The sequence below is a fragment of the Lithobates pipiens genome, unplaced genomic scaffold, assembly GCF_037356315.1.
Source record: "Lithobates pipiens isolate NorthernLeopardFrog02 unplaced genomic scaffold, aLitPip1_a1.2 Scaffold_28, whole genome shotgun sequence".
Taxonomy (NCBI): domain Eukaryota; kingdom Metazoa; phylum Chordata; class Amphibia; order Anura; family Ranidae; genus Lithobates; species Lithobates pipiens.
Window position 1 is genome coordinate 49537483 of NW_027507789.1, and position 72089 is coordinate 49609571.

At 43.5% G+C, this 72089-nt stretch overlaps 1 protein-coding gene across 1 annotated transcript; it reads left to right on the forward strand.

The window, feature by feature from the left end:
- Positions 1-1827: 1827 nt before the first annotated feature.
- On the forward strand, positions 1828-57870 carry LOC143935368 (protein-glutamine gamma-glutamyltransferase E-like). The gene is made up of 13 exons (XM_077459190.1): positions 1828-1895; positions 5330-5503; positions 23823-24065; positions 27972-28090; positions 30891-31019; positions 31105-31276; positions 33221-33359; positions 35012-35115; positions 37851-38093; positions 41671-41976; positions 51174-51331; positions 53813-53946; positions 55911-57870. Exons 1-13 carry the CDS (start codon positions 1889-1891, stop codon positions 56059-56061), a joined length of 2079 nt encoding a protein of 692 aa, XP_077315316.1. The 5' UTR covers positions 1828-1888; the 3' UTR covers positions 56062-57870.
- The last annotated feature ends 14219 nt before the right edge of the window (positions 57871-72089 follow it).

Sequence of the window (72089 nt, forward strand, 5' to 3'; positions counted from 1 at the left end):
TAAAACCGCAAGCAGCTTTAAATGACGTTATTTCCGTTAAATGTCATTTTGTGCAGGGACTGTTCTAAACACGGGAAACACGTGGCACTTCACAGGCATACTACAGACACCCACCAGGCACCATATTTAAAGGAATATTTAACTTTTTTTTTCATTTTAATCGTCATTAAAATCAGTGCTCCCGCCAAAACGGCCGTTTTTAAAAGTATTTTTTGCATTGACCCATGTCCCCTGGGGCAGGAGCCAGGTCCCCAAACCCTTTTTAGGACAGTATCTTGCATATTAGCCGTTAAAATTAACACTTTTAATTTCGAACGTTCGAGTCCCATAGACTTCAATGGGGTTCTAACGTTCGTACGAATTTGGGGTCCGTTCGAAAGTTCTGGTGCGAACCGAACCGGGGGGTGTTCGGCTCATCCCTACTCAAGATGATAAAAGATTGACTCACGCTCACATGGTGGGTGTATTTCACTTTCATTAATGTTCGCTAAAAGATCTTACTCAAGAACTAGTGACTATTTTAATAAAGTCACTACCCCTCTTTCTGATCACATATGATTTTCTATTGACGAGAGAATGATTTAGTTAAGAGAAAAGACAGGCCATTGCTACACGGCAAGGGAAAACAAATTTATTATAACGCCGACCATACATGGATCCAAACTCGGACAGTTTGGTAGGGACTGGTCGCATTTTTATCCATGAATGAGTAGGCTGATTGTATCCAAGTCGATCCATCGACTGCTTTTTGGATTTTGTACACTTGATTTCTGCTGAAGGCTATAGCCACTAGCAGTAATCATTGTGTTTTGCCGGCCGGCAAAACATAATAGCACTGCAGGAGGGATTCCCCATTGATAAGGGAATTGGGCTGTTTTCTTTCCTGCCACCCGTGGGGGAAGGAAAGATAATCAAATCATCTATGGGCTTCTTAACTCTTCCCATAGAGCCTGTGCCAATGGTCTTCTGTTCTCTTTATTGGATTCAAAACCTGCTTGAAACAGGTCAATTGCAGGTCAGGAAGAGGACAACTGCTGGTCAGAAGAAGGACAACTATAGGTCAAATATACCTGTCAGTATATTCTCAATAATATCAGCAGGATCCGGAACTGATGAAAAATTGATGCTGTCAACTAAATCCCAAAACCTATTGAGACAATCCCTTACATACAATTATTGTATTTCCAATCAAAGTTTATTTATAACTGATATGAAGGTATGGTTTGTATTGTCCGGCTTTGACCAATGTGTGTATGCATATTTCATACCTGTGGGATCACTGCAAAAGCTGGAAGTCACTGTAGACTTTGCTGGTACTATATTGACGATTGCCACAGTTTTCCAAGTCCTGTGCCAAGTGGCTGCCCTACCATAGTAACCATAGGGAGATGCTCTCTCAGCAAGGGCCTCATTCAGAGTATGCATCTCATTTTTCTCAATGAATGCAAAACGCTCCGTGATTGGAGGAGATAGAGAGGTAGAGAGTCATGTAATGACGGCCATGTTATTATTTCTCTTAGCACAAGTTTCTATTAGGAAATTGTATCCAGCCAAGTAATATCAAATCCTCAAATTTGTAATTACCGGTAAATATAAAATGTGATCAAGCTGTATGTATCCATATTTCCCTATAGAAGCTATAATTACATTTGTATATGTATGAGTAGCTCTGACTGGCATGTCTCCAGACAACCTGCTGTTGTGACTATGAGACTTCAGTAATTACATATCCAGCATTGAGCAACCCCAATATGAGTGTACAGCGGTAAAAAAAAAAAAACCTCGCCCAGATGTTTTGCATACAGAACACAATATAAGAACATTCAACAACAATGTTGGGTACAAGTATACCAAAGACTGACTGATACACGGAGATACAAAGATCAAAATGTCAAGTAAGTGTGTAAATATTGGATGTGTGTACCTAGTAGCCTACTTAATGTTGTAAGAATGAATAAGTGACTGACAGAGCAATATAAATAATTATACTATTTAGGCATTTTAAATACTTTTATAATAGAAGTTTTATAGCATAAAACAATCTAAAAATAAATAAAAATAAAAAAATCTAACAAATTATATAACTAAATATTATAAAGTTGTGTAAATACTGAACATTTTAACAATATTACAATCCTCTGTTAAATTTTGCAAAACATCATTGATTGAACTATCAAGAAGACATTTATGCTGAGTTTTAGCCCAGGGGTATGTCTTGATGGCAAGATGTAATTGTTACCATAAAAGTTTTCAGGATGAGAATAAGTGAATGGCACCCTGTCTATAGGATACATGGGAGTATCAACATATCAACGTTCATGTCCTAGATATCCTTAATGTATTTATGAATCTCCGATCACTTGATAAGCAGATTTGTTATATGGTCTAAGCTAAGGCATGGTATGTGGATCCTTGGGTACCCCAAACCCTGACAGACATCACTTATAAAAAAAAAAGACTATTAAATGATTTAGATTTTTTTCAGACAATAGCCTGTTGCAGTGTAAAAAAGTAATGTTGATGACGTCACATGTCCTATATACCTAGACTAGTGCAGAGTTAAGGTGGATCTTCTACCTCAATTTGATGTTGCCTCCTCTCCACCCCTCTTTCTCTCCATTGTGCAAATAGGGCTTCTTTACTTTCTTTTAATTAAAAAAAAACTCTGGCCTGCCCCTATGCATGTCACTTGCCTAAGCAAATGATGTGCACTTTGCCCGCAGTGCCTCCTGGGATAGGTACATTACATATTCCAGGAGGCATAGTCCTTGGCCGAGAAAGGAGGAGGGGGGCGTACCTAGGGGATTGTCTCTAGAAGAGCCGCCAGCTGAACCTGGAAGAGTCTGCAGCTTCCCAATTATGTTACTCAAGAAGAGGGCGGAGCGAGATCGAGTGGGGGGGGGGGGGTTGGGGCAGAAGAAAAGAGGATCTCAGCAGGACAACACTGGATCCGCTGGGTGGGTGAGTATCCCAACTGTGTAGGACCAGCAACCAGGTAACCAGGGGTTTAAAAAAATGTGGAGGAGGTAAAGTTCCGCTTTAAACTGATATTACATCTAAACCCAAAAATGAAATATGTTGCAGCTTACCAATCATAAGATGTGGTGGTTTGCTTTTTTTAGGATTTTTCTTTCTGTTTTCACCTGGTGAAACACACCTCCTGTAATTAGAGCACCCCCCCCCCCCCCCTGGATGAAGGAGCTCAGGGGGTACATTTGGACAGTAGCATTGTCAGTCTGGGAGGAGGGGGGGGGGGGGTGTTAGATGGACTAGAACAGGGGTCTCAAACAGGCGGCCCTCCAGCTGTTGCTAAACTACAAGTCCCATGAGGCATTGCAAGGCTGGCAGTTACAAACATGGCTCCCATAGGCAGAAGCATGATGGGAATTGTAGTTTCGCAACAGCTGGAGGGCTGCCAGTTTGAGACCCCTGGACTAGAAGATTTAAATGCAACAATGTGAAGCCAAACTCCAGCTAACAGTATATAAGCAGTTACAGCAAATAATTTTTTTTTTTTTTTTGGGATAAAGGTTTTACATAAATAAATAGAAGCTGACCATTGTAAGCACCCCTGCCACTGGAAAATGCTTTGTCTCATCCTTGTAACTGATACATCTGCAAGAGAGCTTGTTCTTTTGAAAAACAACAGACTTACTGGCTGGGTCACCAGATGAAAACAGAGGAAAGAAAGCCTAAAAAAGAAAACAAATACAGTCATCACATCTAAATCGCTTAAAGATTACAGGCTTATCTGTTTATGTGTTCTTATTTATGGATGAAAGAAAAATGATTTTGCGGTCATCACATAGATAAGGTCTTTTTAGCATTGGATAATCATACAGTACTGTATATTGTTAAAAATTGGTGACGAGTATCTTGGATCACCTACACATTCCACTCATCTTAGCACAGAGGGAACCTGTACAGATGGAAGATGTATAGTAGGTGCCACTGCTGACCTTTCTTTCTGAGTAGGGATTAGCTGGACACGCTCGGTTTGGTTCACACCAGAACATGCAAACAGACAAAAAAAATTGTGCGAACACCTTTTAAAATCAAGTGTTTATTTGAAAGGCTTATATGCAAGTTATTTCCATAAAAATTGTATGGGGACCTGGGTGCTGCCCCAGGGGACATGTATCAATGCAAAAAAAAGTAATTTACTGGCCCCTTCTCTTTCTGAGTGTGTGATCAATAGGGTATGTGTTTGAGCTTTGGGGTGCACAACCTAATACAATAGGCTGCACACACCTATGAATGCAGGTAAGCTGTGATTGTTATAACTATCCAGAACGTTTTCTATCTTTTTTTTTAAACCTATTCCAAATTAACATTTTTAGTTGTTTTTTTGTTTTTTTGTATGAATCCTCAGAGGAACATTTAACCTTCAATAAGTGGCCATTCAGACAATAGGCGAGATTAAATTTCCAAATAAAAAGACTTACAGCAAAAAAGCACTTTTTATTACAGGGGGTGATGGTTAGAGCATCTGTCATATGTTGCTGTGCTGTATACTTTCCAAAAAAGGATATTCTCCTCAACTCCTTTGTGGTCACAGTTATGCCGTGTACACACGACCGGACTTTCCAGCAGACTAGGTCCGACGGTCTTCCCGACGGACTTTCGGTGGAGTTCTGCCGGACTTTCCAAATGAACGGACTTGGCCACACACAAGCAAACCAAAGTCCAATGGATTCGAACGTGATGATGCACGACCGGACTAGAATAACGAAGTTCATAGCCAGTAGCCAATAGCTGCTCTAGTGTCGGTTTTTGTCCGTTGGACTAGCATACAGACGAACTGATTTTTCGACCAGACTCGAGTCCATCGGAAAGATTTGAAACATGTTTTAAATCTAAAGTTCATCTTATTTTTAGACAGCAAAGGTCCGATGAAGCCCACACACGATTGAATTGTCCGGCGGATTTGTTCCGTCGGACCTAGTCCGTCAAAAAGTCCAGTCGTGTGTACGCGGCATTACAGGACGTGATAACAAAGTTGGGGACAAAGGTTTTACCACTTATCTTAATTTTTATATACGAAAATTCTCATGAGTCTGCTGTAAATATAAAGTACTGCTCTGATTGCACTGTGAAAACTAGGCCATGGAATCTATGAAGGCCACCACACCTTGCTTGCTTGAAGGTGCGAAATACAGTAAAATTTTGCCCAACCTACTCCAATGAATCTGACTATGTAAATTAAGAGTTGTTCAGTTTTCTATATTAATAATGCAATGACAGCGAACACTATGCATTTCAATGCAGTGCATGCATTTCCAAAAATGTGTTTTTATTTGGTTGTAACATAAAATAATCTTTGTTTCAGATCTTTTATTGACCAATACTGACTTCAGCAAAGTCCGAAATGCCAAAGCTCACAGGACCCTGGACTACGACACCAGTGATATGGTGCTCAGAAGGGGACAACCATTTACAATGGCTTTTACATTCAACAGACCTATAACGTCAAGAGATGTGCTTAAAATAATTGTGGAAACAGGTAATATGATTTTCTAAAGTGACCATTCTGTTAACTCACAAGAAGCAGATGCAGAATACACATAGGCAATGATTTAACCACTTGCTTACTGGGCACTTAAACACCCTTCCTGCCCAGACCAATTTTCAGCTTTCGGTGCTCTCACACTTTGAATGACAATTACTCAGTCATGCAACACTGTACCCAAATGAATTTTTTGTCCTTTTTTTCCCCACAAATAGAGCTTTCTTTTGGTGGTATTTGATCACCTCTGGGGTTTTTATTTTTTGCGCTATAAATGAAAAAAGACCGAAAATTTCGAAAAAAAACGCATATTTCTTTGTTTCTGTAACAGAATTATGCAAATTATTCATTTTTCTTCATACATTTTGGCCACAATTTATACTGCTACATATCTTTGGTAAAAATAACCCAAATTAGTGGATATTATTTGGTCTTTGTGAAAGTTAGAGAGTCTACAAGCTGTGGTGCGAATCGCACAAAATTGATCACATCTGATGTACTGGTGGCCTATCTCGCTTCTTGTGACCCGAACAAGCCAGGAAAGTACAAATACCCCCCAAATCACCCCTTTTTGGAAAGTAGACATTCCAAGGTATTTATTTAGTAAGAGGCATGGTGAGCTTTTTGATGTTGTCATTTTTTTCCCACAATTCTTTGCAAAATGAAGATTTTTCATTTTTTTTATTTTTTTCCACAAAATTGTCATTGTAATAGGTTATTTCTCTCACATGGCATGTGTATACCACAAATGACACCCCCAAAAAAATTCTGCTACTCCTCCTGAGTATTACAATACCACATGTGTGGAACTTTTTCACAGCCTGGCCATATAGAGAGGCCCAACATGCAGGGAGCGCCATCACATGTTCTAGGAACATAAATTACACATCTAACTTGTTGACTACTTATTACACTTTTGAAAGCCCTGGAACACCAGGACAATGACACATGGCACTGATGACAGATGGCACTGATACGTGGCACTGATGACACTTATATGTGGCACTGATGACAGATGGCACTAATATGTGGCACTGATGACACGTGGCACTTATACGTGGCACTGATGACACGTGGCACTTATACGTGGCAGTGATGACACGTGGCACTAATATGTGGCACTGATGACAGATGGCCCTAATACGTGGCACTAATACGTGCCACCAATGACAGATGCCACTAATACGTGGCACCGATGACGCGTGACACTGATGACAGATGGCACTGATAAGTGGCATTGATGACACGTGACACTGACAACAGATGGCACGTGACACTGACAGGTGGCACTGATGACAAATGGCACTGATACGTGGCACTGATGACAGATGGCACTAATATGTGGCACTGATGACAGATGGCACTATGTGGCACTGATGACACGGGGTACTGATGACAGATGGCACTTATACGTGGCACTGATGACAGATGGCACTGGGGACAAATGGGCACTTAACTTTTTTTTTACACTTACGGCGCTGCAGCCATTCATCTCTCCCCTCTCACACGCTGTCTGTGTGAGGAGGGAGAGCGGCGCTGAGAGATGATCTCATATGTTTACATATGAGATCATCTCACATTAGACACGCCGATCGCGCTGTAAACGCCCGCTGTGATTGTGACCGGGAGACATGGCAAACACAGAACTTCCCCGATGCGTGCCCGCGGCGGCGCGCATTGCGGAAGTAAACAACAGGACGTCCAGGGATGGCCACCCGGACGAAAGCGCCTGCTCTACGGCCGTCATTCGGCTATAGGGCGGGCGCGAGGTGATTAAGCAGAATAAACTGGGGGTATAATATCATTATTATTAGTAGTAGTATTATACAGGATTTATATAGCGCCAACAGTTTACGCAGCACTTTACAATATAAAAGGGAGACAATACAGTTATAATACAATAAAATACAAGAGGATCAAGAGGGTCCTACTCAGAAGAGCTTACAATCTAATAATTACAAAAGAGGTTGTGGATGTAGGTGAGTGGTGCCGTGTATTAACAGAAAATCGTGGAGTTGCTAGGAGAAAAATAAACATTTAATTAATGTGTGATATAAAACACAGCCTATACATTTCAGGAGATTACGGCTGACCCTTTGGGGCCTTTGGTAGGGTGTATGTTGCCTGCAGAGACTACTGCTGATGCAACAGACAAACATTGTTTGACGATTCGAACCATCTATGGCTGGCTTCATAGTTTGATGTAGCTACTGCTACCACATCAAATGTCAAACACTTACTTGCAGACAGGTGCAGGTCAAAGCAAACAGGCTGCCAATAGCTGGCACAGTCATGCTTCCCTATCCAACCCCGTGTTTGGTCAAGAGATTTGTAATGTCACATGACGGAATGCAGGGGGGGGGGCATTATAACATGTGAATGGGACAGTCTTCAGCAGATCTCTATTTTGTAGTGGAGGTAATCAGCACTATTGATGGACAAACTTCCGATTTTTTTTTCGCGAATGGGACCCCATTGACTTTAATGGCAGGCGAACTTTAAAAACCTCCAGGTCATATTTTCAGCCACAAAATACTTACTAGCTGTGTACACATAGTCCCACAACATGGACACTGACATAACAAGTGTATTAAGTGAATCTGGGATCAACAACGACAAGCATTCTTTTTTTTTCTATGAAATTTTGACAATTCAGGAGCGCATGAAGGCCATGGAGGAGAGGCAAGGTCAGGGCAGGCTATGAAGGGGGTGCAGGAGATGATCAGTGCCACAGTCAGGGCAGCGCAGTCCTGTGCCAGTGTCCCACTGTGCCAACCTGTGCTTGAGCCCCTCCCTTTGCTCGGCCCTTACCCCCACCTTTGCAGGGCTCCACTGCGGTGGTCCGGAGGTGCCAGTCCAGTGCTGATCCTCAGCCATGGTGCTGGCACTGCCTGCTGATTGGCTTCTCCACTGCTATCTCCCTCACTGTCTGAAACCAGCACTGCGATAGAGACTGAGCACTGACACCAGCACCGAGATAGAGAGCACTGACACCAGCACCGAGATAGAGAGCACTGACACCAGCATCGTAATAGAGAGCACTGACACCAGCATCGTAATAGAGAGCACTGACACCAGCACCGAGATAGAGAGCACTGACACCAGCACCGAGATAGAGAGCACTCACACCAGCACTGTGATAGAGAGCACTGACACCAGCACCATGATAGAGAGCACTGACACCAGCACCGTGAGAGCACTGACACCAGCACCATGATAGAGAGCACTGACACCAGCACCGTGAGAGCACTGACACCAGCACCATGATAGAGAGCACTGAGACCACACCAGCACTGATATAGAGAGCACCGACACCAGCACCGTGATAGAGAGCACTGACACCAGCACCGAGATAGAGACTGAGCACTGACACCAGCACCATCATAGAGAGCACTGACACCTTGAGAGCACTGACACCAGCACCGTGATAGAGAGCACTGAGACCACACCAGCACCGAGATAGAAAGAACTAACACCAGCACCGTGATAGAGAGCACTGACACCAGCACCGGGATAGAGAGCACTGACACCAGCACCGGGATAGAGAGCACTGACACCAGCACCGAGATAGAGAGCACTGACACCAGCACCGTGATAGAGAGCACTGACACCAGCACCGTGATAGAAAGCACTAACACCAGCACCGAGATAGAGAGAGAGAACTGAGACCAGCACCGTGATAGAGAGCACTGACACTACACCAGCACCATGATAGAGAGAGCGCTGACATCACACCAGCACCGAGATAGAGAGCACTGACACCAGCAACTCACTGTGGGACCCAAAAATATGACACCGCTTAACCTCTTCAAACAGGAGGGTACGGGAATATAGTACGGTGTGCTTTTTTTGTACAAGGAAGTGAGCCAAAGGTAGAAAAAAGGTCCATGTGCTAGATTAAATAAATTGTTTATAGAGTTATGCATATACATGGTCTACTGGTCACATGTGTTGAATTCCTCCGAGATCCATGCCTCATTCATTTATATAAATGTGAGGTAGTCAACACTGTTGTGAGCTAGGTGAGTGCGCTTATCGGTCACGATCCCCCCTGCTGCGCTGAACATCCTTTCGGACAGGACACTGGACGAGGGGCAAGCCAACAGTTCCATTGCAAATTGGGCAAGCTCTGGCCAGAGGTCAAGCCTGCCCACCCAGTAGTCCAGGGGTTCATCACTTCTCAGAGCATCCACATCGGCAGTTAACCCAATGTAGTTGGACACCTGTTGGTCTAGGCGTTCCCTGATGCTGGATCCGGGTGAGACCTGTCGATGGCTCGGCTGAAAGAATGACCACATATCAGAAGCCACAACACATCTTCAAACCGCCCTCTTCTTGCAGGCGCTGTTGGATTGGTACCCGCAACTCTTTCTCTGGGAGTGGAAATTCTTCCTCTGCCAGCGCATGCAAAAGCAGAATGCAGCATTTCTCGAAGCAAGGCCTGGAAGTGCTCCATTCTAAAAGCCCTCTGTGATGGTGGTAACATTTCCGCCATTTTGTGTTTGTACCAGGGGTCTAAGTACGTTGCCACCCAGTACTGGTCCTTGACCCTTATGCTTTTTATATGGGGGTCCCTGTTAAAAGACTGGAGCATGAAGGCCCCCATTTGCACTAAACTGGAAGCAGTGTGGTGGCCTGGCTCCTGCTCATCATCCAGGATAATGTCGTCCTCCTCATTCTCCTCTCCCCAGCCATGCACAACAGGGATCCCAGAAAGGTTTAAAGCATGCTCTTCTTGCTCCTCCTCATCCGCCCTGGCACCATCCTCCTCTGACTCCTCTTCAGACTCCTGTTGTTGACTTGTCTCAGAGTAGCCCCCCCGGGAATTCATCCAGCATTGCGACTTCCTCATCTTCCCGCTCCTGCTCCTCCACGGCTTGATCAATGACACAACGCAATGCACGCTCCATAAAGAAGGCATAAGGTACCATGTCACTGATGGCGCCATGGCTGCGACTGACCAGTTTGGTGATCTCATCAAATGGCCGCAGAAGTTTGCATGCGTCGTGCATGAGCAGCCACTGGCGTGGTGAAAAAAAACCAAGCTCCCCAGAACCTGTTCTGCTATTCTGCTGCAGAGTTCGTACAGGTAGTCTTTTTTGCTGGAGCAGCCTATCAAGGTTGAGTAGAAGCCTATAGAAGGTTGAGTTCCGTCGCGTCAGACAATCGCAAATAAGACGTCTGACCAGCAGATTGTGTCGCCGCTGAATGTCAGCAAGGCAAGCCATGGCCGTGTAAGATCTTCTCCTTGCCTGCCACAAGATGTCCTGGACCCCAGGGTATTTCACAATGAAACGCTGCACGACCAAGTTTAAGACATGCATGGCACGAGTGTAATTTTGCCCTGTTTCAATGCGCTAAGCAGAATGGCACCATTGTCACACACCACTTTACCAACTGTCAAATTGAGCGGTGTTAGCCACTGATCTGTCTGTGAAGGCAAAGCTGAAAGGAGTGCAGTGCCAGTGTGGCACAACAGACGCAGCACAGCATGGCAACGTTTCACCTGGCATGTCGAATAGGTTCTGGGGATCTTGGGCGGCGCAGCGGAGGAGATGCTAGCAGTGGAAAAGGAAGGGTCAGCCAAGGAGGAGAGGGAGGAGGATGGAGTAGGAGGAGGAGAAGAAGAGCCAGGCCTACATGCAATCCGTGGCGGTAAAACCAAATCTACACGGGTGCCACGGGTTACATGCTTGACGGCCGTCAGAAGGTTCACTCAGTGGGCAGTAAATGTTATATACCTTCCCTGCCCGTGTTTTCTAGACCACATGTCTGTGGTCAGATGTATCTTGGCACCGACACTGTGTGCCAGAGATACATTCACTTGCCGCTGAACATGGCCATATAGCTCTGGGATGCCCTTCTGTGAGAAATACTTCCTTCCTGGGACCTTCCATTGTGGTGTTCCAATGGCCACAAATTTTCCAAAGGCCTCCGAGTCCACCAGTTTATATGGCAGTAGTTGGCGGGCTATCAGTTCTGACAAGCCAGCCGTCAACTGTTGGGCAAGAGGGTTATCCGGCGTCATCATTTTTTTACGCTCGAAAATTTGGCCCACGGAAGCCTGCCTTTTTGCAGAAAAATGTGAGGACGGCATGATGGAAGGTGGAGTGGAGGACAATTGTGAGGAGAGAGGAGAAGGAGAAGTAGAAGACGAGGCTGGATGGTGAGAGCCTGGAGTGTGGCTTTGTGGGTTCCGTTGCTCCCACTGGACTCGGTGATGGCAGCTCATGTGCCTTCTTAAGGAGGTCGTCCCTAGGTGAGTGTTGAGCTTACCGCGACTTATGCGTTGACTGCAAAGATTGCAGATGGCAACACTATTGTCATTAGCGGACACGTTAAAAAAAGCCCACACACTGCGTAGCCATGTGCCCGCATCCTGGGAGCGCCAGATGTGACCGTACATGGTTGATGCCTCACTCCTGATACATTAGCAATCTGCTTTGTCCCTCCTGTGCTATCTAAGTTCAGCCTGCTTCTCCTCCCTATCTGCTGGTCCATATCTCCCTCTGAACTCCCCTCCTCTTCCTCTCTTGTGGGCACCCATGTGACGTCACCTTCCCCACCGCTATATTTAGAGATCTCGGAGTAGGCAGCAATACTGGGGACCAACCTCCTCCTTGGGCAGATATGGGTACTGTCGTCAGACTGCTGAGTGGCGGTTGTTGCTACCTCCTCTTCCTGATCCAATGCCAAGAGTGGCTGCGCATCGGCAATGTCTTGTGATGGATTGGAAAATAATTCCTGTGACTCAAGCAGAGAGTATATGGTGGTGGTGGTGTTGGTGGTAGTGTCTTTGGATGTGCACACAGCAGAGAGTGAAGAAGAGGGTGCAGATCGAGAGGATGAGGAGGGTGCAGAAGATTAAGGCTGAGTGAGCCACTCAACCAAGTCTGGTGCGTCCTTTGACGTATTTGAATGCACCTTCTGCAATTTCCCACTTTGACTCAAGCCTGTTGCTCCTGCCCTACCCCTACCACCCCTGAGAAAGGGCCTGCCTCTTCCTCTGCCTGTCATTTTTTTAAATGACCCTGTGACAAAAGTCTCTAGAGAAGTGCAGTATGTATGTGGAAGAAGGTATATAATACCTAGCTTCAATCAGTAGTTTTGGGGGGCCACTAGTCTATCACACCAGTTATAATACTTTTTTTTAAATTGGGTTTGTCACGTTTTGTAGTATCGCTGCAGAACCGCTCAGCATTCACAATGCTGCACAGTGGAAATGCACTATACTATGCTTTCTATATTTGCAAGTATTTTATACGTGTATTACACCCCTATATACTGCACACCAAATAGTACACCTATACCAGTCCTTAAAAGGACCTTTGTGGACCTAATAGTAGCTAGCTAGTGGCTAGTGAATTGCAGACTGTCCCTGCTCCAAACACCAAACTGTCCCTCCCTACATTGAGAAACGACAGCTGCAGAATCGGTCAGCAGCACAGTAGGGCAGTGCACTATAATATGCTTTCTATATTTGAAAGAAAGTATATTATATGTGTACAACCCTAAATAATGTCCACCTATACCAGTCCTTAAAAGGACCTTTGTGGACCTAGTAGCTAGTGATTTGCAGACGGTCCCTGCTCCAAACACCAAACTGTCCCTCAGTCCCTACACTGATAAAAGACAGCTGCAGAATCGGTCAGCACTCAGCAGCACAGCAGTCAGCAGTGCATCATAATATACTTTGTATATTTGAAAGAAAGTATATTATACGTGTACAACCCTATATACTGTACAACTATACCAGTCCTTAAAAGGACCTTTGTGGACCTAATAGTAATAGCTAGAGATTAAACTGACTGTCCCTGCTCCACACAGCGTCCTTTCCCTACACTGACAAAAGACAGCTGTAGAATCGGTCAGCAGTGCACTCAGCAGCACAGCAGTCAGCAGCAGTGCACCAGAATATACTTTGTATATTTGAAAGAAAATATATTCTAAGTGTATTACAACCCTATATACTGTACACCTATACCAATCCTTAACCACTTGCCGACCAGCGCACGACGATGTACGGCGACAGAATGGCACGGGCAGGCAAATGGGCGTACATATACGTCCCTTTAAATTTGCCGCCCTGCCATCGGGAGCGCGCCGCCGTCGCCGCGCTCCCACGCTGGTCGGGACCTCCGTGAGTCCTGTCGCGGGACCCGCGGACTCGATCGCCGCGGGCATACCCGCGATCGTCTCACGGAGCGGCCGAATGAAAAAATGCCGTTGTAAACAGCATTTCTCCATTCTGCCTAGCAACTAGTGACGCTGATCTCTGCTCCATGTGATTGGAGCAGAGATCAGTGTTCACTAAATGAAAGCCCAACCCCCCCACAGTTAGTAACACACCCCTAGGAACACTTAACCCCTACACTGCCACCCCCTGGTTAGCCCCTTCACTGCCAGTGTCATTTACACAGGAATCACTGCATTTATATTGCAGTGATTACTGTATAAATGACAATGGTCCCAAAAATGTGTCAAAAATGTTCGATGGGTCCCCCACAATGTCGCAGTCACAATAAAAATCGCTGATCGCCGCCATTACTAGTAAAAAAAAAAAAATTATTAATAAAAATGCTATAAAACTATCCCTATTTTGTAAACGCTATAACTTTTGCGCAAACCAATCAATAATCGCTTATTGCGATTTTTTTTACCAAAAATATGTAGAAGAATACGTATCTGCCTAAACTGAGGGAAAAAATTTTTTTTATATATTTTTGGGGGATATTTATTATAACAAAAAGTAAAAAATAATGCGTTTTTTTCAAAATTGTCGCTCTATTTTTGTTTATAGCGCAAAAAATAAAAACCGCAGGGGTGATCAAATACCACCAAAAGAAAGCTCTATTTGTGGGAAAAAAAGGACGTCAATTTTGTTTGGGAGCCACGTCCCACGACCGCGCAATTGTCAGTTAAAGCGACGCAGTGCTGAATCACAAAAAGTGGTCTAGTCTTTGACCAGCAAAATGGTCCGGTCTGAAAGTGGTTAAAAGGACTTTTGTTGACCTAATAGTAATAGCTAGCGATTAAACTGACTGTCCCTGCTCCACACAGTGTCCTGTCCATACACTGACAAAAGACAGAATGTAAAATGGCCGCCAGATCAGGTCTATTTATAAGGTAGGGGGTATGTCCAATTGTCCATGTGCTGAAATATCTCAATTGGCTGTCCTGAACCCCATGATGGATGTGTCATCATGGGTCAAAGTTCTTCACTATGTAAACGCATATGTCCGTCGCGCGAACAGCACCAGAAGTCTGCCGGTTTGGTGAATCGCAAACGAGCAAAATTTGCCGCGAACCGACTGCCGGGCGAACCACAAGGCCATCCCTAATCAGCACCTACAATATACACTGGGTTATCTGTGAAAGTCCCTTTTTTACTCTATGCAAAAGTACAAGTACCATAATTGGCTTTAACCACTTTCAGACCGGACCATTTTGCTGGTAAATGACCAGAGGTCTTTTTACAATTTGGCACTGCGCTGCTTTAACTGGTAATTGCGCGGTCATGCAATGTTGTACCCAAACAAAATTTGCGTCCTTTTCTTCCCACAAATAGAGCTTTCTTTTGATGGTATTTGATTGCCTCTGCGATTTTTATTTTTTGCGATATAAAAGTAAAAAGACCGCAAATTTTGAAAAAAAATGATATTTTCTACTTTTTGTTATTAGAAAAATCCAATAAACTCAATTTTAGTCATACATTTAGGCCAAAATGTATTCAGCCACATGTCTTTGGTAAAAAAAAAGTCAATAATTGTATATTTATTGGTTTGCGCAAAAGTTGTCACATCTACAAACTAAGGTACGTTTTCTGGAATTTACGCAGCTTTTAGTTTACGACTGCCTATCTCATTTCTTGAGGTGCTAAAATGACAGGGCAGTACAAAACCCCCCCAAATGACCCCATTTTGGAAAGTAGACCCCCTAAGGAAATTGATAAGAGGCATGTTGAGCCCATTGAATATTTTATTTTTTTGCCTCAAGCGATTGAATAATGACAAAAAAAAAATTTTTTTTTTTTTTTTACACAAAGTTGTCACTAAATGATATATTGCTCACACATGCTATGGGCGTATGTGAAATGACACCCCAAAATAAATTCTGCTGCTTCTCCTGAGTACGGGGATACCACATATGTGGGACTTTTTGGGAGCCTAGCCGCGTACAGGGCCCCGAAAACCAAGCACCGCCTTCAGGCTTTCTAAGGGCGTAAATTTTTGATTTCACGCCTCACTACCTATTACAGTTTTGAAGGCCATAAAATGCCAAGATGGCACAAAACCCCCACAAATGACCCCATTTTAGAAAGTAGACACCCCAAGCTATTTGCTGAGAGGCATGTTGAGTCCATGGAATATTTTATATTTTGCCACAAGTTGCGGGAAAATTACAAACTTTTTTTTTTTTTTTTTTTTTTTCACAAAGTTGTCACTAAATGATATATTGCTCATGCATGCCATGGGCATATGTGAAATGACACCCCAAAATAAATTCTGCTGCTTCTCCTGAGTACGGGGATACCACATATGTGGGACTTTTTGGGAGCCTAGCCGCGTACGGGGCCCCGAAAACCAAGCACCGCCTTCAGGCTTTCTAAGGGCGTAATTTTTTGAGTTCACTTCTCACTACCTATTACAGTTTTGAAGGCCATAAAATGCCAAGATGGCACAAAACCCCCACAAATGACCCCATTTTAGAAAGTAGACACCCCAAGCTATTTGCTGAGAGGCATGTTGAGTCCATGGAATATTTTATATTTTGCCACAAGTTGCGGGAAAATTACAAACTTTTTTTTTTTTTCACAAAGTTGTCACTAAATGATATATTGCTCACGCATGCCATGGGCATATGTGAAATGACACCCCAAAATAAATTCTGCTGCTTCTCCTGAGTACGGGGATACCACATATGTGGGACTTTTTGGGAGCCTAGCCGCGTACGGGGCCCCAAAAACCAAGCACCGCCTTCAGGCTTTCTAAGGGCGTTACAGTTTTGAAGGCCATAAAATGCCAAGATGGCACAAACCCCCCCCCCCAAATGACCCCATTTTAGAAAGTAGACACCCCTAAATTTAGGGGTACACTAGTGAGACTAGGTAATAAATGGCGGGTGCCCTGAAACTATAAAAAAATAACTAACCAACCAGCGTCACCTGTAACAGTTATATGGTGATCACTGGTGAAAGGGTTAACTAGGGGGCAATCAGGGGGCTTTATGCGGTAGTATATGGGGGTCCCTGGCGCTATAAAAAGCTGCGGCGAACCTAAATACCTACCTGCCTAACTAGCGTCACCTGTGACACTAATACAGCGATCAGAAAAACGATCGCTTATTAGGCTGGGTTCACACTGGAGCGATGCGGGAACGCCACGAATGCGCGGCGGGTTCCCGCATCGCATGCCTCCCGGCGGCAGTTCACACTGCCCTATGCGAACTGCTGGGAGTGTCAGTGAAATGTTAATGACACCCCCAGATCAGTTCGCATATCGCAGTGCGATCTGCAAACTTGGATCGCATGGTGTGAACACCCATGCGATCCGATTCTGCTGCGGACCAAAAAAAGGGTCCCGTGCGAGTTTGCGGCGGGTGCGGCGGGTGCGACACGAATTCAGCCATACTATCTGTATAGCTGAACTCGAATCGCACAGAGATCGGATGTGATTTGCACTGCAGTGCGGTGCGAATCACATCCGTTCTCATAAACCGCTGCAATGTGAACCCAGCCTTAGTGACACTGGCGACGGGGGGTGATCACGGGGTTAAACCTTTATTGGGGGGGTTAGGGGGGTACCTTAGAACTAAAGGGGGCTAACCCTAACTGCCCTAACAGTTATTAGTCACAAATGACACCTGCCGGGTGATCAGGGGGTTAAACCTTTATTAGGTAATAAATGGCGGGTGCCCTGAAACTATAAAAAAATAACTAACCAACCAGCGTCACCTGTAACAGTTATATGGTGATCACTGGTGAAAGGGTTAACTAGGGGGCAATCAGGGGGCTTTATGCGGTAGTATATGGGGGTCCCTAGCGCTATAAAAAGCTGCGGCGAACCTAAATACCTACCTGCCTAACTAGCGTCACCTGTGACACTAATACGGCGATCAGAAAAATGATCGCTTATTAGGCTGGGTTCACACTGGAGCGATGCGGAAACGCCGCGAATCCGCGGCGGGTTCCCGCATCGCATGCCTCCCGGCGGCAGTTCACACTGCCCTATGCGAACTGCTGGGAGTGTCAGTGAAATGTTACTGACACCCCCAGATCAGTTCGCATATCGCAGTGCGATCTGCAAACTCGGATCGCATGGTGTGAACACCCATGCGATCCGATTCTGCTGCGGGCCAAAAAAAGGGTCCCGTGCGAATTTGCGGCGGGTGCGGCGGGTGTGGCGGGTGCGGCGGGTGCGGCGAATGGCTGAACTCGAATCGCACAGAGATCGGATGTGATTTGCACTGCAGTGCGGTGCGAATCACATTCGTTCTCATAAACCGCTGCAATGTGAACCCAGCCTTAGTGACACTGGCGACGGGGGGTGATCACGGGGTTAAACCTTTATTGGGGGGGTTAGGGGGGTACATTAGAACTAAAGGGGGCTAACCCTAACTGCCCTAACAGTTATTACAGTCACAAATGACACCAATGCAAAAAAAAAAAAAAAAAAAAAAAAATGACATTGGTGTCACTGTGACTGGGGGGCAGGGGTAATTGGGGGGGTGATCGGGGGGTAAAGGGGGGGTGTGAGTGTGCCTGGCATGTTCTACTGTGTGTGGGATGTGTTGGTGCAACTCACTGATCCGCTCTCCTCCGTGTCGGAACGAAAAATACCGACACGGAGGAGAGAATACATCACTTCCTCTCCTGTGTTTACATTACAGGAGAGGAAGTGATGTCACCGGGGATTTCCATTCGTCGGGAGCGATCGCGAGGGGGTGGCCATGAATGAATGGCCGTCCCCTCGTCCGGGATCGCTCCCGAACGAAAACCGACCGCCGCAGGCACCGGGCGGGGGCCCGATCGGGCCCCCGACCCGCGGGAGGCAAATCACGTACATGTATGTGATTATGCCTGCCTGTGCCATTCTGCCGACGTACATCGGCGTGAGGCGGTCGGCAAGTGGTTAAATGCACTTTAACTACTAGACCATGGGTCTTCAAACTATGGCCCTCCAGTTGTTCAGGAACTACAATTCCCATCATGCCTAGTCATGTTTGTGAATGTCAGAGTTTTACAATGCCTCATGGGATGTGTAGTTTTGCAACAGCTGGAGGGCCGTAGTTTGAGGATCCCTGTACTAGACTGTGCTATTTGACCCTGGTATTCATTTTCAGGAGGAGTTTACCAACAGACACATAGGAGGTTATTTACTAAAGGAAAATCCACTTTGCACTGCAAGTGCACTGGGAAGTAAAGTCACTGTAGATCCAAGGGGGACATGCAAGGAAAATAAAAAAACAGCATTTTAGCTTGCACATGATTGGATGATAAAATCAGCAGAGCTTCCACTCATTTCAGATCTACCCCTTAGATTTAGAGCGACTGCACTTCCAAGTGCACTTGCAGTGCAAAGTGGATTTGCCTTTCGTAAATAACCCCCATAGACTTCTGGGGCACTTGCCACTTCCGACTTTGAGGAGTCAGGTTTAAGCAAAGTCAGTAAACTTAACAAAGGAGAAATTGCTTCAAAAGTATGACTGCAGAGCATGACTATTCAGTTTTTTTAAGCCCTGTTTTTAACAATTCTCTGTAAAAGTATATCCATGGTTAGAAATTACAATAACTTACTACTAACACTATCTTTATGTGACTTAAAGGACTAGTGTCTGAAAATTTCATTTTCTCACGGATTCAAAACAATTTTTTTCAGAATTGTCTAATTTCCTTTCTTGTCTAGCCTAAGATTTGTCAAATTTCATAATCCATGAATATTAAAGATGACAATTAGGTCAGATGCGTCTTTTTGTAGCTATTTCCAAACAGCCATCAATCAAACTGAAATTTGAATGTGACTTGGGGGTAGGGAGTATCTCCAGTTTTTCAGAAGAAGATAACACATCAGGCATTCCTGATGAGTTTGTTTTGTAAGAAATGAACAGCTAGTAATGGTCATGTAGTTATATGCATGTCACTAGATGTGGACCTCCCACTGAAGCAATTTTGCTTGAAATATTTTGCACAAAAGAAAGTTATTTAACATTTGATAGTAGAGATAAAGATAGAGCAGACTAATCAGCTAAATATGCCAAATGCCAAAGAAGAAGTAATATTCAGTGGAAACTATGTGTTAAAGTTCTTAATACAAACAACACTGAGTTGATCAGATCATGCATTGATGCAATGGCAACAACTGGAGCAGTACACATCAATGCAGTGGCAGAGAGAATAAAACTGCAGATTACTCCAGTCGCAATTAGTAGGGTCCTGCACGTTCATGCATTGCCAGTAAATCCTAAAGTGCACATCAGTGCATTGGCCTGAATGGGGTCAAGTATGTTGATGATGTAGCATCAAGTGTAGACAGAGGCGTAACTAGCATCTTCAGGGCCCGGGTGCAAGAAACCATGAAGGGCCCCCACCAAGGTTGTTGCTAGGTCTACAAAAGATCTCGGGCTAGAGCCCATAGCAGCGAAGAAAAGAAAGTCATACACTTGGGCGGGCATACACATGTAAATTATATATGTAAATTATATATATATATATATATATATATATATATATATATATATATATATATATTAGGGCTGTTACTGATTAAAATTTTCCTGTTCGATTAATCAATTTTTTTTTAATCGATTAATCGACTAATTTCGATTAATTTTAATGTACATACGGTTTTTACATTTTTTTTTTATTAAACTTTAAGAAAAACGTAGAAAGTTAGTTTAACTTTAACTGTAATGTCCACATCTCCCCCCATGCTGTATTGTCCACATCTCCCCCCATGCTGTATTGTCCACATCTCCCCCCATGCTGTATTGTCCACATCTCCCCCCCCCCATAAAGTACTGCCCACTTCTCCCCCCATAAAGTACTGCCCACATCTCCTCACATCTCCCCCATACCTTAATATTCATGATTGTCTGCTCTGTCTGGAATAGACAGTAGGCAGACCCGTCCATCCTCAGAGTAGACACAAGCAGGCGGGCGATGATGACGTCAGCGCGCGCGTCTAGGCCGCCGCCGGGTGGACCAAGATGGCCGCGGCTCCGGAGCTAGGCCGAAGCCGCGGCCTTTCCTATGGGCGAGACCGCGGAACTGACTCCGCGGATCGTCCTCGATTAAAATTATTTTGATCGATCAAAGAAATTAACGATTAATCAAACAATTAATCGTTAATTTCCGCAGCCCTAATATATATATATCATTACATATCTGAGTACGGGCCCCCCACTTACATCAGGGTCCCCAGAGATCCTCCACTTACATCAGGTACCCCAGAGAACTTTCCTACTTACATCAGGGACCCCAGAGAGCCTCCCCTTACATTAGGGTCCCCAGAGAGCCTCCCCTTACATTAGGGTCCCCAGAGAGCCTCCCCTTACATCAGTGTCCCCAGAGAGCCCCGCCTTACATCAGGGTCCCCAGAGAGCCTCCCCTTACATCAGACTCCCCATAGACCCCCTCCTTACATCAGGATCCCCAGAGAGCCCCTCCTTACATCAGGGTCCCCAGAGAGCCTCCCCCTACATTAGGTTCCCCAGAGAGCCTCCCCTTACATCAGGGTCCCCAGAGAGCCTCCCCTTATACCAGGGTCCCCAGAGAATCTCCCCCTGCATCGAGGTCCCCAGAGAGCCTCCCCTTCCATAAGGGATCCCCAGAGAGCCTCCCCTTCCATAAGGGTCCTCAGAGAGCCCCCTTACATCAAGGTCCCCAGAGAGCCTCCCCCCCACAATAGGGTCCCCAGAGAGCCTCCCCTTACATCAGGGTCCCCAGAGAGCATCCCCTACATCAGGGTCCCCTGTGAGCCTCCCCTTACATCAGGGTCCCCAGAGAGCCCCCGTTACATCAGGGTCCTCAGAGAGCCTCCCCCTACATCAGGGTCCCCAGAGAGCCTCTCCCTACATCAGGGTCCCCAGAGAGCCCTCCCCTTACATCAGGGTCCCCAGAGAGCCTCCCCTTACATCAGGGTCCCCAGAGAGCCTCCCCCTACATCAGGGTCCCCAGAGAGCCTCCCCCTACATCAGGGTCCCCAGAGAGCCTCCCCTTCCATCAGAGTCTCCAGAGAGCCCCCTCCTTACATCAGGGTCCCCAGAGAGCCCCCTCCTTACATCAGGGTCCCCAGAGAGCCCCCTCCTTACATAAGGGTCCCCAGAGAGCCCCCTCCTTACATCAGGGTCCCCAGAGAGCTCCCTCTTTACATAAGGGTGCCCAGAGAGCCCCCTCCTTACATAAGGGTCCTCAGAGAGCAACCCCTCTTACATTAGTCTCCCCAGAGGGCCCCTTCCTTACATTAGTGTCCCCAGAGGGCCCCCCCTTTACATCAGGGTACCCAGACAGCTGACCCCCCCCCTTTCAGAGGTTTCCCTGTACCTGGCTGGTGGAGGTGGGAGGCGGCGATTGGCAACTCTATGGTGTCCACAGGCAGGGGGATCTCCCTGGGGCTTGTAGTTCTTCTCTACCGAGTGTATACAGTGGAGAAGAGAGGGGCCTCTGACCAGGGCATGTATCAGAAACAGTGTACAAGCAGAGCAACTCACTGAAAGTGAAACTGATACCTGCCCGGGTCAGATGCCCCTTCCCTTTCCTCTCCACTGTATACACTGACAATCGGGAAGAGAGAACTACAAGCCCCAGGCAGATCCCGCAGCTCACAGGCACAATAGAGCTGCCGATCGCCACTTTCCACCTCCCCCCAGTGCTTTCTAAAGTGCCAGCCAGAGGTGCAGGGGAGATGCCAGGTCTTGGGCCCCCCACAGCGGCAGAACGGCAGGGCCCAGTCGCAAGTGCGACTGCAGCGACCCCTAAAGTTCCGCCGCTGAGTGTAGAAATATACATCATTGCAGTGGCTGCCGGTACAGAAGCTCAATTTGGTGCAGTGGCAATGAATGTGAAAGTGGGCGTTGGTGCTCCAGCTGCTTCATGGTTCCCATATTGATGCCCACACACGCTGTTGCTCCATTAGCACCTACCTTCCTCTCACTTCCAGTCTGTGGCTGCCAAGCTGCTTTCTTGTTGGCATAGTGACGCTCACAGCGCAAAACAGCAGTATTTCCTACTGTGTGTGTAGATGACAATATGGCAAGCAGGAATCTGTTGGGTACTAGTCGAATGTATACAGTAGAGGTCATGAGAGCCACAGCAATAGGAGTGTAAGTACCAGGAGAGGATAGCGTGTATAGGCATCGTTATGTCAACCAGGAAGCAGCTGGTGACCTTTCGCACTTGTGGCTCTCAACTGCTCTTGAGCCATGTACATTAATGCCGGAGAACAGACACACAACCAGACTTTCCAGCAGAAAAGGTCAGACGGAATAATTTCATCAGATATTCCAATCGTGTGTAGGCTTCATCTGACTTTTTTCTTCAAAAATTCTGACGGACCTAGAAATAGAACATGATTTAAATCTTTCCAACAGAATTAATTCCTATCGGGAAAACCGTTCGTCTGTATGCTATTCCGACGGCATTTCAGTTTGAAGTTCAGCTTTAGATGTGTATGTATGTATTAGATCATGTATGCCATGCCAGTATTCATTTTATGCTCATAAAATTGCATGTTCCACAACAAAAATGGGAAGCTATTTTTATTAAAGCGGAACTAAACCCTCCTATCGTTTTTAGCCAAATAAGGTGCCATCTTGGCCTTTGTTTGATCTTCAACTGTTATGATGCTGCCCATGTGATCATTTATGATACCAGCCATTTAAATTGTTTTACAGTGTGATTGGGAGCACAACAGGTGCGACAGTTACTGTACATTCCCAGCAAGTGCGACAGTTACTGTACATTACCAGCAAGTGCGACAGTTACTGTACATTCCCAGCAAGTGCGACAGTTACTGTACATTCCCAGCAAGTGCTAGTAATGTAACTTTTTGGAAACTGTTAAATCGATGGGTTTAGTTCCACTTTAAACCTAAAGAAAGAAAAAAAAGGCAGTGCCATAATAACTAATCAGATGGTTACATCAGTTAGGTGTTGATTGGTTGCCAAAAGCATTACAAAGCCACCCTAGTCATACCAAAACAGTTTGACTTATTACATTGCAATGGCTAATGTGTAACTGGTTTCATTGCATATATCTAAGAAAATGGTATATAAAAAGTATGGAATTTCCATTTTAACAAATAATTACTTTTATTGTCAGGCCCCTCTCCTTCAACGCAGACAAATACAAGGGCAGAAATGCTAGTGTCCAGCTCTAGCAGTGGGACATCCTGGAGTGCGGTACGTGGATCAAGCAGTAACAACGTCATGAACACTACAATAAATATTCCAGTCAATGCCAGTATTGGCCGCTATAACATGAGTCTACAGACTACCAGTAGAGGAAGGCCCATTGTCTCCAGAGTGGGAAAATTCATTGTGCTGTTTAACCCATGGGCAACAGGTAGGTTATCTAAATTGCTTTGACAGCATGTTTACTTGTTTACTTGATGGTATGATTAGCATGTTCAGCACCAACTGAAGAAACATCACATCAACATCACATCAACATCACATACCCCCACACACAAATCATGAGTTAGAGGGTAAATCTCTGCAGCATCATCACAGATGGCAGTTAAACCCTATATTCAAATACAACCAGCACCTAACTCTTAAAGTCTCGGATAGGGAGTGCATGACTATCTGTGATATGGTGTGTCATCTTGATAAAGGGGTCCTGCGTGGCCCAAAATGTCAATGGAGGAACATGTTTTTGACACCGTCTTTGTCATCTGTTTTGATGAGCCCCCAAAAAACAACTGAGGTTCACTATAGGGTGTTGGCTTTTTCTATTTTAGTTAAAATCTTACAGGAGTCCTAATTAATCCACACTACCTAAAACTGAAGGATAAGCTTTTGTTTTAACCACTTAACGACCAGCGCACGCCGATGTACGTCCTATTTTTGAAGAGGGATATCTCGGTAACGGCAGCAGCTGCTGCCACAACCAAGATATCCATCTCTTCAGGCGCCGGTCGTCTGTACGATAACGGTGGTCTCTGCAGCGGATTCGCTGCAAGATCACCGCTATCGCGGCGGGAGAGGTGCCACCCTCCCTCCCGCCGCCCTCCCGCACCTTCCGCCGCTTACTGGAGCCGTCGGTAGCGGCGGAGGCGATCGGGTCCTTTTCCTAGCTGGGTATGGAGACAAGCGAGGCTAAGATGGCCCTCACTTGTCTCTATACCATAGGAGGGCGGAAGTGACGTTTTGACGTCTTAAAGGTATATTTTTTTTTAATGTCATTTTTTCAAATGACTTTTTTTTTTTTTTTTTTTTTTGCATTTTAGTCCAAATATGAGATCTGAGGACTTTTTGACCCCAGATCTCATATTTAAGAGGACCTGTCATGCTTTTTTCTATTACAAGGGATGTTTACATTCCTTGTAATAGGAATAAAAGTGATCCATTTAAAAAATTTTTTAAAACAGTGTAAAAATAAATAAAATCAATTAAAATAAATAAGAAAAAAAAAAGGTTTTTAAAAACACCCCGTCACGATAAACGAGCGCACAGAAGCGAGCTCATACGTGAGTAGCGCCTGCATATGAAAACGGTGGTCAAACCAGACATGTGAGGTATCGCATCGGTATCGGTAGAGCGAGAGCAATAATTCTAGCCCTAGACCTCCTCTGTAACGCAAAAAATGCAACCTGTAGAATTTTTTAAATGTCGCTTATGGAGATTTTTGAGGCTAAAAGTTTGACGCCATTCCACGAGCGGGCGCAATTTTGAAGCGTGACATGTTGGGTATCAATTTACTCGGCGTAACATTATCTTTCACAATATAAAAAAAAAATTGGGCTAATTTTACTGTTGTCTTATTTTTTTATTCAAAAAAGTGATTTTTTTCCAAAAAAAGTGCGCTTGTAAGACCGCTGCGCAAATACGGTGTGAAAAAAAGTATTACAATGACCGCCATTTTATTCTCTAGGGTGTTAGAAAAAAAACAATATAAAATGTTTGGGGGTTCTAAGTAATTTTCTAGCAAAAAAAACAGTTTTAAACATGTAAACACCAAATCTGAAAAAGAGGCCTGGTCCTTAAGTGGTTAAATCTACTTTAAATACGAACTCTGGCTGGGAAAAAAAAAATACAGTTAGTTACCGATCCACTCCTTTATTGGCATTTCATAGGTTTTATTTTAAAATAAAGGTTCTAAGACCTACATATACTTATTTTAATCTGTGGTCTATGACAGCAAGTCTTTTTTGTCCTCTGATATTTCAGCACTGCAGTGCATTCCTCTGGCAATGTCCATGTCCTTTTGCTAATGCCTGCAAGCAATCAGTGAAATAGACTTGCACTAAGGCCGCGTACACACGCGGGGACTGTTCGCCCAACTTTGTCCGCTGAACAGTGTTTCGGCGGACAGTCCGCTCGTGTGTGGGCTTTCAGCGGACAGTTTCAGCGAACAGTCCGCTGAACAAGGTTTTTCGGAAATTCCGAAAAACTGTCCGCTGAAACTTTGTTTCAGCAAACAGTCCCCTCGTGTGTAGGCTTGTTCGTCAAACTAAGTTCCGCGCATGCTCAGAAAGGATTTACACGCCGAAAGTTATAATGCAGTGTATAGGACGTTGTATTTTCCGTCCCGTCGTACGTGCCGTTCACGTCATCGCGCACGGTTTCAGCAAACTGTTCGTTCGTCGTGTGTGGGCAAGTCCGTCCATGCTAATTTTAAGCGGACTGTTTGCTGAAACTGTTTGACGGACAAAGTTGGGCGAACAGTCCCCGCGTGTGTACGCGGCCTAAGGGCTTGTTTACATATGTGTCAATACCATGTGTAGGATAAGTTTACTTCTTAGAAAAAAATAATAAATGCACATTTTTTTGCTGTTAAAAATATGTGCATTTATTATTCATTTTTTGAAACCTATAAAGCATTGCACAAACGATCAGCAGATCGCTGATGCCATGTAGGTCTCTCGCAGAACTATAAGTGTATAGGTGCGCCCGTACATCCCATATGAGCAATCAGATACAGGAAGAATCATGGAACTAGCTCATTGAGAACTACAAGTCAACAGCGGTAAAAGATGTCGGGGGTTATAGTTCATTCACACACTCAGCTCAGCAATAGAGTTTCCTGTGTCCCAGAATGCACTGGGAAATAATAGAAAGCTAGGACAGAGCAGCTCCAGCCACTTCCTGTTTGTACAGAGCAGCCATGTGGTAACAAAATTTACTTCTGTGTGCAGGCAGAAGCATCAAGCCAGCCAGCAATACTGACAGTGCCAGCCAGGCAGGAGCAGAGGAATGGAGCAGTATTGCCGTGGCAAAGCTTTTTGTGTCCCCAAAGTTCAGTTTGACCAAGCAAAGTGTCAAAGAGATTAAAGTATACAAATACATTTTTCAGAGAATTCACAAAAATGTCAGCCATCACACCACAGCTTAAACACACCTCAAATTAGATCTTTTCCTCTACATCACTTCCTCTTTAAGCACTTCCCACTAGAAAAGTGGTCTTCAAACTGTGGCCCGAGGGCCAAATGTGGCCCTTTGCTAAACTTCATCTGGTCCTTGGGGGACTATTCCTCCCATGAACACCAACATTGGGGCATAATATCTTTCACTGACACTTAAGATGGGGCACTATTCCTCCCACTAGTATCAATGATGGGGCACTATTTCTCCCACGACACCAACAATGGGTAACTATTTCTTTGATACCAGTGATGCGGCACTATTCCTCCTCCTTCTGACCACCATCTCTGAGGCCATGTTTATTCTCACTGATGCTGGGCCCAAGACATTTTTTATCCTCATTGGCCCCCCTAAAGTCTGAAGGACAGCAAACTGGCCCTTTGTTTGAAAAGTCTGGGGACCCTGCACTAGAAAAACAACACTTTCATGGGCATTTATCAAGCATTCTTGAAGCTTTTTCAATGCTTCAAAAACACTACAAAATAACAACAAAAACACATCATAAATGTGTTCTGCATAATCAACACACATCCAAAAAAGGCCGTAACAAAGCTGCTATGATGTAATCTACATGACCAGTTGCCATAACGAGAACTATTATTGCTAAAGATCATAGGACCACTGATTAAGGTTAGTATAAAGTATACGGGTCTTAGAAACAATTTATTTTTATTCTTATAAAAGTTATAGAATGCCTGGTAGCAAGCGGAGAGTAACAAACAGAGTTTCAGACCTGGCCAGAGTTCAGCTTTGGACAATTTAACATTTTCAGAAGTTTAAAAGGGTGGATGGGACAATTGTTTTTTTACATGCTATACGCACCATGTTCTACTCTACCTTTTCCTGCCTAATGAATTCATAATTGAAGGTTCCTTTCTCTCCTCAGCTGATGAGGTGTACATGAGTAATGAAGCTGAGAAAACAGAGTATGTTCTGAATGAGATTGGACTCTACTGGTTTGGAAATGTGAACAGTTATGGATCTAGAAGATGGGATTATGCACAGGTGATTGCCATTCCTAACTATTGTGCTTATAATTAGTATGAGTAAGCTGTTTCCTTGTACCACACTAATAATGGCCAACAAGCCTGAAGCCCTTTTATTTATGTTTGGGTAGCTGTTGGAGAGATATAGGCCCCTTTTACATGGGCTTTCCGATCAGGTCCACCTGTCAGTTTTTCAGGCGGGCCAGATCAGACACTCCATTCATCCCTATGGGGTACGGACGTCAGCGGTGACATGCCCATTGACACCCACTGCTATCCGATCCAATCCTGTCTGTGAACTCCAGAAGGATGGAAACCCTATTTTCCATTCTTCTGGTGGATCGGATGGGATCGGATGAAAACAGACAGGCAATCTCCCCATAGAGGAGATCAGAGATCATTTGATTATCTGATCTCCCCATAGAGGAAAGCGAGGCTCTGAAAGGTCCGTCTCTCCACAGTGATCAGAGACGGACCTGTCACCTGCCTGCTCAGCGGGGATCAGCGAATTGATCCCCCACTGAGCAAAGCTGACTTCCTACCTAGTAAAAAGTTGTCTGCAGGATAAGAGAAGACAAATCTCTCCAATAGAGCCCAGGTTGTAGGAAAATTTTGACATCTAACCCTTTTTCACTAAAAAATTTCGGTTGCACCTACACTTTAATATTTAAATAAAGCATTTAACAGGTAAGGTGACTAGGATCTCCTATCTCATAGTATTCCCTACAGTGTAAATGTAGGTGCAGTGTGGAAACAATTTGGTGTTCTGTGTCTGATAATGTCATCTATTCACCATTATAAAGAAAACCCTAAAACATAACTTTTTAAAGATTTTATATTTCATAGGCTTCAGAAAGATGGCCGTTGTATATTTGCTTTTTCCAGGGCTTTTTTTTCCCTCAGAGATTAGGTGCAGGAGCCCATCCCCATTATCCCATGGAGGAAAGTAGCGATGTGGTGCTTTATGCATGCTGCATCATAGGGTGGATGTTGACAACAGAATGTAGGGTTCAGGAATGAGTTATGCACAAAATGCAGGGTTCAAGAGTGCACTACATACAGAGTCTAGGATTCTGTATTGTGTTACACACACAATGCAGGGTTCAGGAGTGTGCTACAAAAGCCCCATACACACTGTCAGTTTTTCCTTCAGATTTACCAAAACCATATAATATGAGGTCAAACCTTAGGAATTTCAGTTTGTATGCAATCAGGCAGGCCCTTGTACTACATGGTTTTGGTAAATATGAAGGAAAAAGTCAGCAGAAAATCTGATAGTGTGTATGGGGCTTAAGGAGTTACACACACAATGCAAGGTTCGGGAGTGTGGTGTACACAGACTGCAGGGTTTAGGAGTGCATTATGCACAGAATGCAGGGTTTAGGAGTACACCACACACAGAGTGCAGGATTCAAGAGTGCATTACACACAGAATGCAGGATTCAGGAGTGCATTACAAACAGAGTGCAGGGTTTGAAAGTGTGCTGTGCACAGAATGCAGGGTTTAGGAGTGTATTATGCAAAAAATGCAGAATTCAGGAGTGCATTATGCACAGAATGCAGGGTTCAGAAGTGCACTGCAGCGAGTGCACCTCTACATCTACATCCAAAGCTCACCTCTGCAACCTTCTTTCACAGCTTATCTCCGCAACCCCCCAACCCTTCCTCCTCAGCAGCTAAGCTCTGCAGGTATTGTCTTCAGGTCTGACCTCTGCACCTCCACAGTTCTCAACTTTGCACACACGAAACTCACCTTCTCACCTCTCAATAGTCTTCTTTTCCCACACAGTGCACACTCATTTGTGGCTCTGCCTCTCCCCTGTTGGCCAGCGGTAGCAGTGAGATCATCCAATAGGGGGCACTGCTATCCAAGTTTCAGACTGCAGCTGAGTATGGGTTGCCCCCCCTGCAATCCATAAACATACTGCACCCTGGTAGCTGTCCCTTCCTTGTACCATCCCTGAGTGCAGGCCAGGGATGGTTCTGTGGGAGCTGCCATGAGAGGTGTGCTGTCACAGAAGCCAGGTTTCTGTGTTTACAAGTGACAGCAAATAGCGGTGTGCACAGAGCCACTGCTGGAGGTGGCAAAACTCCATTCGCCCAGGTTTTGCTTGAAAAAAACTTGGGTTTTACCACAATTTTTAAGAAAGTAAATTAGAATGACCTCAGTACAATCAGTGTCCATCCTTTATGGGTCATTCATTTTAAAATATCCATGATTAGGTCTCTGTTGGAGGACCTCTCTCAGACATCAGTCTCACTGGTCACACTGTTTAATTAACTCCAAACATTTGAAATTTAAAGTGGCTGTAAACCCAGTCTCTAAAATCTCATACTGTATAAGCTTTAACAAGATAATATAATTTCAAAAGTTGTTTAGCCTCTGTAAATCTAAAGCTCTCATTAAAGTATTACCTGGTGATCCTGCCATGCTTCTCTGGCGGTGACTACAAGCAGCTGTGCAGACACACTGAAAATGTAAAGAAAATATTTTGTAAAATAAAAAATGGCAATCGTTTCTGATACACATACTGTAATTTAGAAAACTATTTCTGTCCAGTTAAGAGTTGAGATCTAATTTAAAATGTACATATTAAAAATGTAGTGAAGCATGGTGGACTCCTCCTTCTCACTAAAGCTTTGTCCAAAGACTAGCCCTAAATAGCTTTTGTGCCTAGATATCTGTGAGTATATACTTATACTATATGCCTTTATTTATTTATGACATCACTGTTTCTGTTCTGACTTGGATTGAGATATATATATTTATATTTTTTTCCTTTTTTGCTTTGTTTTTTGTTTTAATCTCCATCACACAGTTTGAAAGAGACATATTGAACATCACCCTCACCATACTTGACAAGAGTCTAGACTACAAGAGGAACCCAGCTACAGATGTGTCTCGCAGAAATGATCCCATTTACGTGGGAAGAGTACTAAGTGCTATGGTGGGTGAAATAAATTTAACTTGTCGTAATTCAAAAAGATTTAACTCCCAAAAACTCAACAAAGTAATCTGAATATGTTCTATAGGTGAACAGCAATAATGACAATGGAATCGTTCTTGGGAACTGGAGCGGAAAATATACTGGTGGAGTGAGCCCAACAACATGGAACGGAAGTGCTGCCATTCTCCGCCAATGGATGCAGAGTGGACCGGTCAGATTTGGGCAGTGCTGGGTGTATGCAGGAGTACTTTGTACAGGTGCAGCTTTTCAAAATGACTATGGCTAACAGTATAATCCTTTTCAGTAGAAGATTGGTGGGGAAGGTTGAGATATGAGGCACCAACTTTCTGAGATGAGAAAGTATTTAGCACAAAGGGCACACTCCACCATGCCCCTATGTAAACCTAATATGCAAATGATTAGTGAAACCCTCCAGTGCTTTTTCACCACTTTTTTCTATAGTGGCTTAATAACAATGCAATTATTTGAAGGTCAGATAAAAAGTTAAGTACAGCACAACACTTTTTATAGTTAAACCTAAAATGTATAGAAGTACATCAGACTAAAAGTGGAAATCTCCCTCCCCAGTTAAGGGACATAGAAAGCAATAAAGCTGCCAACATTTTAAAATCTGTCTCCAACTTCTAAAATATGTGTTTCCTCTTCTTTATCACAACCATCAAATACACATGAATTGAAAAAGATTTATCATTATCATTTTTGGTTTTGCAAAGTACTTTATTACCATATTGCAAGTTCCAACCTGCCCCCCTCCTCTTCTGCCATGGCTGATCTGACAACAGCTTTGAAGGAGAGGGCTGATTCATGGCTGTAGCTTGTCTTGGCTGTGAGCACTTTTCAAAGACAAGGAACAGCAAGAGGAATGCCGAGGAAGGGGGATGTGTCAGTCTCTTGCCACTGTCATTGCCACTTGTCATTCCTCTTGCCACTGATTTTCTATGGAAAATGCTTACAGCTGAGATAAGCTGCACTTATGAAATAGCCATCTCCTCCAAAGCTGTTGTTGGACCAGCCACAGTAGAGAGGACAGGGTAGACCCTAAAACTTTAGTCAGAGAGCACTTAACAACATGGGATAAAGTACTACATATACTTTAACCAATAGGATACATGACTAACAAAAATATTATGATAGATCTTTAAGATTTTCCTTTATTCCTAAGTCATCTGACATCCATCAAATAAAGAGCAAGGGGAAATCCCACAAATGAGGGTCAACAGAGGTTTTGACCCTTCTACAAAATGAAAAACTCAACTCCATTAAAAAAAAAAAAAAAAAAAAAGGTCCAGCAAATCGAGAAAAGAGAAATAGTGTTATTATAAGCAGAAAGACTGAGTAAGATTTGGCCTTGTCTCCAAAAGTCTGATTTCTTGGATGAGTGATCCCTACATCACCTAGGGCTTGTTTACACTTATGGTTAAGGGGCCATAAACCACACTTTTTTTTCCCTTTCCTCAAACGCTTCCTTTTTAGATGCAAAATTTTGCAGCTGCCACAGGAATTATAACCCCTATCACGCTTAGGCGGGCCGTACTGCCCACTAAACATGACCCATTCAAGAAAATGATGCTGCAATGCAATTTTTTCTACGCATCTGTGTGCATTTATGGGGTTAAAACCACCTGTCAAATGCCTCTGAAAAGCAACCCACACTTAGAGCACTTTTCAGAGGCATTAGGCAGGTGGATTTAACACACAGACGCGTAGAAAAATCGTCAGACCTTACCACTAGTGTAAACATGCCCTTAAGGACTCTGCAGTGACCTAATGTTTAGAGAAGGCATTCACAGCACCTAGCAGGGGACACAGGCATCCGTCAACTCCCAAATTATTTGAATGACAAAGAGAGTGTCTCAGGCTGCAGAGTTTGATTTGGAAAAGGTAGGAGATATAGGCCACTGGAGACATGAGTATATTGCCTCTTTTCCTAAAGGACCTGACAGGATGGCTTTTAACCCAAAACTGTGCAAAAAATATTTAATTTACAATTTATTTTGGCTGACCAGCCATAATCAACATAAGCATAAAACATATATTTATAACATATAATATCAGTGTTATAAAAAAATACTTCCATACAGAAAGTTTGTAGTTTATGAAAAATTATATAATGGACATCTACATGACATGAATATAAAATAGTTGTACAATAATATATATTTTTTTCTTTTGTTGCCCAGTGCTTAGATGTTTGGGGATACCAGCTCGTGTAATTATAAATTTCCAGTCTGCTCATGACACTGATGGAAATCTCCTTGTTGATGAAGTCTATGATGAAAATGGTGTAAGGGATGAATATAAGAGTCAGGACAGCGTATGGTATGAATGAAAGAAAAAAATAAACTGTTGTTGGACTATTTGAGCCCTTTCACACAGGCTTTCCGATCAGGTCCACCTGTCCATTTTTCAGGCGGACCTGATTGAACACTCCATTCACCCCTATGGGCCAGCGGATGTCAGCAGTGACTAGGGATGAGCCAAACACCCCCTCTTTGGTTCACACCAGAACATGTGAACAGGCAAAAAATTAGTTCAAACACGCGAACACCGTTAAAGTCTATGGACACAAACTTGAATAATCAAAAGTGCTCATTTTAAAGTCTTATATGCATGGTATTATCATAAAAAGTGTTTGGGGACCTGGGTGGGTGCAAATGCAAAATGCAAAAAAAAGTTTTAAAAACTACCGTTTTTTTGGCAGCATTGATTTTAATAATGCTTAAAGTGAAACAATAAAAGTGTAATATTCCTTTAAATTTCGTACTTGGGGGGTGTCTATAGTATGCCTGTAAAGGGACGCATGTTTCCCCGTGTTTAGAACAGTCTGACAGCAAAATGAAATTTTTAAAGGAAAAAAAGTCATTTAAAACTACTCGCGGCTACAATGAATTGTCGGGCCGCAATACACATAAAAGTCCATTGATAAAAACGGCATGAGGATTTCCCCACAGGAGAACCCCCCGGACCAAAATAAAAAAAAAATCTCAACATATCTCCTGGATAAAATACATCACTGTAGAGGTAGTAAATGATGGTCATCCCCAACACAACCTTTTTAGGGGATGGGAAGCCATACTGCAGAGTACAACTCTTGTATAGGCACATCGCATTACAAAAGATGGTTACGGTGTGAGTATATATATATATATATATATATATATATATATATATATATATATATAATTTTTTCATAAATGTTGAGGTGGTATACTTCCCTTTTTCTTTCTCCCCCTGCCGTCCACCAAAGACCCCTCTGGGCTCTAGTGGTGATCTTCTTTAGTTTACCATTGGCACTTAATAGGATCCCTTGGGTGTAATACAAAAGCGCAACACAAATATTTTTGATGAGAAATGATTGTAAGACATATACAGTATATCTGTATACAGTATTTAGTATTTAGTTTAGTATTTCAGTATTTTTGTTGTCTGCATAATAGATCTTCCTGACACAACTTATCACAAAATGCACTGAGGAACTACAGACTATCTGTACTGAATATTCATAGTTTCAATAAGGGGTATTTGTAACCCTCTATTGTAATGCGATGTGTTTATACAATAGTTGTTTGTTGTAGCATGGCATCCCTTAAAATAGATGTGCCCACGATGACCATCATTTACTCTCTTTCTACAGTGGTAGTTACCTTAATAGTCCCATCCTGGTATGGTATATTTTATTATATGTCAACAAGGAGAATGTGACCCACTCCTAATTAGTGCAGTAGGTGTTCAGAAACTCGGTTGCAGATGTGGATGTGACACAAATGGAGTCCCTGAGAGACATATAAGAGAAATATAAGAGATATAGGAAATCGTCAATTTTTTTTTTACTCTCCAGCATTTTGGATGGACCCTTTAAATAACCCTTTAATAAGATGATTACTTGAAGGCCGATTCAAAATATTGTGTTGCAGTAATTCAGCAGGGTTCATTTTTCTTAAGTAATGTTGTATATGTTTTTTTATTACTAGGAACTTCCATGCATGGAATGAAGGCTTTTTTGCAAGAAAGGATCTTGGACTCGCTTATGGTGGATGGCAAGTACTTGATGCAACTCCACAGGAAGCCAGCCAGGGTGTGTGACTGACTGAAGTTAAAACAGATGTGCCCTGTATAAATACACATAAAGTATATTTCTATTCATTACATATACTAGATGGACAGATACCATAGATAGATAGATAGATACTGTAGATCAGCCTTTCTCAACCTTTTCAACACAGAGGAACCCTTGAAATAGTTCTCTGGTCTCGAGGAACCCCTGCTAAAAATTTGAGATCTACAACTCATAATACATTAGTGTGATGGTCAGTGAGAGGAATGGTCCTTACACTTGTGGTCATTTGGGAAGAATTACCTCCTTACAGACAGCTAAATAGATCAATGGTATCAGTGGGAACTTATCTGAGAGGCAGAAATTGCCCAATGCTGAAAGAACCCCTAGTAACCTTAGGGTTCCACGGAACCCTGGCTGAGAATCACTGCTGTAGATACATTTGGTGGACAATAGCATCTTCTTATGTATTCTTTTTGATCCTTTTGAAGCTAGGCAAGAACAGATCAGCAGATCTGAATCCTGGCATGTTAGATTTACAACTTCAAAAGCTGCATACGTTGTATTGTTTTGCAAAATACCCTTATTACATCAGGGCTTCCCTGTCTATTTATTATCCTGGTTTCTATCGCCAAAAATCCTGCAGAAAAAAGTTAGAAAATACTCTTACCTTTCATTGTGAATTCCAAACTGACAAAAGTGACGTCCTTTTGAACGAGATCTGGGAAAACTGAGTATCCAAAATCTTTTGAAAAGATACTCCTATTCTGTGTGAGGTGATTTGGGAACCTTAGCTGTCCCAGGAACTCACCCGAAGGAATGTTATGTCATACAGAAGCCAAATATAAAGCAGTCCATACATTATTTTTTTTTGTTTTTCGTTAAACCAGTGAGTTTAACAAAAAACAAAACAAAAAAATAAGACCCAGTTCCTCGTTCACACATTCTGTGTGGATTGGAGAATCTTTCCTGCTGAACTATTGTATTCTAACAGCAGGGAACCTTCTCCGCCATCAGAATATACTGATCAGTGCTGCCTATGTGGCACTTCTCGGCAGCACTGATCGTTCAGAAAAACCTGACAGGTTGGGGAAAACCCAACAGTCTGGTTGTACAGACATCGATTAGTTGATCAACTTCTGTACAGCCAGCCTATCCATACATGGATTGAAATTCAACCAGTCCCTGCTGAACCAGACTAATTTCAATCCATGTATAATCACCTTAAGACAAGTAATTTTTTTAAATTTTCTCCACAGTTGGTTTTACATGTTTAAAGCTGCAACTGTAAATGGAGTAAGCTTGATATAATAGGTAGACCATATAATGTAAGGCCTGTAGATCTTGTCCTATAATATAGGAGAAACCTGACTGGAGAGTTTCTTCCTTATACATTTTTTTAAATAAAAAAATACAGTACTTAAGAGGCGTTGTATTCATACTCAGCCTGCCAAGATTTAAACATAATAGTCCTTAGCGTATGTTCCAAAAAGAAAGCACATTCTGTATATTTGGCATAGAATATCCACTAGCCCATCAACTCAATAGTGTAGGGGCTACAGGTATGAGCCAGCTTTGCTGGAGCACAGAGGGATCTGTCAGGATAGATCCAGGATCCTGAGACATACCCTGGGGCAAGACACCTAAGGTCTAGCAAATGCACATACCTAAAATAGCAGATTTCAGGGCTGGACCTACTAGGGAGTACAAGGCTTATAGCTTTTTTTTCACTGGATTCTTAAACAATGGTAAGTCCGCAATGGAGTCTCCAAAAGGAAATGGCTGGGTCCATAACAGGGACAGAACTTTTCTTTAGGAACCCCTCCTCCATAGGGTATTGTTGTGCAAAATGAATAGGTGAAGCAAAGATCTATTATGGCCTACTACCATCTGTGATTCATCACGGGAGGTAGCAGCGTAGCCCAAATACCCTTGCAAACCATCAGAGGTCCAAGTCTACTGAGGCAGTGGTGGGAGAGGCTGTGCCAGCATGGCAATGTCAAGAATCAGCTGATCTGATAAGCTGAAAAATGAGCCCCTTCTGATTCTGCAGCAACTATAGAAACTTGCTAGTGGAAAAAAATAAATCTTGAGTAAAGTAAAGCTTTTTCGTATAGCAGAGGAGAGATGTTCACTCTCCTAGGACAATAGCATAAAACCAAGGCATGCTAGAACTGGGAAAGGTTATCTTGGACTGTCCTTACAACTTTGTTTTGTCTGATCTCCTGAAGCTATTTTACCTTAATTCTGTGTCCTGTGTATGTAATGTAAGATTAAGGCCTCTTTCACACAGGACGGATCCGTGATGATCCGCCCCATGGACATCCGCCGATCCCCGCTGAGCAGGAAGATGACAGGTCTGTCTCTGCACACTGTGCATGGATGGACCTGTTAGAGCGTCGCTCTCCCCTATGGGGGATCGGATGAGGACGGACCGCAGAGTCCATCATCACCCGATCAGCAGACGGATGGAAAAGTAGGTTTTTCCTCTGTCACACGTTTTTGGATCGGAGTGGGTAGGATGTCAGCGGACATGTCACCACTGACATCCAACGCTCCATAGAGGTCTATGGAGCATCCATTCAGGTTCACCTAAAAACCTGACAGGCGGACCTGAACTGATCGCTCGTGTGAAAGAGGCCTAAGGAGAATAACTTTCTTATGAAGTATTACATTCCATAATTTTTAACATGTATCTAATCATAGATCTAATCATGTTATACTAACAAACAATACATGACTGTGCTTTCATACAGGTATATACCGATTAGGACCAACCTCATTGTATGCTGTGAAGAACGGAGAGGTAGACAAACCTCACGATGGACGATTTGTGTTTGCTGAAGTGAATGCAGACACAGTAACCTGGGTAAAAAGTAGAGATGGATCCAGGAGAAAGGTTTACACTGATACTGCATCCGTGGGGAAGCTCACCAGCACCAAAGCCGTTGGTACCTTTGAACGCAGGGATGTAACCAATGACTACAAATACCCTGAAGGTATCTTTTACTTTGATATGCCTCATTTAATGACAGGAGAATGTGTTCAAATCTTGCTTGAAGCTTAAGAGTTATATACTATTCATATGATTAAGAAATAAGCAGCACAAGGGATAAATATAATGGGTCAGGGGATTAAAACACCAATAACAAGCCAAGCTTTGAGCTGACTGTATTTATACTGTATATATGCATGTAAAGATGTACAGTAAAGAACTTGCTCTGAGAGAGAGACACAGAGGCACAGAGGCTGCCTTGGACCCACTTCTCAATGTGCTAGCTATCTGGCGCTCATGCTGACCCTCTGACTTCAGTTCTTTCAAAAGCACTGACTCAGAACAAGTGTGAAAATCAGTAGTTCTCATTTTTTTCTGATATCGCTGACCTGTACTCTTGTTACTGCTCAGAGACATAGCAAATAGTGAGTCCCTAGGTAGCCATGACAGCCTGGCATTTCAGTAGTAAGCAAAATTTTGCCTTGCATTTTTATTATTGGGTTTACTGTAACATTTGCTTGTGCTTGTTAGTGGTGCAAGGCCTAGCTGTTTCACAAAAGATGCCATTGGATTTTTGAAATAATAATTATGATGTACAGTTGCACAGAACACAAGTACACCAAACGAAGGATGATGTAAAAAAATTACCCAACATTAGTACCAAAATACAAACACAGGGGCAATTGAAAACACATCTCTAAAGTATTGTCAATTATGCATATTAGCTGGAAACAGTAAAGATATAAATCCTATGGGGATTCCTCCATTGAAAAGCTGTAAAGTGCCCTTGTACGGCATGGAATGGGTGAATGAATTCACTCATGGGTCAGGCACGAACATTAGAAAAGAGGAAGAATAAATAGAAACAGTAGAAAATGAGAAGGGAAGAGGAAAAGAACACACAGAAGAAAAAACTGGACATGGGAAAGGAAGAAGAGAGAAAGGGGGGACAAAGGTACATAGATTTTCTCGAGGCTCAACCAGGCGGCAGCATCCATAATTAATGTGTCCTGCTATCACACTGTGAAAGTAAGGAGCGGTCCATGTTGAAGTGATCATTATAGGTCATCCTCAGATCCCAAACCTTGAGAAATGTAGTGTGTCATTAGGTTTGGAAGTGAGCTTCTCATGTGTCATAGTCCCCATAAGCCTCTGTTTAAAGAAGTTCTAATGGCTCAAGGTTTTTTACTTTCATGCATTCTATCAATGAAAGTAAAAAGCCTTCTGAGCCCCATCTTGATCCAGAGATTTGCAGGAGAGCCTTGGCTCTCCGGGCACTCTCCCTCCTCATTGGCTAATCATTGGCTAATCAATCACAGCCAATGAACCAAAGAGGAGAGAGTGAGGCTGAGCCACGGCTCTGTGTGTGAATGGACATGCAGAGCAGTGACTTGGGAGCGAACTCACTTGGGTGCCTCCAAAGCAAGCTCTTTTCTCTGGGGGCACTTGGCAGAAGAGGGGCCAGGAGGGCTGGTGGGGGACCCAAGAATAGGAGAATCAGGGGCTGCTCTGTGCAAAACCACTCATATGACATGTTTGTTTGTTTTTTTTAGGAAAAAAAATTGCATTTTATATCACTTGAACTTCAGCTAACATCTCCAAGCTTTAGCTAACCTCTGCCAGGCTGCCATGAACACAAAGCCCACCAGCAGTTTCTAATTTCTATTAGGAATTGGGATGGGTCTGTGTAATAGGGCTTTCCACAGGTTAAGAGTAAGATTAATAGTTTTTCTGTTAAGTAACAAGAAGGACCTCCTCTGTAGCTTCTAGGCTTTCTTTGAACACCGGGTTAAACCAGGTAGTGTCACCGCCTGCCAAGTGCCTCTATAACAATCCATCACAGACTGCACTTCTGCATGTGTAAACCTATCCTTAAAGTGGTGTTTCACCCAAAAAATAAAATAAAAATCATGAATGACAAAAAAAGTACTCACCTCTAAATGGCTGTTGCTAGGGGGTCCCTCGTAGTCTGCCTCCTTCAGTGCCTGGGCTCTTGACGTCACTTCTCCTTGGCGCAGGAGAAGCTCAGCTCTTCCTCTTCCTTCTTGTCAATCATCTGGGACACGTGACAGGTCCCAGATGATTACGCGGCCAATCATGGTGCGCAGTGCGGCTCGTGCATGCGCAGTGGGTGCCCAGCTGTGAAGTCACACCTGGGCGCCCACAGTTATAATGCCAGCACCGCCGAACGGAGGGGGAGACGAGCGCATCGCTGGACCCTGGGACAGGTAAGTGTTTTCCGATTATTAAAAGTCAGCAGCTGCAGTATATGTAGCTGCTGACTTTAAATTTTTTTGTTTTATAATGGAAACACCACTTTAAACTTTTTTTTTTTTTTTCAAAAGAAATCAAAGAAATATTAAAGCTCTGCACAATACTTATTCCAAAAAATCCTGGCTTAATGCACATGGGGTGTCTGTTTAAGCCCCTCTGAATGCCAGAACTCCTGGAAATTACTACTTAACCACTTAAGGACCAGAAGGGTTTGCCCCCTTAATGACCAGGCCATTTTTTGCGATACGACACTGCATGGCTTTAACTGACAACTGTGCAGTCGTGCGACGCTGTACCCAAACAAAATTAATGACCTTTTTTTCCCATAAATAGAGCTTTCTTTTGGTGGTATTTGATCACCTCTGCTTTTTTTTTTTTTTTTGCGCTATAAACAAAATACAGCGACAATTTTTTTAAAAAAAACAATATTTTTTACTTTTTGCTAAAATAAATATCCCAATTAAAAAAAAAAAACACACATTTCTTCATCAGTTTAGGCCAATATATATTCCTCTACAAATTTTTGGTTAAAAAAAAAAAATCGCAAAATAAGCGTATATATAAATTGGTCTGTGCAAAAGGTATAGTGTCTACATAATAGGGGATAGATTTATGGCATTTTTATTATTTTTTTTTTTTTTTAACTAGTAATGGGACCATTGACATTTATACAGCCAAATAGCCACTGATTACTGTATAACTGTCATGGGGGGGGGGGGATCTCGGGGTTAAATGTGTTTCCTCGTGTGTTCTAACTGTGGGGGGATGGGACTGCTTGGAGGAGGAAACTGATCGCTGTTCCTAATCTTTAGTATATTAGCAGATCTGTCTCTCCTCCCCTGACAGAATAGAGATCTGTCTGTTTACATTGACAGATCTCTGTTCTGTCTCTGTCAAGAGCGACCAAGGATGGCCAGCGGGCATCATGACCGCCGGCAACGCACATCTGTGTCGCGCCGCAGGCACGCGCATGCACCCCTACAGCTCTTAAAGCAGCCGATGTACCATGACAGCAATTCGTCCAGGGGAGCCAGCCTGCCGCAGTATAACCGTGGTGGCTGGTCCTTAAGTGATTAAAAACCACACCAAAAGACGCGTTTAATCGCGTCTAGCGTTTGAGCATTATTGCATTCTGTTGGCAAGAATATTCATTTTCCTAGCCATTGGAATACATTAACAATCAAACGCTAGATATGTCTAATGTTTGTGCGTGTTTAGACGTGTTCAGGCACAAAAAAAAAAAAAAAAAAGATTTTAAAAATGTTAAGGTCCACATTTACTCACGCTTATGTCAAATTTGTTTTCAGGTTCTTCTGAGGAAAGAGAGATTTTTGAAAAAGCAAGAAATATAATGGCGCCACGTCTATTTTCCGCAATGTCTTTGCGCGAATCTGTTGCTGCTCCTGAAGAACCTTTATTTACTGGCAGTTTTAAAAAGGCCGCTGAAACACAAGTTGGTGAAGACCTGAAACTCACCTTGATACTCAAAAACACTGTAACTGACCCCCAGAAGATAGAGATCAAAATGACAGCCACCGCCATAATATACAACAGTAAACCAGTTAAAGATTTTCTTACTGAATCCCATTCAGTTTCACTAGGACCTAATGAAGGTAGGTACAATGTACAGTATGTATGCCTATGTATATATAAATGCATAAACTGCAAATATTGCACACAGGGAATACATAAAACCACTCTTCTACAAATGGTAAATAAAAAAAAACAAGATTCCCATTGAAGATGAACATTGGTTAGTATGTTACAAACATGGCATCCCTTTACCGCCTGGGGAGGGCAGAAAGACCCAACTGATTATGTGACCATTGTGATTGGCTGACACCAATATTGGTAATTCCCTAATTCGATTAGTTATTTACATACATTTGTTTAGTTAAATTTGTTTAATCCATTTAAATCGTTTTCGGAATTTGTTGTGTTTATTCGTATATGAATCGATTTGAATTTTCTTATTCAAATTCGGATCGCTTCGAGAAGTTTTTGAATCAGTTTCAAACAGTTTTAGAATTCAAATCCTTTCCGAAGTTGAAAAGTTTTCAAATTCAAATAGTTTTCAGATTTCCAAAGAGAATAAAATAAAGGAATAGAATAGGAAAAAATTGAATATAAAAGAATATAACAGAAAATAAAATAATAGAATATAATAGAGTAAAACAGAACAAAACAGGATGGAAAAAAAAAGAACAGAATAGAATGGAATCAAATAAAATAGAAAGGAATAGAATAGAATAAAAAATATATATAATTAAATAGAAAGATTATAACCATCTTCTGAAATTTGAATAGAAGAGAAAATAATACAATAAAAAAATTAGAATAGAATAGACCAAATTAAAATAATATAACCATTTTCCAAAAATCAAATAGAATCAATTTGAATAGAATAGAAAAAATAGAATAGAATAGAATAGAAAAAAAAATAGTATAGAAAAAAAAACAGAATAGAATAGAATGAATATATCTATTCTCCTATTCTAATCTATTCATTTCTATTCAAATTAATTCTATTTGAATTTTGGAAAATAGTTATATTCTTTCTATTCAATTCTATTATTTTTTTATTGTATTTTTTCTGTTTGTTTATTCTATTTATTATTATTTATTTATTGTTTATTCTATTCTTTTGTTTCTATTCTATTCTCTTTTATTTTTTATTCTATTTTATTCAAATGTATTCTATTTGAATTTGGGAAGATGGTTATATTCTTTCTATTCTATTCTATTGTTTTTTCTATATTATTCTGTTATTCTCTATTCTAATGTATTCTTTTAAAATTCGAATTGATTCTATTTGTATTTTGGGAAATGGTTATATTCTTTCTATTCTATATTTTTTTATACTTTTCTATTCTATTCTTTTTATTATTCTATTCTTTTATGTATTTGAAGTCAAATGTATTCTATTTGAAATTTGAATTTCAGAAGATGGTTATATTCTATGGTATTCTATTCTATTTGTTTCTATTATATTCTAGTCTATTCTATTCTTTTATTTTCTGTTATATTCTTTTCTATTATATTATTATTATTTTTTAAACTATATTATTCTCTTTGGAAATTTGAAAACGGGTCAAATTTGAAAAGATTCGAATTCGAAAACTAGTCGTATTCAAAAACAATTTTAGTTTGAAAACTTTTTGAAAATCGAATTTGAAAACAATATGAATTCAAAAAGTATTAAAAAAGTATTCGAAAGCGATTTGAATTCAAATTTTGTCCGAATTTTTTTTTTTTCGTTATTTCAAGTTCGTTTAAATTCGGTACTGTTGTAATACAAAAATTCATTCCAATTCCAATTCATAACGAAACAAACCGTATATGTCTACAGTAGATCACAGGTGTGATATGGGACATGTCCTCCTGCTTTCAGCCCTTACCTCCATACGGGCTTTCTGTTTGAGGATGTGTCAGTGGACTATGAGAACACTCATTAGCATCCCTGCAGCCTACTGAAATCACAAATCCGTCTGCCACAGTGGAAGACTGTATTGGTAGTTTACTTATTCTTAGTAATCTGTGAAAAAATGAAACCATGTTCTAAAGGTGAACTTAGTTTTTAACACTTGCAGTGTTGGTGGAAGATGTTCTTAAAGTGCATTTTTTGTGCTTTTAAATGTAAGTCCCCATTAATGATTATAAGTACTAATTGCAGGGGTGTCAAACTTAATTTCATTGCAAGCCGCATCAGAATTATGGTTGCCCTTAAAAGGTCCGGTTGTATCTGTAGGACCTTTTAAATTTATTCAGGTTTTTTTTCCCACAGAGAATGGGTGCAGGAACTCAACCATGCACGTGGCCAACAATGGAAAGATCTTAAAGGGACAATAAATACCAGGAGTGTGTTATATGCGGAGTTCAGGGATGAGCTATGTTTAGAGTGCAGTTTCAGGGGTAACTCACCTATCCAGACTGGAAATGGAGTCAGCTCCACCTCTCTCTCTCTCTCACTTGCAGGGAGATCTTTGGTTGGGCACAGATGGTGATCACATTGCAGCTTACCATGTGATACCCCATCCCACACTCCATCTACATCTGCATCTCCCTTGTCCCCACTGCGAGTGCAGGGCAGGCAGGGATCTGTGAGAGCCCCTGAAAATAAATCTGTCCTTGTTAACACAGAAGGCTTCTTTGTTTACAAGTGACAGAAGTGATTAGGGAGTGCAGGGTGAGAGCCGGAAGTGGAGGAACACTGTTCTGCCACCTTCCAGTCTAAATAAAGCCCTGGGTTTGAGGGCCACATGAAATGGTCTGGTGGGCTGGATTTGGCCAATGGGCCTTGTGTTTGAAACATGTGCTGTAGTATGTTGATTCGGTGATCATCACTGCGGTCATAGTTTGAGCATGTTTACTGCAGAAACATGTAAGAAGTTTTTTCCTTGTTGGAGCAAACTAGACCATGCTTTAGATGGGTCTTTAGCCTTACTCTGTGGGCTTCTTCTATTTGTTGAACTTGATGAACCTGTACTTTCCTGGCGGCTCCATGTCAGCACAGATGGGTATAGGCTCTGCCCCCCCCCCCCCCCCTTGCCTCCAGGACTTAACTCCTATAAATTTGAGCCCACCTATAGCCTCGGCGTTCTTTTTTCCTCCTATGCGTAGGACCTAGGTGTGCTCCTCTACCTGGCTGGTCTAAAGGGCTGGCCATCCGTCCATGCATGTGGATTAGGCTGGACACAGTCCCTGGTGTCTTGGCTAAATGACTCATAATCCAGGGAGCCCTGCTGCTGGTCCTTGGGGTGGCTTTTATCAGGGCTAACAGCCTTGTTTGGGGTCTGCTGGGTCCATGTAAAGTGGGCAGCAGTGTTGGCAGAGTCTCCACTATGCAGGTGCACCTACGCTGTGCTGGTGTTTATGGTCGGATGGCGGAGGATGGGTGAGCTAAATTTTAAAAATGATTTCTACCCAAATGAATGCTGCATTGCTGGGCATTGTTGTGCCTTGGTCCCTGCAGCCTCTATGCATAGCCCGAGCTCCTCCACAGGGAATACTCTGCATAACAGGTACACAAAGTAACACTTTGTCTGTTCACACATGGCAATAACTTGTTGGTGACTTCTCATATTTGCTTTACTGTTGTGCCATTATGCCAACCCTCTCAAAAGACCAGCATTTCCAGAGAAGGCAGAGAAGTCATCTGTGGATGACTACTGGGCTAGCTATGGCCTGTTGAGGTATGGGATATCCTTTTATATTTCTATGTGCTCTCCAGTTTTTCATCTAAAAAAAAAAAAAAAAAGGGGAGAAGCATGTTTATGAGGTCTACAATTCCCTTGGTTTGTGTACGTTACAGAATATCAGTGTAATTCTGTTGCAAATTCCTACCTTTCTGCTGTTGTACTGAACAATTTTTTTCATTATGTCCTGATTCTTGGCAGGGTAAGGTTTAGCTCATTAACTGGTTGCTGACCGCCGGCTGTCAAATGACGGCCAGGCGGCGCACCTATTGCGGTGGGAGGCCGTCATATGACGGCCTCCCGTTTAAACAGGGAATGCGCGTGATCGTGCGCGCGCATCCCTGTTTCTTCGGTGGCGCGTGTCACGGAGACACCGCTCGCCACCAAAGGGGGTGAACAGCCATTGGTTATGGCTGTTTACCACGTGATCGGCCGTGATGAAGTCACGGCCGATCACAGATGGTCACACCCCCACTGTGCACGGCGCATGGGCGCGATCGTGAGCGCGCTGCGCGTGCACGTCGGTGGCGGCGTGTTCCCCGGGAACACTGCTTGTCATCGACGCTGGTAAACAGCCATTGGCCGGCTGTTTACCCACGTGATTGGCTGTGATCCTTTCACAGCCGATCACTAAAATGTAAACAAACCACGGTAACGAGATTACTGCCTACAGTGTACACCAACACACACTGATTGCCCCCCCCCCCAATAAAGAGGACCTGTCACCACCCCTCATAGTACCTGTCAATCACAGTCCATCAGAGTACCTGTCACAGTCCATCAGAGTATTTGAGTACCTGTCCCAGCACATCAGAGTACCCGAGTACCTGTCATGGCCCATCAGAGTACCCGAGTACCTGTCATGGCCCATCAGAGTACCCGAGTACCTGTCACGGTCCATCAGGGTACCCGAGTACCTGTCACGGTCCATCAGGGTACCCGAGTACCTGTCATGGTCCATCAGGGTGCTCGAGTACCTGTCACGGTCCATCAGGGTACCCGAGTACCTGTCACAGTCCATTAGAGTACCGAGTACCTGTCACAGTCCATCAGGGTACCCGTGTATCTGTCACGGTTCATCAGAGTACCCGAGTACCTGTCCCGGCACATCAGAGTACCCGAGTACCTGTCATGGCCCATCAGAGTACCCGAGTACCTGTCATGGCCCATCAGAGTACCCGAGTACCTGTCACGGTCCATCAGGGTACCCGAGTACCTGTCACGGTCCATCAGGGTACCCGAGTCCCTGTCACGGTCCATCAGGGTGCTCGAGTACCTGTCACGGTCCATCAGGGTGCCCGAGTACCTGTCACAGTCCATTAGAGTACCGAGTACCTGTCACAGTCCATCAGGGTACCCGTGTATCTGTCACGGTTCATCAGAGTATCCGAGTATCTCTCACGGTCCATCAGAGTATCCGAGTATCTGTCACAGCGCATGCGTGCGATCGTGAGCATGCTGCGCGTGCACGTCGGTGGCGGCGTGTTCCCCCGGGAACACTGCTTGTCATCGACGCTGGTAAACAGCCATTGGCCGGCTGTTTACCCACGTGATTGGCTGTGATCCTTTCACAGCCGATCACTAAAATGTAAACAAACCACGGTAACGAGATTACTGCCTACAGTGTACACCAACACACACTGATTGCCCCCCCCCCCAATAAAGAGGACCTGTCACCACCCCTCATAGTACCTGTCAATCACAGTCCATCAGAGTACCTGTCACAGTCCATCAGAGTATTTGAGTACCTGTCACAGCCCATCAGAGTACCCGAGTACCTGTCCCAGCCCATCAGAGTACCCGAGTACCTGTCCCAGCCCATCAGAGTACCCGAGTACCTGTCCCAGCCCATCAGAGTACCCGAGTACCTGTCCCGGCCCATCAGAGTACCCGAGTACCTGCCCCGGCCCATCAGAGTACCCGAGTACCTGTCCCGGCCCATCAGAGTACCCGAGTACCTGTCCCGGCCCATCAGAGTACCCGAGTACCTGTCCCGGCCCATCAGAGTACCCGAGTACCTGTCCCAGCACATCAGAGTACCCGAGTACCTGTCATGGCCCATCAGAGTACCCGAGTACCTGTCATGGCCCATCAGAGTACCCGAGTACCTGTCACGGTCCATCAGGGTACCCGAGTACCTGTCACGGTCCATCAGGGTACCCCGAGTACCTGTCACGGTCCATCAGGGTGCTCGAGTACCTGTCACGGTCCATCAGGGTACCCGAGTACCTGTCACAGTCCACTAGAGTACCGAGTACCTGTCACAGTCCATCAGGGTACCCGTGTATCTGTCACGGTTCATCAGAGTACCCGAGTACCTGTCCCGGCACATCAGAGTACCCGAGTACCTGTCATGGCCCAACAGAGTACCCGAGTACCTGTCATGGCCCATCAGAGTACCCGAGTACCTGTCACGGTCCATCAGGGTACCCGAGTACCTGTCACGGTCCATCAGGGTACCCGAGTACCTGTCACGGTCCATCAGGGTGCTCGAGTACCTGTCACGGTCCATCAGGGTGCCCGAGTACCTGTCACAGTCCATTAGAGTACCGAGTACCTGTCACAGTCCATCAGGGTACCCGTGTATCTGTCACGGTTCATCAGAGTATCCGAGTATCTCTCACGGTCCATCAGAGTATCCGAGTATCTGTCACAGTCCATCAGAGTACCCGAGTACCTGTCACAGCCCATCTGAGTACCCAAGTACCTGTCACAGCCCATCAAAGTACCCGAGTACCTGTCACAGGCCATCTGAGTACCCGGGTACCTGTCACAGCCCATCTGAGTACCCGAGTACCTGTCCCAGTCCATCTGAGTACCCGAGTACCTGTCCCAGTCCATCTGAGTACCCGAGTACCTGTCCCAGTCCATCTGAGTACCCGAGTACCTGTCACAGTTCATCTGAGCACCCGAGTACCTGTCACAGTCCATCTGAGTACCCGAGTACCTGTCACAGTTCATCTTAGTACCCGAGTACCTGTCACAGCCCATATGAGTACCTGTCACTGCCCTTCAGAGTACCCAAATACCAGTCACCAAGCCATCAGAGTACCTGTCACCAGGCCATCAGAGTACCCGAGTACCTGTCACCAGGCCATCAGAGTACCCGAGTACCTGTCACCAGGCCATCAGAGTACCCGAGTACCTGTCACCAGGCCATCAGAGTACCAGAGTACCTGTCACCAGGCCATCAGAGTACCCGAGTACCTGTCACCAGGCCATCAGATTACCCGAGTACCTGTCACCAGGCCATCAGAGTACCCGAGTACCTATCTCCAGTCCATCAGAGTACCCGAGTACCTATTTGCAGCCCATGTCTCATAGAATATACGTTGGGGTGTTTGCTTTCCAAAATGGGGTAATTTTGTGGGTAATTTCACTGTCCTGGTGGTCCAGGACCTTCAAAAGTGTGATGGTAGGAATGAAATGAGATGTGTCATTTATGCTCCTAGAACACCTGAACATACTACTTCAATGTTCGGCCTCTCTATGTGACCAGGCTGTGTAAAAGTCCTACACATGTGGTATCGCCATACTCGGGAGGAGTAGCAGAATGTATTTTGGGGTGTAATTTTTTCTATATACATGCTATGTGTTAGAAATATCTTATAAATTGACAATTTTGTGTAAAAAAAAAATGCGTTTTAATTTTTTTCCACATATTCCAAAAACTTCTGGAAAAAAATTAACCATTCAAAAGACTCATTATGCCTCACAGATTATACGTTGGGGTGTTTGCTTGCCAAAATGGGGTCATTTTATGGGAAATTCCATTTTCCTGGTACTCCAGGGCCTTCAAAAGTGTAATAGGTGGTTGAGAAATGAGATGCGTAATTTTTGCTCGTAGAACGTCTGAAGGTACTACATCAATGTTGGTGCTCTGTATGTGGCCAGGCTGTGTAAAAGTCTCACATATGTGGTATCGCCGTACTCGGGAAGAGTAGCAGAATGTATTTTGGGGTGTAATTTGTTGTATGCATATGCTGTGTGTGAGAAATAACCTGATAATATGACAATTTTGTAAAAAAAAAAAAAAAATAATAAAAAAAAATCTTCATTTTGCAAAGAATTGTGGGAAAAAATGACAACTTAAAAAAACTCACCATGCTACTTACTTATTACCTTGGAATGTCTACTTTGTAAAAAGGGGTTATTTGTGGGGTATTTGTACTTTCCTGACTTGTTGGTGTCTCAAGAAATGAGGTACACCTGATGTACTGAAAGCCTTATCAGAAGTGATCAATTTTCAGTGATTGGCACCATAGTTTGTAGACTCTATAACTTTCACAAAGACCAAATAATATACACTAATGTGGGTTATTTTTACCAAAGATATGTAGCAGTATAAATTTTGGCCAAAATTTATGAAGAAAAATTACTAATTAGCAAAAATTTATGACAGAAACAAAGAAAAAGGCATTTTTTTTCACAAAATTTACGTTTTATTTTATTTATAGCACAAAAAATAAAAAACCCACTAGTGATTAAATACCACTAAAAGAAAGCTCTATTTGTGTGGAAAAAGGGACGCAAGTTTCATATGGATACAGTGTTTGATGACCGAGTAATTGTCATTCAAACTGTGAGAGCGCTGAAAGCTGAAAATTGGTCTGGTCAGGAAGGGGGTGTAACTGCACTGTACTGAGGTGGTTAACCACCTGGTGAATCAGGGCTGTGGATGTAGGCTTCATCCTTAAGGTTTGTTACTAAGCAAACTATTTTACTGCACTTAATTATTTTTATGGGCTGGTTTGTTAATTGGCATGCAAAACCCTGTGGAAAGGTTATCTATTGGTAATTACCAGTCTCAGAACAAACAGCCCTCTTCAGGCTCTTCAATAAAGAAGACGTGAATGAACATGACAGTGTGAACCTTTCTTTGATTAAGCAACCAGAGATGAGGATTGATACCTAACAGGTTGTCTTACTTATTAAACAAGTGGCCAATATACTCAAATGAGTTATTCCTACGTACCATGTGAAGGGGTTAAATTCTTTGGCAAGGAGCAGTCTCATAGCTTTCCCAAGCAAACATCCCTCTTCAGACTCTAGAAGAGGAATACACAAATGGGCATGACAGTATGTATTCCACTGGCTCAAGCAGCCAGGGATAAGGATGACATCTATTAGGATGTCACATTCAATAAACACATTGCCAACACACTCTAAAGGTGTGGTTTCGGGTCACTCTTTGAAAGGGTTATCTGCTCTGGCAATGAGAAGCTGCCTAGCCATGCCAGGTGAAACAGACCATTTTCCAAATTGAGGCGTGTGTAGCATTATCCCTCCCCTGTTTTGGCTAGTTAGTTCTCAGCTGTGCTGACATTAAGCCGTCAGGAAAACGGAAAATTGGATTCAATACAAGCTCCTTGGCAGCACAGATCCTACCCAGCTTGGTAGGCTGAGGCTGTAGGTGGGCTCAAATTTATATGAGTTAAGTCCTGGAGGCAAGGGGGAGCCTATACCCAGCTGTGCTGCCATGGATCTTGTCAGGAAAGGAAAATTACGGTAAGTATTTGAATTCAATTTTCTGTTTTTTCAGCCTGAATGTGAAACCATATTTTGTTGTGCTTTGATGCCTTTTCATAACCTTTCTTTATGTACTTGTTTTCCAGAGAAACCTATTGAGATGAAATTACCATATGTTGTTTATAGAGATGCCATAACTGCAGACAACATGATTCAAGTTGTAGCTGTGTGTATCGATGAAAGGGGAGCCAACGTGCTAGTACAAACAGTGACTACGCTGAAGAATCCAGCACTGCTGTTAAGGGTAGGACTCACAATCTTCTTACTGCACTCCAATGTCCAAAGGTATAATAAGGGTTCTAGTTAAAAAACAGAGGTATGGTCATACCATGGGTCATAACACTGATTTAACAAAACAAAAAACATTTGTGCATTTATAAAATAGCGGTGTGCGATACAACATTGCATTGCCTCCTCTAGCTTCCGACTTTTGCAAATTTAATGAACAGAAGTAGAAGAAAGAGAAAAGCGCAGTCACTTGATCAGTTCTTCTCTAATTACAGAGTTTTCTCTGCTGCATAGGATTCCATAAGGTGCAAACCGTGACCCACATTTTATCAATGGGACGCTTGTGCTGAGAGTGGGATTGGATCATATAGAGCAGCCATTCTCAACTAGGGTTCCTCCAGAGGTTGCAAGGGTTCCTCTGGCTGCAGCAATAGACCTCCTATTTCATACTGCCTGCATAGTTCTAAGGCCAACGCTTGTTGTGCAACGTTTGTATAGGTAGCATTTTGACCATCTGTAACAATGGCACATTTTAACCATAACTTCAACCACTTAAGGACCGGAAGGATTTACCCCCTTAATGACCAGGCCATATTTTACGATACAGCACTGCATCACTTTAACTGACAATTGTGCGGTCATGCAAAGTTGTACCCAAACACCCACAGTGGCTCCTGCACAAAACGACATACGGGCATGTCATTTCGCGCAATAATGCCGCCCTGCCGTAGTATATGTGCGGCGGGCGGTTCTATAGTGATAAAGGGTGGCATTCTTTACATTCTTTGGTTTTAGCAGGGGGTTCCCCAGGATCTGAATTATTCCAAGGGTTTCTCTGAAGTAAAAAGTTTGACAAAAGCTGATACAAAGTATTTAAACTCAAGTACAAAAATTGAATATGTTGGAACCTACCATTCCATAAATGTGGTGGCTCCATTTGTTTTAATTTATTCAGGCTTTTTTCTCAGTATTTTCACTGAGTGACCCTGCCAGTAATACACTTCCTGTCCTAGGGTGACAACACTCATTCATCATACAGTAAAACTTTGGATTGCAAGCATAATTTGTTCCGGAAACATGCTTGTAATCCAAAGCACTGGTATATCAAAGCGAATTTCCCCATAAGAAATAATGGAAACTCAAATGATTTGTTCCACAACCATTTATTCATAAGTCCTTCAGTTTATAGTCCATATAAAAAGAATATAGCAATGTAACCAGGTTGTGTAAATAAAATGTCCATCCACAAATGGCAGCCTCCACAAGGGGATTAAAAGCAAAATACAGCAGAAGCTACAGAGTATAAAAGAGAAGAGAGGCACCTCTAAGTGTAGCAATATGGTTACATTTATTGAAGGTACAACATTTAGCAACTCACGTAGTTGATAATTAAAAGAGGCACGTATGCAGGCATGCATAGCTAAAGCTGCCAACTGTCACCGCTGTCAGTCTGCAATTGTGATCAGGAAGACTATCCTGCAGTAGAACGATCTGAAAGCGAGTCTGGAAGTGCAGCATGGAAGGGATGACGTTACTTGTATATCAAGACATTGCTTGTTTATCAAGTCAAAGTTTAAAATTTGCTTGTCTTGCAAAACACTCTTGGACAAAGTTACTCTCAATCCAAGGTTTTACTGTACTTTATATATGGAGTAGCAGCATTGTCCCCTTAGCACGGGACTAATAACTTCTGATAACTTCTCCCTATCCCCATCTCCATTACAGAGAGGGAAAGTGTACTGTAGTCCACAGAGAGAGAGAGATGGGAACAATGATAACTCATAAGGGACATTCTTTGAAATTTTACATACCATGGATGCCCATTAATGTGTCTATCATGTTACTATTCATTAGTGATGCATTCTGCATGCATTTTAGACACTTTCCAGGTTCTTCTTTTGTGTTGGTTTTCTTTTGTATTAATTATTTTACAATGATATTGGCTAGTAAAGCTTTCTAATAGCATCTTAAATGCACTGTAAGCACCATAGGGTAATTTGTGGTGAGTTGCAGAGCATTTACATTAACAGTAATGGAGGCATTTGGGGAGCAGTAAAGCCAGGCACATGTTTCTTGTGAGATAAATTTTGTTGCAACACACCACAAAGTGAAGCAAATGCAACCATATGAACAACACTGTTTGCTTCAATACATGCAAGTAACACAGAGCATTGATAGGCGTTCGACAGACTTCAAAAACGAGGATGAAATGCCGGCTTTTGATGCTAGTGTAAACTTAATGTAAGCGTGCAGCACAGGAAGTTACCATTTCACAAGATTCTGATAGGATCGCCTGCCACGGATATAACAAAAAGCTCTGAATAATAACCTTAACAGACTGAAAGGAAGCGAAGAGAAGTTCATTATTAGGGCTAACATACACTTTCATTTATACATATTATTTTGCATATTAAAACTACTACCATAACCACTATTATTACTACTACAAATAATAATACTAATAATAATACAGATTGTATATGTATTTTATTTATAGCCTATTGAAGACGTCAAATTTAAGAAAACTGCACGTGTGGATTGCATATTTACTAACCCAATCAAAGAGGATGTCCCGGACAGTATTTTGATTGTAGAGGGGAGTGGCCTTTTGCGTGACCAAGTATTTATCAAGTGAGTATAAATATTATTTGAAAAATTATATAAAATGTAAGTAATATGCACTATCATAGCTTAAAGCAGTTTTTTCTTCACTATCTTGACCAATGCCAGGCATGGCAGGCTGTTTAGCCAGTACTGAATGGACAGGACAGTTTTCAGACATGGCCTATTATAAAAGTGGTCTTTTTAACAATTTTGGAACTGTTTTTTCAGTTTAAAGACGTTAGAATTTTGTTCCGCTAGTTTTGTGCTTAACATGCCTTTGCTATACATAAGATGTATAGCTCTTCTGCTGACTGGACAAATTAATTAGTATTTGGTGGTGCTGGTGACTCCACAAGCTATAAAAGCAGTCCACAAAATTCAATTGTGACCTATTGGATGCGCAGCGGATGTCACAAGACTGGTTGAGCAGAATTGCAAATGCTTTCACTGGAAAACTGGTTCAAATATAAGTGGAATTCTATCTAAAACCAAGCTTTAGACAGAGTAAAGAGAGGTTAGAGGCTGTCTGCCGCCTAAGTAGGGAGATTGCTTATCAATTCTTGTTCCAGAGAATTTGTCCCAGGAAGTAAGAGGAAATCTCCCCAAAATCAGGAAGAGTTGCCATAAGTGAAAGTTTTTATTTGTCAATTGTAACATTTTGGGTTTCTCATGTTTTGTCCCGGTAACAGTGATCACCAGGACAATTACGGAGTACTCTAATGCCCTGTGCATGCGGTCGGACTCTCCAACAGAAAATGTGCGATCGGACTGTGTTGTTGTCCAATCGTGTGTGGGCCCTTTATAGTCCCGTGCTACGTCACCTCTTTCTGAACGATCCGATTTTCTGAGAACTTTGTGTGACCGAGTGTATGCAAGACAAGTTTGGGCCAAAATCCATCGGATTTTGTTGTCGGAATGTCCGACCATGTGTACAGGGCATAATGCCACGTACACACGAGCGGAATGTCCAACAGAAAATTCCAACAGAAGCTTTTCATGGTATATTCCGATCGTGTGACTTTTTTTTCTGAAAATTTTGACGGACCTAGAAATAGAACATGTTTTAAATATTTCCGATGGAACCAATTCCTATCGTCTGTATACTGTTCTGACGGACCAAAAACTACGCATGCTTTGAAGCAAGTACGAGACAGAAGCTATTGGCTACTGGCTATTGAACTTCCTTTTTCTAGTCCTGTCATACGTGCTGTACATCACCGCATTCTTAACGATCAGACTTTGGTGTGATTGTGTGTACACATGACAGTTTCAGCGGAACTCCGTCGGAAAAATCTTCGGAGGTTATTCTGATGACATGAGAGAAAGAAATACAAACCTGACATTGCTTGCTCCTAACCTTTCTATACTTACACCAAAAACAAATTGCTGTAGTGCTACTTTGCCGACCCAAATATGGGTGTAACATGTAACGAGTAACAACTCATCCTTTAATGTTAACCAGCAGATAGAAACACAACTGAATTTAGCCTGGGCATCTAGGCTTCAATGATCTTTGGAGTTTGCATAATACCAAAGTGTGCTATTACACCTTACCTTATGGTACAAATTATACAGCCTAAGTTTTAGTATCCTATCTATCAATCTATCTATTTCTATCTATTTCTATCTATCTATCTATCTATCTATCTATCTATCTATCTATCTATCTATCTATCTATCTATCTATCTATCTATCTATCTATCTATCTATATCTATCTATCTATCTATCTATCTGTCTATTTCTATCTATCTATCTATCTATCTATCTATCTATCTATCTATCTATCTATCTATCTATCTATCTATCTATCTATCTATCTATCTATCTGTCTATTTCTATGTATCTACATAGAAATAGAGAAACATGTATGCTAAAGAATTGATGCAATACAATATTTCCACCCATCTATCTGCCTTTCTGTATATCTACATAAACAGTTACATAAAGTACTTCCCACAACTTACTAATAAACATCTTTTTTTCTTCTAGGGTACCAAGTATGAAACCAAATCAGAGGATTACAATTCAGTTTGAGGTGACCCCACACAGAGAAGGTGACAGAAGTCTCCTAGCGGATTTCTCCTCTAAGAAGTTTCCAAATGTGAAGGGCTTTCAAACAGTTCCAGTGGCTTCATCATAAAAAGCCATACCTGCCGGAGGGAAGAGAAAATAAACCTTATTTAGAAGCTTCATTTGTTGTTGGTGCATGGAAACATCACCATGCAAAAATATTTTTAGGCATTTTGTCATTTGCATTTATTTCCAAATAAATGACAGCCTATTTAATTTATTAAAGTGGTGTTGCCACCAAAAAATTAAAAGCTGCTTAAAATTCGTAAAAAAAATAAAAATAAAAAATTGGCAAAAAAAATTTTTTTTACTCACCTCTAAATACCGGTTGCTAGGGGGTCCCTCGTGGTCTGCCTTCTTCATTGCCCGGGCTGGTGACATCACTTCCCCTCGCGCCGCACATTCACCTGGGACCTGTCACGTGTCCCAGGTGACTGTACGGCGTATCACAGCGCCCTGCGCCGCTCGCGCATGCGCAGTGGGTGCCCGGCTGTGAAGCCACAGCCGGGTGCCCACAGTATGCATGACGGCGCCGCGAGCGGAGCGGGGAACGAGGGGGGGGGGCTTCGTTCCCCCGCATCGCTGGACCCTGGGGCAGGTAAGTGTCCGATTATTAAAAGCCAGCAGCTGCAGTATTTGTAGCTGCTGACTTTTAATTTTTTTTTTAGGGGGTACCCCACTTTAAGAAAAAAGTTGTATCTTTACTTTAAAAGTAAGCTATGCTGACTCTACAAGTTAAAAAGTGAATGATAACAGACAAGTATTGGAATGTCCCAATATATTCTTATAGAGAAGCTCCAGGCTCTTGTAGAAAAAAAAATGAAGTCATCAGCTGCAAATACTGTAGCTGCTGACTTTTAATGTTAGGACACTTACCTGTCCAGAATTCCAGTGGTGTCTTCACCCGAGCAATTTTTCAGTCTGCTTTCGGGTGCTGCCGCCGACATCTCCAGTAAGTGAAACCAGCAATGAGCAGTGCGCTCTGTGTATAGGCCGGGTGCGGGACAAGGAGAAGGGGAGCGGGGGTACTCGCTCCCCCCCCAAAATGTGGCAGCAGAGGAGGGTGGAGGGGCCGACAAGCAGAGTTTCCCCTTTTGGGTGAAGCTCTGCTTTAAAAGAATGTCACAAAGTCTGAGTATGAGATTTAAAAGGTATTTAGCGTATGCAAAGCAAATCCTTTTTCAGTTTATTCTTTACGTCTGTGTTTCATTTCATGTATAGGAAGTAGGGAATAAGATAACATCTCTACAAAGTGAAGGAAACGCCTTTTTAGACAATTGTTACCAGAAGAGATATCCGTGTTGGAAGATTTCTAGTCATCTACTGTAACATTTTGGATTTCCTGTTGCATTCTGTACCAGTGCCAATGATCACAAATAAAGAGGGTGAATCTTCTCAGGGGGGACACAGGCAGAAATATTGATAGGGTTCTAATCTTTCCCTGCTCCATCCAAAATGTAAAAAATTAACTAAAGGTAGAATTTGATTTGTTATATTTCATGATGACTTACAGGTTGACATACCGTACTTTGTATTATTTTCTGGGTTTGCTATGTTCTGTCCCTAGTTTTGTTTTCCTTATACCCTTCCCTTCTCCTTGTTCCTCCTTCCATTACCTTCTCCCCTTGGTTACATGTTATCTAAGCTCAAAGAAGAAACCATAGTGGGAAGATTCTGCAGCTGACATTTGGACCATTTTGTAGATTTCTCCTAATTGTTGCTCATCAGCAGACGGTATACTTTGCCAATGTTTTGCTTTTATTGTACCTTTATCTTGATCTACTATGACCATTATTGTCTTTGCTGAAATGACATTGTAAACCAGTTCCTTTGTTAAATTTTGTAGAATTTAATAAAATTACATATATAAAAAAAATAAGTTTTGGCTGTACATGTACTTTAGGTATACCGTGCAAATAGAGCACTCACCCTAAAAGAATCATTCTTATCCAGTTAAAATATTTATTTTATTATTTTATTTATTTCAGTTACTTATATAGCGCCATCAATTTACGCAGCGCTTTACATAGACATTGCACATTCACATCAGTCCTTACCCTCAAGGAGCTTACAATCTAAGGTCCCTAACTCACATTCATACATACTAGGGACAATTTAGACAGGATCCAATTAACCTACCAGCATGTCTTTGGAGTGTGGGAGGAAACCGGAGTACCCGGAGGAAACCCACGCAGGCACAGGGAGAACATGCAAACTCCAAGCAGGTAGTGTCGTGGTTTGGATTAGAACCAGCGATCCTTCTTACTGCTAGGTGAAAGTGCTATCCACTACACCACTGTACATAAAATACGATATGTACATAGCTCAAGAGCTACTCTACTGGGCTACTGCATTCCCACTGTAATACAAGTCAACATGCTGTATGGTTGTCAGAGAGATATTATTAAATGATAGAACAGCTAACCAGTGCCATCTTAAGAGCATTATAGGCCACTGGGCAATACAGTGCACTGGGAGCTTGTCTACACAATCACGCACAAGAATGAAAATGCTAATTATTAATAAGGCTATATTTATTGGTAATTCCAACAAAATCAGTGTTTAAACATCAACACAATGTATGGACAATATAACACGAGCTTGAAAAGCAAGAAATTGAAAAACAAGAAATTACAGTGTGAAATGGGACAGTATGGGATGGGATGGGATGATTGATTCTGTGGGGGTGTCAGGGTCCCTCCCCTCAGCTTGCTCAGCAGACTCAGTGCTCAGAAGCAGCAGGACAGGTCCTCTCTTCCTCCTTCTCCATGGCTTCCTCCAGTCCTGGGGGGTGGGTGATTATGTTGTTCCTGACCGGGGGTTACATCTACTCCACAGTACTGTTACTGTACCTACCACCAGCCAGCAGCAGCATGCCCAAGCCAGCCCAGGCCCCAGCCAATGTCACGTGGTGCTTTTACACAGTGTCCAGCCAAGCAGAGTCACTGGGGCAGGCAAAATTTACTGGATTCCGACCACGGCGATGGGAGTTGTAGCACGCAGTAGGCTGGCTGCGCTGCTCTCCTCAGACTCCTCAGACTGACTCCTGCCCCCGGGAGCAGGGAGCTTGAGCATGCAGCCACCGCCGCAGACTACAACTCTCATAAACAACGGCTACAACGTGCCGTTACCTGACAAACTGTCACTCAATGAGTCATTCAGAGATAAGCGGGCGGACACTCGGACATCCGCGGCGCCGGCCATTGTTTCGGTTATACAAAAACAGTACAGCACTTAATTTGAGGGGGTACAGAGTAAAATTGGGGGGGGGGTCGTGGCCCCATCAGGCCCCACACTGGTGACGCCATTGCACAGCGGCAGCGAACTTTGTGAGATGCTTGGCTGGGGTCGCTGGGCAGGTGGGGCCCCCCAGGCAAGTGGGGCCCATGGGCAAATGGCCAGCATGCCCATGCGAAAAGACGGCCCTGCAGCTAATGCCTAGTCCGTCCGCCCCCCCCCCCCCCCCCCCCAGTACCATGTAACTCCTCTGAATATTAGGACAACCACTAAACAACAAAGCAAATAATTGCACACTCTATCTTCTGTGCTGGAATATGGCACTAGGGGCAGGCTCTCCCTTCTTTTTAGATGCAGCGCTCACAAGCTTTCCAGCCCTCTTGGGACTATGGGTATTCCTACAAAACAAAAAGGGGCGCACCAATCTAGTGCATTACCATAATACACCTTTATATTTATTACTAAATATAAACAAATGACATACTCACAATGTGCTTGAACAAACATATCAAAGGACCAAAAACCAACTATCTCTAGATCAGCAACACATATCCTATAGGGCAGAAAGCCCTTTTATGCGCCCAAAATTGCTTGTGCATTTCGAGAGGCAGCCCCTCTTCTTCAGAGCCAAATCTGACAATGCCTGCAGTCTTGTTTATATGTAGCGGTTGGTTACCACTAGTTACTAATATCCATCAAATCACCCTGCTGCCAGACCCCCATCTATCACCTCTGAGACAATGAGCAGCCATTTGCGTAGTTTTGTTGTGTTTATTGCGAGATACAACTTGGTTGGGGTAAAGGAAGATTTGGGATGCCCATAGCACTTATTGGATTGTCATCACATTGGTAGAACATTGAGTAGCAGCCTTAGCCCTGAAAATGATGCACTTCTAACATTCACAATCTATTTCCTTTGCATATCTCTACTGCAGACTATTGCTCCTCTTTCTCTGCACTTACTCCTGCAGATTATCACTCCTCTAGATTCCTTGCTTCTTGTACAAATCCTCTACTGCAAAACTGTTAGATTCCTGTTGCTTCACTTCCAGTAAGACAAAAAGGGATCTCTTTGAATAACCCAAGTTTGCTGGCTGTACTTGAATGGTGTTGCTTCAGCAAATCAGTAAGCCAGAGGCAAGCAATACCTCTACCTGGCAGCTCAGTGAATTTGGTAGCTACACAGTCTCTTGGAAGGTATTACCAGAGTGCTTTACCAGGCCAGAGATACTCGGTTCCTCTCCCCGATGACCTAATAAATGGACTACTGTTCCCAGCCAGTCCATAACTGCAAACACTGCATTCCCCGGCCACAGCATTTTGCACTACTCTCAACAATTCTCATTTTGCTTCTTTCACACTGACCTTCTCCTGTGTGCAAGTTCTGTGTTCCCCGGTCACAGAACTTTGTTCTACTCTCCTCAGTCCTACTTTTGCTTCTCCTTCACCGACCTTCTCCTGTGTGCAAGTCCCATGTTCCCCGGTCACAGCAGCTTGACACCAACTCCATGATGAAGATCTTTATCTAGGAACACATCCTAGCAGCTCCTCCATCCCTCCTCCGCACTTGGCGTGTCCCTCCCTCACGTGGGGACGCCCCACGGCAGCTACCTAAAACTCCATTCTCCTTTTCTCCTGCACCGTCAGAACTCCCTGGCAGCATGTGACCCCAACTTATATGGGAGACCTGCCCCCTGCCAATATTGAATGATAATTGGTCAGAACTCCTCACATGAGCTGCCTGCCACTCAAACATCAGGTCCAACCTCTGTTCCAGAACAATCTTCCTGAAAGCAGGGGAGGCGCCTCCGAGTCAGAGCACAGGTGCTCACACCCACCACTACACCAAACACTCCAATCTCAAATCAAAACAAACAGGCCTAACCTACATCACAGGCCTGTCCAAATTTGCCTACACTAATATCTTGAACCCAGAAAAATCCTATTCTAGCACCTACCTTCTGGTAAAGGGAGATATAGATATAGATATATAGCACAGGGATAAGGAGAGAAAATAGCTAAGGATAGAAGAGGAAAACCAGGAAAACAGGAAAAATAACTTCAAAAATAACTTCAAAAATAAACAGCCAAATGTTTCAAAAAGCTAGTGGAAAAAGATGATGGAAAAACATGCGTATAGGTCTAATAAAATTTAATTTTTTATTTAATTTTAATTTCTATTTTTTTTTTTTTTTTATGGTTTTCACATTTTTAATGGATGGATGGAATTATGAACTCTAAACGCTAGACCAAGCTGTCCAGCAAACATGGAAGTTAGAAGGTTGAGACAAACCTTTTAACACTGACAGGTGCTGTTTGGTTTTAACATACTACACTATGGAGGGTATTTGTATTCATTTGATTTCCATGCTAACTGAAGCCTATAACGCAATGGTATTAGTTTGAAGCCTGGCGTCCTGAGCTTGTTATTGGATATCGGTGTTACTATATGTTTCTTGAGAAGCTGATGACACATCATCTGTGGCAATTTATTGTATCCTGTGGCTTGGAGCCTGAAGGCTGGATACTCCCATATCTTTGAGGCTAGATATACATTGTTTGGCGGTGAGAGTTCTGGGAGCACATAGCAATTGTGTGAGGACACTAAATGAATATTGTTTAATCAAGACTATTTTTGCACACTATTTGAAATTTATTTTGGTGCATCACTGTTGCATATATTTTATTGCATGTGACAGTTCATTACTGCGCAAGATCATTACACGCGGAAGGCTTTCTATAGAGACTAGAGGCTATCCTGCCAAAAATTCTATTTGTCCTGAGCTACAGTGTCCAGTAAATTGTAAATTCAGATCGTTGTCATTCAAGTAGCATAACCACTTGTCTAGATTAATATCCTGCCCTGACACCACAAAAAGCAAGTTGACTACCTGGTCCAAAAATGCGGGACCTCTCCCACCATCCCATGTAGAGACTGGCTAGAGATGGGGAAAACTTGGCTCCCATAGAGGCCCCCCACTTTTGGAAGTACTAGTCCACATCAAACATAAAGAAATTATGGGTAAGTAAAAATTCCGAATTCATCAAAATAAATTCTTGGAGGGCGAGGTGTTTTTGAGTGTTTTTCTTTTTTCTTTTTTTCCCTCCTCTTGTATATATCGTTAATTGGGGGGTTGCGGATACAGGGGAAGAGGGAGTGTCCTCCCTGAATACAAATACTATAAACTGAGAGAAAAAGTAAAGGAAGATGGAAACTTTAACAATAATGTCTTTTAATGTAAAGGGGTTGAATACCCCTGAAAACAGACACATGTTATTCCATGACTTAAAGAGATTGCAGATTGATGTAGCATTTATCCAAGAAACACATTTCAGAGAAAATAATCTTCCTTTGTTAAGAAATAGTAGATACCCATCGGTGAACCATGCAGTTAATCCTGATTCTAAAAGTAAGGGAGTAACCATTATGATATTGAATAACGTAGAAAGGAACCTCAGGGATTCCCTGACAGATGTAAAGGGAAGGTATCTGTTTATTAAGGGAACTATTTGGGGGGGGGGGGGTGGGTTGGAGTGACATTAGCAACATATTATGCCCCAATACACAGAAAGATTCTATTGTAAAAAATATATTAAGGAAACTTATGGGGTTCACGGAGGGACAGTTGATCATGGGGGAGATCTTAATAACCCCCTAATCCCCAGTGAAGATAACTCATCAGGGACATCGTCAATGCCGCCCAAAATAAGGAAGGGCATCTCTCAGGCAACAGCAGAAGCAAAATTGATAGATGTATGGCGATTATTACACCCAAAGGAAAGGGACTACTCTTTTTTTTCTATTTTTTTCTTTTTTTTAAGTTTTAAAAGGTATTTATTGAAACAAAAATGATACATGGAACAGACTGCTCTCACGCAGGAGAGTCAGTAGTAAGGCACATTTTAAGGAGTAAGAAACAGTATGCCAAGGAAACAATACAAAGGGGGAGGGTAGCACCTGCAAACAATATCCATGAGGTTAAAGACTATGGGTGCAGGGCTCGTACAAACTAGGGGTGAGAGAATGATGCACATGGGATTCCGCTACCTAAGGAAAAGTCAAGGAGAGGGGGGAAGGGGTGCAGTTTAGTAGTAGGGGGAATATCCAAGTTTCTTCGGGGAGCCCGGCTTCCAGACACCCCAAATGGGCTCAGACTGTGCCTGGAACTCAAAGCCCCCTGAACCCCCAACCCCCTAGGAGTACCGTGTGCATCAAACCTGACATAGGGCAACTCGAAAGGAAGAGTGTCAACAATACAAACTAAGAGAATAATAACATAGTAATTAATGCGGTCCGACTCTGGACCCCCAAAAAAAAGGGGGGGCAGAGTGGGATTGGCCCTACGGACAAGAAGATAGCAGTGCCATGGCAGGCTGATAGGTAGGAGCAAATACCCTTGCTCAGGCTAGGCTCTGATCTTGTGCCATATATCCACCTCCTCCCGACGAAAGATTTCAAGGGGAGGGGCGGAGTAAAGCGAGGGAGAAAGCCAAGACAGAAGTAGAGGGGACAGAAGAGGAAGGGGGGAAGGGGGAGGAGTGGGTCGGGGAGGTACCTATGTCAAGGGGAGCTCCCTAGGGAAGACGGGGATCTCGCTGTGGTGTTAGTTGTCAAGATTACGTTCAGTTCTAGGTCTAGAGGAGTACCCCTACGTAGCGAGCCCAGGGTTCCCAGATTTTTTTGAATTTTTTAGATTTATCAATGATGAGACTAGAGGTCTTTTCTTGGAACATAATCCAGGAGATTTTTTGTTTAGCTGCTGGGAACGAGACCCTTGGGGACTTCCAAGGCCGGCTATGGTCATCTTGGCACTTATGAGTATGTAGTGGATCAAACATTGTCGGTATTTGGAGATTTTAGGAATTGGCTGGTTCAGGAGTGCTATAGTTGGAATTTGGGGGGCCGCAACGTCAGTGACCTTGCGGATCAAGGAGAAGATCTTGTTCCAGTAGCTTCTGACCCGAAGACACTCCCCCAGGATATGGAGAAGGGAGCCCAAGTGGCCACAGCCTCGAAAGCATAGAGGTGAGGTTTAAGGGCAGAATTTAGCCAAGCGGGTCGGGACCAAATACCACCTAGTGAGGACCTTAACGTCTGCTTCAATGAGAGAGACATTAAGGATCCCTGCGAAGGCCCTCGTAAAATAGGAGTGCCAAGTGTCCATGTCCCATTCCAAGTCGAGGTCTCGTTCCCAGCTCTGCATATAACTTGATTTCTCCGAGGGGGTGGACAGAGCTGAGTAGATCAGGGAGATTCCCCCCTTCATGTCCATGGCCGACACACACCACTGTTCATAGGGAGTAACCCCGAGGCGATCTGAATTGGTGGGCAGAAGAGTGCGTAAGTAGTGAGCTATCTGGTGAAATCGGAACTGCTCCGAGGGGGGCATGTCAAGTTGGGAGGTGCATTGATTTAAAGTGATGGGGCCATTCATGTTAAAAAAGTGCCCAATCCTGTAGAGGCCTTTGTCCAGCCACCATTGAAAAGCTTTAATATTTAAACGGGGGGGAAGGCGGGATTATTAAAGATGTGGGCTAGGGGGTGCCAGCTGAAAGTAACACTATTTAGCTTATGAAGGGTGTCGCAAATCGCAAAGGAATGTGAGAGGGTAGGGGACATGATCGGGGGTCTGCATTTCGGGGGACGCCATAGAAGAAAGTCGATGGTGAAGTTGGGGATTGCCTGTCTCTCCATTTCAATCCAGTCTGGTTTGGGGCCTCTCGAGTAAATAGTTGAGATTTGGTTTAAGTGAGCAGCGTGATAGTACCATGGAGGTTAGGTAAGCCCAAGCCTCCTTTCCGTCTGGGTCGGAAGAGAGTGTTTTTGGGGAGTCTATGGTTGGAGTTGCCCCAAATAAATCGGTTAATGGACAATTGAAGGTTTTGGATGTGGGATTGGGGAACAAGAATGGGGAGCGAGCGGAATAGGTAAAGAATCCTAGGGAGAAGGGTCATTTTAACCCCGTTCACCCTACCAATCCATGATAGTTTGTGGAGCGACCATTGATCTAAATCCATCTTGAGCTTCTTAAAACTGGGGGGATAATTGTGTTTGTAGAGTTGGTCAAAGTTGGGAGTAAGGTGAACTCCTAGGTAGGGAATGGAGGAGGTGCTCCAGGAGAAGGGGAAGTGTTCTGTGAGCCGGTCAACCATAGCTTGGGGGGAAGAGATATTGAGGGCTAAGGATTTGGACATGTTAACCTGTAAACCTGAGGCCTGCCCGAATTGAAGAAGAAGTTGGAGGATATTGGGAGTAGATATAAGGGGGGCGGTAACAAAAAGGAGGACATCATCAGCAAATAATGCACACTTATGTACGGATTGGCCAAATTGAACTCCATGGATGTCTGGGTGATTCCTAATGGCGATGGCAAGCGATTCGACGCCTATGGCAAAGAGAAGGGGAGATAGGGGACAACCCTGTCTGGTGCCTTTAGAGATCGGGAACGGGTCAGAGAGGTGTCCCTGTAGTCTGACTTGAGCCCTGGGTTGTGAATATAGGGTCCCCAGGAGGGTCGTGAAATGAGAACCGAATACCCAATTCTCAAGGGTGCGAAACAAAAAAGGCCAAGTAATAGTATCAAAGGCTTTCTGTAAGTCAAGCGAGAGGAGGAAGCCCTCCTGTGGGGGGTTCCTGTCCCACCGAGCCTGAAGCACAGAGATGATGTCTACAGCTCTCCTTATCTGGTCTGGGCCCTGTCTCCCCAGGATAAAGCCTACCTGGTCTTTGTGGACATAGGACCCTATAAAGGAGCCCAATCTGTTAGAAAGAATTTTTGTCATTATTTTGAGGTCATTGTTGATTAAGGAAATGGGTCTATAGTTGCTTACTAGGCTCTGATCCTTGCCGGGTTTAGGTATGACAGAGATGTATGCAAGATTGGAAGCTGGGTCGATAGGTGAGTTTTGGTCAAGGGAGTTAAAGAATCGGGTCAGAAAGGGGGAGAGGACTTCCGAGAAGGATTTATAGTAACAATTGGAAAATCCATCAGGGCCAGGGGCAGAGTTTTTTTTAGGGACTTGATTACCTCACTAACCTCCTCCTCAGAAAAAGGGGCATCCATGATTGATCGGTGGGCATCAGAGATTTTGGGGAGGGGAATGCTGTCAAGGAACGAGTCGATCGTTTGGTTGTTACCTGGGTTAGGGCCCGAGTAGAGGTCGAAATAGAATTTGTGGAAGGCCTCTAAAATTTGTTTGGGATTTTGGGTCAGAGTACCAGACAGGGATCTGATTTTTGGTAGAGCCCGTACTCTATATTTTGGGGAGAGTTTAGCCGCGGGATGGGGACCGAATTTATCAGAATTAAGGTACAATCTCCCGCTTACCCAGCGTAGGTGTTGTTCCGCGTTGGAGGTGAGAGCTGTATTAAGTGCAAGCCTAGCTGCATCCAGGCGCACGAGTGAAGGGGGGGAAGGGTTAGCTTTGTGGACTTGGCTAATGGAGCGAAATTCTTTCTCAAGTTTTACGATGTCAACCTGTTTCTCTCGCTTTAGGCGTGAAGAAAGTTGTATGATTTTACCCCTCATGACCGCCTTGTGAGCCTCCCATATAGTACTAGGAGAGATATCAGCAGTGTCATTGTGGCGGAAGTAATCCTTCAGTTCGTGTTCAAGCATAGTGCGGTGAGCCGCATTAGAGAGGAGAGAGTCCTCAAGGCACCATTGAGGGGTGCTAGCTTTATTTAAAAGACCTGAAAGCGTGATAGAAATTAGGGAATGGTCAGACCAGGGGACTTCGCGTATGGTAGCCTGAGAGGCCAGTGGGATGTCTGAAGAGTGCAGGAAGATATGGTCGATGCGGGCATACGTGTTATGAGGTGCAGAAAAGTGCGTGTAGTCCCTAGTTGTAGGGTGAAGCTCCCTCCAGGCATCAATCATGCCCATCGAGTGGAGAAGTCGTGCAATAGTGAGGCTCTGTTTGGGTGGCCTTTTAAGGAGGGTTTTGTGGAGGGATGATTTGTCGGAGAGGAGGTCGAAGGCAACATTGGAGTCGCCCCCTAAGACCACTTTACCTTCTATATGAGGAGAGAGGGAGGTTAACATCGAGGAGAAGAAGCGGGTCTGGCCCTTGTTAGGTGCATAGTATGAGATGAAGGTGAACAAAGTCCCATTTACATGGCCCTTGACTAGAAGGAATCTTCCCTCATCATCTCTGACTATCTTGGAGAGGGTGAACGGGATGTGTTTAGAGATGAGGATGGCCACTCCTCGCTTCTTATCCTCAGCGTTAGCAAGAAAAAAGGTAGGGTAATTACGATGTAAGAAGGTAGGGTTAAAGCTTTTCGGGAAGTGGGTCTCTTGTAGTAGAATAATGTAAATTTTTCTCGAGTGATAGCTATGGAAGGCTTTGCGTCTCTTCGTTGGGGAATTTAGGCTATGTCTTTGGCTATGGCTTTTGTCGCTATCTTGAGGGATTGGAGCGTGGGGGGATCGTCAGCCATGGACATGGGGGTGGAGGAGCAAAGAAAGGCTTAAAGGTCTCACCTGATCCGGCGAAGAAGAGGTCATTGGAGACGACAGGCGGGATCGGTCCCAGGGCCACTTGGAAGACGGATGGGGAGCTCCCCTTGGAGGTACCCGAGGAGAGAGAGAGGTGGGGGGCAAAGAAAAAGAGGGAAAAGGGGGGAAAAAGAGAAGAGGGTGAGGAGAGAACAAGTCCAGGAAAGAAGTTATCCTGGACTGCGTGTCAGCAGGGCTGGGCGGCCAGCACCTGCTCCGATTCCCTAAACAGAACAGGGAACGGTAAGAAGGCATCCCTGCAGTGGGATGAGGTCCTGGTGGCGTCCTGAGGGAAAATAAAGAACCCTCAAGACTACAACAGGAGGAGCGGCAAAAAGTTCCGCTCCGGCCGCAAGGCATTATACATTTCAATAAAACGGGGGGACCCCCAGGGGTCCGATCCGTAAAGGTGAACCATCAATAAAAAAAAAAAGTTCCAAAAAAGTTCTAAAAAAGTTCAGTAAAGCAGGAACCGTCTGGGTATATAGATGGATCATTCAGAGAGAGAAAAAAACCGGCCTAGGCAGAGGATTGGGGCCGTTCCCAATAGGGAACGCAGGCCGAGGGAGTCATCTTGGAGGGATGGAGTCACGGTGTCTCTTCGACTTTTGTTTCATCCACATCGGGGGAAGCGGGCTAGTTGGAGGGGGCCTCTTAGAGGAGCTGGAACGGGTTTCCATCTGGTCATGGTTGACATCCTGGGAGATGAGTCCAAGCTGAAGAAGTAGGCGTTCGCTGTTTTGGAAATTCGTGAAGTTATAGGATTTCTCCTTATACTGGAGTTGCAGGCGAAAGGGGAAGGCCCATCTGTATTTAATCATTTTCTGGGAAAGGACTTCCAGGAGTGGTTTGAGGGATCTCCTCTTCTGGATAGTGGCCGGAGAGATGTCAGCAAAAATCTGGATTTTATTGCCGTGCAGGGATAAGTCGTCTCTATTACGCAATCTCTTCATGATTTCCTCTTTGATCCCATAGAAATGGGGTTTGACAACAATATCCCTGGGGAGGCCATCTTGACGAGGGGCTTGAAGGGCTCTATGCGCCCTATCCAATTCCAGCCTGTGGTCAGGAATATCAGGGATAAGTTCTTTAATCAGGGCTTTGACTGTGTCCTGCACATCTAAAGTGGATTCGGGGATGCCTCTGACACGGAAATTGTATCTTCTGCTTCTGTTTTCCAAATCCTCTCATTTAGAATGGGCAGTTTCAAGTTGGTCCTGGAGTGATTGTATACACAAAGTGTTCTGGTTTGTGCGTGCATTAGAGTCATCAACCGCTTGCTCAATCGCATCTATCCTGGCCCCTAGGCTCTGTATGTCTGCTTTAATGGATGTAGTGATCTGTGCAGCATTTGAGCTAGGCCCGCTGCCAGCATGTCAGAAAAGCTGTTCAGAAGCTGTGCCATGTCAAGGGAGTGAATAGCCTGCATGGCGGGGGCCTGTGGGGAAGCTGGCATACTGCCAGGTGTATTGCTGAGGGGGGAATAAGGCATCCCGGCCTGCAGTCTGCCCAGGAGAGATTCAGTGGATGCCGGGGAGGAGAAGGGATGCTGGCAACTACTCACGGGAGGAAGAGGAGTCAGAGGAGGGTCCGTATCGATGGGGTCTGTAGCAGTGTTGCTGCGTGGGTTCGGCGCGGCCGCCATCTTGGAAGGCTCAGGGGGAACCAGGCCAAAGTTGAGATGCCGGTTAACGTTCCTCTTAGGAAGCCCCTGCGACATACGGGAGGTGTCTCTGCCGTGTCCGGAGTGCGTGGGTGGTCTCGCTGTTGAAATCCGCTAACGATCGTGCGGTCTGGGTGCCTTAGACGGCCGGAGCGGAGCTCCCGGTTAGCGTGGCGATCCGGAAGTCCCGCGCATTCGCACTCCTACTCTTTTTTTTTCTAATCCACATTGAGTGTATTCACGGATAAATTTATTTTTTGTTACACATAAACAGTTACTTTCAGTTAGAGAAGCCTCTATTGGTTTAATCACTTGATCAGATCACGCCCCAATCTTTTTAAAATACAATCTGGCAGAAAGAAATCATTCCTAGGATGTGGAAACTTAATGAAAGTCTTCTTCAAGATCCTATAATGATGGAGGATGTCCGGAAAGAGATAAAAAATTTTTTTCAGGAGAATGAAAGTTCAGAAAGCTCCCCGGGAATAATTTGGGAAATACACAAAGCAGTAATACGGGGAGTATTGATTAAGCATGGAGCAAGGATGAAGAAAGAAAGGGAAGCTAAATTAACAAAGTTGTTAGCAAAAATACAATATTTAGAGGCACGACATAAACATGCCCAGACTACAGAAGTAGAACGAGAATTATTAAATATACGCAGACAAGTAACATATCTATTACAGTATAGAGCAAAAATGGCATTACAGATAGGACGTAAGTGCAGTTAAGAGTCAGGTAATAAATGTGGAAAACAACTGGCAAGAGCACTAAGTGAAATACACTCAAAGATGTATATACCCACAGTTAAAGCGGGATTCCGCTGTTTTTTTCTTTCTTACCTGTGTCACAGGTGGGCGACTGCTACCGTCGGTTAGCATCCACGCTCGGCGTTTTTTTGACCCCCGGCGCGACGATTCTTTTGCTCGGGATAAGTTTTAAAAAAGTACTCAGGCGTTTTCCATTTTAAGTGTGGGCGTCTGAAGCCCACAGGCATTTACTTCCTCTATATTGATGACGCTCGGCTCCCAGCATGCTCCGCTCCATCTCGCGCATGCTCACTGATAGCAGTTTGTTTTGCTTTGTTTTGCTTCCTCGTGTGCAATGGTGGTAATGGCAGATACAGCTGCCTGCCCACTTTAAAAATGGAAAATTCGGACACGCCCTCGTCACGTGACCGGCGTCCTCCCGAAATCTCACGAGATTTCGCAATTTCATTGTCCCCCATGGATTCTTGGGAAATAGCTTAGAAATTTCCCAGGGACCATTGCGAGGAGGATAACCACGCCTACTCCCACGGGAGGACAACCCGGAAGTCAGCAGAAACATCTGAAATATAAGGTAAGTAATGAATATTTTTTTTTTCAGGGTTCATTTAGGTAAGTATGCTATCTTGTGATTTTAATAATATGAAGTTAAATTTTTAGGTACAAAACCACTTTAAGAAAGAGGATGGAGAGAAAGTGCAGATACCAAGACAGATTGCAGATGTGTTTGGCGATTTCTACTCCTCACTTTATAATTTGAACCTGGGGGTCCCAGATCAGGCAAAGATGGAGGAATACTTAATATCAAGTGGAATGTCGAGCTTGGCAACTACTGTGCAGGAGGAAATGGAATCGCCAATCACATTAGAAGAGGTACAAAGTGCAATAAGACAAGCAAAAAGCAGGAAGGCACCTGGTCCAGATGGAATTTCATTATTGCCGAAACTTGCCCCTTATATGGTGAAATTGTTTAATGAATTAGGAGACACAGCCTCTTTTCACTCAGAGATAGTGAAAGCTACGATTTTGGAGATACAAAAACAGGGTAAAGACCCAAAGCAATGTGGAAGTTATAGGCTAATATCTTTGTTAAATGCTGATTTGAAAATATTCAGTAATATAATTGCACTGAGGATACAACAGCAATTACCCTCACTGATCCATCAAGACCAAGTGGGATTCGTACTAACAAGAGAATCAAGAGATAATACCATCAAAGCCCTGAATTTAATTCATACAGCCAATTCAACTAAGACCCCCTGTGTGTTCCTAGGAACAGATGCAGAGATGGCTTTTGATCGGGTGGCTTGGGGGTTTATGTTTGCTGTCCTTCGACATATAAAACTAGGGGGGGAAATGATTGGCTGGATAGCAAGTATGTACAAAGGACCTACAGCCCAAGTAAAAGTAAACGGAGTAGTTTCCCCACCCTTCGCGATAGCAAACGGAACAAGACAGGGGTGTCAGTTGTCCCCTCTGCTTTTCGCTTTGACCCTTGAACCACTGTTGTGTAGAATATGGCTTAATAGGGACATCCGGGGAATAGTTATAGGAGAAATTCAAAATAAAGTGGCAGCATATGCAGACAATATGCTTTTCACAATGACTAACCCTGTAATTTCACTCCCGAGTCTCCTTAAGGAAATTAAGCTATACAGTACACTATCTTATTTTAAAATACATTTTTCTAAGTCAGAGGCCTTGATGGTAGCAGTCCCAAAGGAATTGATGAAGTTAATTAAATCAAACTATAAACTTAAATGGTTCAATGTCTGAAATACCTAGGGACTTATATTGCAGCAGACCCCAATAAAACATATGAATTAAATTATTTGCCTGTATTAAGTATGGTACATGGACTACTGGAGGTATGGCACAAGGGAATATATTCTTGGTTTGGAAGAAGTAATATAGTTAAGATGACTATCTT

Coding starts and splice junctions, on each gene's coding strand:
- LOC143935368 (XM_077459190.1), top strand. Junction 35,116..37,850: donor TCCACAGGAAGCCAGCCAGG/GTGTGTGACTGA, acceptor GCTTTCATACAG/GTATATACCGATTAGGACCA. Junction 51,332..53,812: donor ATCCAGCACTGCTGTTAAGG/GTAGGACTCACA, acceptor TTTTATTTATAG/CCTATTGAAGACGTCAAATT.